Raw genomic sequence first — 72,089 nt, forward strand, 5'->3', positions numbered from 1 at the left:
TATGTCTATTCTTGGATCTAAATAATACGAAACCTCGCTCTATGATTTGAAGTTAAAATCCTCAAATATTTTTAAATATTGACTTTTTTCACTTTTTTCATGTAGTTTGATATTACGTAAATATATTCATTTTTACCAATATTTCGATACTATTTAATGTCGTATCACGATATGTGATTTGGCCTTCAAATCTCAGAATTTCGCATAATATTGCATTTTAAGCAAGTTTTCTTGCATTTTGTTTCGTACGAAAAATCATCGAATTTAGCAATATTTTGACGTTTATCATCCCCTTTTCCTTTATTTGATTTAAACAAAATATCATCGAATTAGGCAATATTTTGCCGTTTTTCCACGTTTTTGTGAATTTTCAGTCTATTTGTATTCATTCATTATATATACGATAAAAATGACGCAAACACATAATACATTAGATAATAACCTTAAATACTTCATTTTCAATCAACTATTTGTTTCTCGTTAAAATACTGAGTAAAATATTGAAAAGGGGAGAAGTTCTGTTTTTATTGCATATATCGACGTTTCAGCCGGAATAGAGCGATTTTCGTGTACATCTTCCATCGGTAATATAAACGGAAAATCAGGAACATTTTAATTAATACTAATGAAAATACATTGATTTTTATCATTTGTATTGGAAACAACATTGTCATATGTCTTTTCTTGGATCTAAATAATACGAAACCTCGCTTTATGATTTGAAGTTAAAATCCTCAAATATGGTTAAATATTAGTATCACGATATGTGATTTGGCCTTCAAATCTCAGAATTTCGCATAATATTGCATTTTAAGCAAGTTTTCTTGCATTTTGTTTCGTACGAAAAATCATCGAATTTAGCAATATTTTGACGTTTATCATCCCCTTTTCCTTTATTTGATTTAAACAAAATATCATCGAATTAGGCAATATTTTGCCGTTTTTCCACGTTTTTGTGAATTTTCAGTCTATTTGTATTCATTCATTATATATACGATAAAAATGACGCAAACACATAATACATTAGATAATAACCTTAAATACTTCATTTTCAATCAACTATTTGTTTCTCGTTAAAATACTGAGTAAAATATTGAAAAGGGGAGAAGTTCAGTTTTTATTGCATATATCGACGTTTCAGCCGGATTAGAGCGGTTTTACGTGTACATCTTCCCTCGGTTATATAAACGTAAAATCAAGAACATTTTAGTTAATTCTAATGAAAACACATTGATTTTTATCATTTGTATTGGAAAATACATTGTCATATCTCTTTTCTTGGATCTAAATAATACGAAACCTCGCTCTATGATTTGAAGTTAAAATCCTCAAATATGGTTAAATAGTGACTTTTTTCACGTTTTTCATGTAGTTTATACGACTTAAATATGTTCATTTTTTACCAATATTTCGATTCTATTTCATATAGTATCACGATATGTGATTTGGCCTTCAAATCTCAGAAATTCGCATAATATTGCATTTTAAGCAAGTTTTCTTGCCTTTTGTTTCGTACGAAAAATCATCGAATTTAGCAATATTTTGACATTTATCATCCCCTTTTCCTTTATGTGACTTAAACAAAATATCATCGAATTAGGCAATATTTTGCCGTTTTCTACGTTTTTGTGAATTTACAGTCTATGGGTATTAATTCATATATATACGATAAAAATGATGCAAACACATAATTGATTAGATAATAACTTAAATACTTCATTTTCAATCATCTATTTGTTTCTCGTTAAAATACTGAGTAAGATATTGAAAAGGGGAGAAGTTCGGTTTTTATTGCATATATCGACGTTTCAGCCGGATTAGAGCGGTTTTACGTGTACATCTTCCCTCGGTAATATAAACGGAAAATCAGGAACATTTTAGTTAATTCTAATGAAAACACATTGATTTTTATAATTTGTATTGGAAACAAAATTGTCATATGTCTTTTCTTGGATCTAAATAATACGAAACCTCGCTCTATGATTTGAAGTTAAAATTCTCAAATATGGTTAAATAGTGACTTTTTTCACGTTTTTCATGTAGTTTGATACTACGTAAATATATTCATTTTTACCAATATTTCGATTTTATTTCATGTAAAATCACGATATGTGATTTGGCCTTCAAATCTCAGAATTTCGCATAATATTGCATTTTAAGCAAGTTTTCTTGCATTTTGTTTCGTACGAAAAATCATCGAATTTAGCAATATTTTGACGTTTATCATCCCCTTTCCTTTATTTGATTTAAACAAAATATCATCAAATTAGGCAATATTTTGCCGTTTTCCACGTTTTTGTGAATTTTCAGTCTATGGGTATTAATTCATTATATATACGATAAAAATGACGCAAACACATAATTGATTAGATAATAACCTTAAATACTTCATTTTCAATCAACTATTTGTTTCTCGTTAAAATACTGAGTAAGATATTGAAAAGGGGAGAAGTTCTGTTTTTATAGCATATATCGACGTTTCAGCCGGAATAGAGCGATTTTCGTGTACATCTTCCATCGGTAATATAAACGGAAAATCAGGAACATTTTAGTTAATACTAATGAAAATACATTGATTTTTATCATTTGTATTGGAAACAACATTGTCATATGTCTTTTCTTGGATCTAAATAATACGAAACCTCGCTCTATGATTTGAAGTTAAAATCCTCAATTATGGTTAAATAGTGACTTTTTTTCAAGTTTTTCATGTAGTTTGATACTACGTAAATACATTCATTTTTACCAATATTTCGATTCTATTTCATGTAGTATCACAATATGTGATTTGGCCTTCAAATCTCAGAATTTCGCATAATATTGCATTTTAAGCAAGTTTTCTTGCCTTTTGTTTCGTACGAAAAATCATCGAATTTTGCAATATTTTGACGTTTATCATCCCCTTTTCCTTTATGTGACTTAAACAAAATATCATCGAATTAGGCAATATTTTGCCGTTTTCTACGTTTTTGAGAATTTACAGTCTATGGGTATTATTTCATATATATACGATAAAAATGATGCAAACACATAATTGATTAGATAATAACTAAAATACTTCATTTCCAATCATCTATTTGTTTCTCGTTAAAATACTGAGTAAGATATTGAAAAGGGGAGAAGTTCGGTTTTTATTGCATATATCGACGTTTCAGCCGGATTAGAGCGGTTTTACGTGTACATCTTCCCTAGGTAATATAAACGGAAAATCAGGAACATTTTAGTTAATTCTAATGAAAACACATTGATTTTTATTATTTGTATTGGAAACAACATTGTCATATGTCTATTCTTGGATCTAAATAATACGAAACCTCGCTCTATGATTTGAAGTTAAAATCCTCAAATATGGTTAAATATTGACTTTTTTCACTTTTTTCATGTAGTTTGATATTACGTAAATATATTCATTTTTACCAATATTTCGATACTATTTCATGTCGTATCACGATATGTGATTTGGCCTTCAAATCTCAGAATTTCGCATAATATTGCATTTTAAGCAAGTTTTCTTGCATTTTGTTTCGTACGAAAAATCATCGAATTTAGCAATATTTGGCGTTTATCATCCCCTTTTCCTTTATTTGATTTAAACAAAATATCATCGAATTAGGCAATATTTTGCCGTTTTTCCACGTTTTTGTGAATTTTCAGTCTATGGGTATTCATTCATTATATATACGATAAAAATGACGCAAACACATAATACATTAGATAATAACCTTAAATACTTCATTTTCAATCAACTATTTGTTTCTCATTAAAATACTGAGTAAGATATTGAAAAGGGGAGGAGTTCTGTTTTTATTGCATATATCGACGTTTCAGCCGAATAGAGCGATTTTCGTGTACATCTTCCATCGGTAATATAAACGGAAAATCAGGAACATTTTAGTTAATACAAATGAAAATACATTGATTTTTATCATTTGTATTGGAAACAACATTGTCATATGTCTTTTCTTGGATCTAAATAATACGAAACCTCGCTCTATGATTTGAAGTTAAAATCCTCAAATATGGTTAAATATTGACTTTTTCACGTTTTTCATGTAGTTTGATATTACGTAAATATATTCATTTTACCAATATTTCGATTCTATTTCATGTAGTATCACGATATGTGATTTGGCCTTCAAATCTCAGAATTTCGCATAATATTGCATTTTAAGCAAGTTTTCTTGCATTTTGTTTCGTACGAAAAATCATCGAATTTAGCAATATTTTGACGTTTATCATCCCCCTTTTCCTTTATGTGACTTAAACAAAATATCATCGAATTAGGCAATATTTTGCCGTTTTTCCACGTTTTTGTGAATTTTCAGTCTATGGGTATTCATTCATTATATATACGATAAAAATGACGCAAACACATAATACATTAGATAATAACCTTAAATACTTCATTTTCAATCAACTATTTGTTTCTCGTTAAAATACTGAGTAAGATATTGAAAAGGGGAGAAGTTCTGTTTTTATTGCATATATCGACGTTTCAGCCGGAATAGAGCGATTTTCGTGTACATCTTCCATCGTTAATATAAACGGAAAATCTGGAACATTTTAGTTAATACTAATGAAAATACATTGATTTTTATCATTTGTATTGGAAACAACATTGTCATATGTCTTTTCTTGGATCGAAATAATACAAAACCTCGCTCTATGATTTGAAGTTAAAATCCTCAAATATGGTTAAATAGTGACTTTTTTCACTTTTTTCATGTAGTTTGATACTACTTAAATATATTCATTTTTACCAATATTTCGATTCTATTTCATGTAGTATCACGATATGTGATTTGGGCTTCAAATCTCAGAAATTCGCATAATATTGCATTTTAAGCAAGTTTTCTTGCCTTTTGTTTCGTACGAAAAATCATCGAATTTAGCAATATTTTGACGTTTATCATCCCCTTTTCCTTTATGTGACTTAAACAAAATATCATCGAATTAGGCAATATTTTGCCGTTTTCTACGTTTTTGTGAATTTACAGTCTATGGGTATTAATTCATATATATACGATAAAAATGATGCAAACACATAATTGATTAGATAATAACTTAAATACTTCATTTTCAATCATCTATTTGTTTCTCGTTAAAATACTGAGTAAGATATTGAAAAGGGGAGAGTTCGGTTTTTATTGCATATATCGACGTTTCAGCCGGATTAGAGCGGTTTAACGTGTACATCTTCCCTCGGTAATATAAACGGAAAATCAGGAACATTTTAGTTAATTCTAATGAAAACACATTGATTTTTATCATTTGTATTGGAAACAACATTGTCATATGTCTATTCTTGGATCTAAATAATACGAAACCTCGCTCTATGATTTGAAGTTAAAATCCTCAAATATGGTTAAATATTGACTTTTTTCACTTTTTTCATGTAGTTTGATATTACGTAAATATATTCATTTTTACCAATATTTCGATACTATTTCATGTCGTATCACGATATGTGATTTGGCCTTCAAATCTCAGAATTTCGCATAATATTGCATTTTAAGCAAGTTTTCTTGCATTTTGTTTCGTACGAAAAATCATCGAATTTAGCAATATTTTGACGTTTATCATCCCCTTTTCCTTTATTTGATTTAAACAAAATATCATCAAATTAGGCAATATTTTGCCGTTTTCCACGTTTTTGTGAATTTTCAGTCTATGGGTATTAATTCATTATATATACGATAAAAATGACGCAAACACATAATTGATTAGATAATAACCTTAAATACTTCATTTTCAATCAACTATTTGTTTCTCGTTAAAATACTGAGTAAGATATTGAAAAGGGGAGAAGTTCTGTTTTTATAGCATATATCGACGTTTCAGCCGGAATAGAGCGATTTTCGTGTACATCTTCCATCGGTAATATAAACGGAAAATCAGGAACATTTTAGTTAATACTAATGAAAATACATTGATTTTTATCATTTGTATTGGAAACAACATTGTCATATGTCTTTTCTTGGATCTAAATAATACGAAACCTCGCTCTATGATTTGAACTTAAAATCCTCAAATATGGTTAAATATTGACTTTTTCATGTTTTTCATGTAGTTTGATATTTCGTAAATATATTCAATTTACCAATATTTCGATTCTATTTCATGTAGTATCACGATATGTGATTTGGCCTTCAAATTTCAGAATTTCGCATAATATTGCATTTTAAAGGAAGTTTTCTTGCATTTTGTTTCGTACGAAAAATCATCGAATTTAGCAATATTTTGACGTTTATCATCCCCTTTTCCTTTATGTGACTTAAACAAAATATCATCGAATTAGGCAATATTTTGCCGTTTTCTACGTTTTTGTGAATTTACAGTCTATGGGTATTAATTCATATATATACGATAAAAATGATGCAAACACATAATTGATTAGATAATAACTAAAATACTTCATTTTCAATCATCTATTTGTTTCTCGTTAAAATACTGAGTAAGATATTGAAAAGGGGAGAAGTTCGGTTTTTATTGCATATATCGACGTTTCAGCCGGATTAGAGCGGTTTTACGTGTACATCTTCCCTCGGTAATATAAACGGAAAATCAGGAACATTTTAGTTAATTCTAAAGAAAACACATTGATTTTTATCATTTGTATTGGAAACAACATTGTCATATGTCTATTCTTGGATCTAAATAATACGAAACCTCGCTCTATGATTTGAAGTTAAAATCCTCAAATATGGTTAAATATTGACTTTTTTCACTTTTTTCATGTAGTTTGATATTACGTAAATATATTCATTTTTACCAATATTTCGATACTCTTTCATGTCGTATCACGATATGTGTTTTGTCCTTCAAATCTCAGAATTTCGCATAATATTGCATTTTAAGCAAGTTTTCTTGCATTTTGTTTCGTACGAAAAATCATCGAATTTAGCAATATTTGGCGTTTACCATCCCCTTTTCCTTTATTTGATTTAAACAAAATATCATCGAATTAAGCAATATTTTGCCGTTTTTCCACGTTTTTGTGAATTTTCAGTCTATGGGTATTCATTCATTATATATACGATAAAAATGACGCAAACACATAATACATTAGATAATAGCCTTAAATACTTCATTTTCAATCAACTATTTGTTTCTCGTTAAAATACTGAGTAAGATATTGAAAAGGGGAGAAGTTCTGTTTTTATTGCATATATCGACGTTTCAGCCGGAATAGAGCGATTTTCGTGTTCATCTTCCATCGTTAATATAAACGGAAAATCAGGAACATTTTAGTTAATACTAATGAAAATACATTGATTTTTATCATTTGTATTGGAAACAACATTGTCATATGTCTTTTCTTGGATCTAAATAATACGAAACCTCGCTCTATGATTTGAAGTTAAAATCCTCAATTATGGTTAAATAGTGACTTTTTTTCAAGTTTTTCATGTAGTTTGATACTACGTAAATACATTCATTTTTACCAATATTTCGATTCTATTTCATGTAGTATCACAATATGTGATTTGGCCTTCAAATCTCAGAATTTCGCATAATATTGCATTTTAAGCAAGTTTTCTTGCCTTTTGTTTCGTACGAAAAATCATCGAATTTAGCAATATTTTGACGTTTATCATCCCCTTTTCCTTTATGTGACTTAAACAAAATATCATCGAATTAGGCAATATTTTGCCGTTTTCTACGTTTTTGAGAATTTACAGTCTATGGGTATTATTTCATATATATACGATAAAAATGATGCAAACACATAATTGATTAGATAATAACTAAAATACTTCATTTCCAATCATCTATTTGTTTCTCGTTAAAATACTGAGTAAGATATTGAAAAGGGGAGAAGTTCGGTTTTTATTGCATATATCGACGTTTCAGCCGGATTAGAGCGGTTTTACGTGTACATCTTCCCTAGGTAATATAAACGGAAAATCAGGAACATTTTAGTTAATTCTAATGAAAACACATTGATTTTTATTATTTGTATTGGAAACAACATTGTCATATGTCTATTCTTGGATCTAAATAATACGAAACCTCGCTCTATGATTTGAAGTTAAAATCCTCAAATATGGTTAAATATTGACTTTTTTCACTTTTTTCATGTAGTTTGATATTACGTAAATATATTCATTTTTACCAATATTTCGATACTATTTCATGTCGTATCACGATATGTGATTTGGCCTTCAAATCTCAGAATTTCGCATAATATTGCATTTTAAGCAAGTTTTCTTGCATTTTGTTTCGTACGAAAAATCATCGAATTTAGCAATATTTGGCGTTTATCATCCCCTTTTCCTTTATTTGATTTAAACAAAATATCATCGAATTAGGCAATATTTTGCCGTTTTTCCACGTTTTTGTGAATTTTCAGTCTATGGGTATTCATTCATTATATATACGATAAAAATGACGCAAACACATAATACATTAGATAATAACCTTAAATACTTCATTTTCAATCAACTATTTGTTTCTCATTAAAATACTGAGTAAGATATTGAAAAGGGGAGGAGTTCTGTTTTTATTGCATATATCGACGTTTCAGCCGAATAGAGCGATTTTCGTGTACATCTTCCATCGGTAATATAAACGGAAAATCAGGAACATTTTAGTTAATACTAATGAAAATACATTGATTTTTATCATTTGTATTGGAAACAACATTGTCATATGTCTTTTCTTGGATCTAAATAATACGAAACCTCGCTCTATGATTTGAAGTTAAAATCCTCAAATATGGTTAAATATTGACTTTTTCACGTTTTTCATGTAGTTTGATATTACGTAAATATATTCATTTTACCAATATTTCGATTCTATTTCATGTAGTATCACGATATGTGATTTGGCCTTCAAATCTCAGAATTTCGCATAATATTGCATTTTAAGCAAGTTTTCTTGCATTTTGTTTCGTACGAAAAATCATCGAATTTAGCAATATTTTGACGTTTATCATCCCCCTTTTCCTTTATGTGACTTAAACAAAATATCATCGAATTAGGCAATATTTTGCCGTTTTCTACGTTTTTGTGAATTTACAGTCTATGGGTATTAATTCATATATATACGATAAAAATGATGGAAACACATAATTGTTTTGATAATAACTTAAATACTTCATTTTCAATCATCTATTTGTTTCTCGTTAAAATACTGAGTAAGATAATGAAAAGGGGAGAAGTTCGGTTTTTATTGCATATATCGACGTTTCAGCCGGATTAGAGCGGTTTTACGTGTACATCTTCCCTCGGTAATATAAACGGAAAATCAGGAACATTTTAGTTAATTCTAATGAAAACACATTGATTTTTATCATTTGTATTGGAAACAACATTGTCATATGTCTATTCTTGGATCTAAATAATACGAAACCTCGCTCTATGATTTGAAGTTAAAATCCTCAAATATGGTTAAATATTGACTTTTTTCACTTTTTTCATGTAGTTTCATATTACGTAAATATATTCATTTTTACCAATATTTCGATACTCTTTCATGTCGTATCACGATATGTGATTTGTCCTTCAAATCTCAGAATTTCGCATAATATTGCATTTTGTTTCGTACGAAAAATCATCGAATTTAGCAATATTTGGCGTTTATCATCCCCTTTTCCTTTATTTGATTTAAACAAAATATCATCGAATTAGGCAATATTTTGCCGTTTTTCCACGTTTTTGTGAATTTTCAGTCTATGGGTATTCATTCATTATATATACGATAAAAATGACGCAAACACATAATACATTAGATAATAACCTTAAATACTTCATTTTCAATCAACTATTTGTTTCTCGTTAAAATACTGAGTAAGATATTGAAAAGGGGAGAAGTTCTGTTTTTATTGCATATATCGACGTTTCAGCCGGAATAGAGCGATTTTCGTGTATATCTTCCATCGTTAATATAAACGGAAAATCAGGAACATTTTAGTTAATACTAATGAAAATACATTGATTTTTATCATTTGTATTGGAAACAACATTGTCATATGTCTTTTCTTGGATCTAAATAATACGAAACCTCGCTCTATGATTTGAAGTTAAAATCCTCAAATATGGTTAAATAGTGACTTTTTTCAAGTTTTTCATGTAGTTTGATACTATGTAAATACATTCATTTTTACCAATATTTCGATTCTATTTCATGTAGTATCACAATATGTGATTTGGCCTTCAAATCTCAGAATTTCGCATAATATTGCATTTTAAGCAAGTTTTCTTGCCTTTTGTTTCGTACGAAAAATCATCGAATTTAGCAATATTTTGACGTTTATCATCCCCTTTTCCTTTATGTGACTTAAACAAAATATCATCGAATTAGGCAATATTTGGCCGTTTTCCACGTTTTTGTGAATTTTCAGTCTATGGGTATTAATTCATATATATACGATAAAATGATGCAAACACATAATTGATTAGATAATAACCTTAAATACTTCATTTTCAATCATCTATTTGTTTCTCGTTAAAATACTGAGTAAGATAATGAAAAGGGGAGAAGTTCGGTTTTTATTGCATATATCGACGTTCCAGCCGGATTAGAGCGGTTTTACGTGTACATCTTCCCTCGGTAATATAAACGGAAAATCAGGAACATTTTAGTTAATTCTAATGAAAACACATTGATTTTTATAATTTGTATTGGAAACAACATTGTCATATGTCTTTTCTTGGATCGAAATAATACAAAACCTCGCTCTATGATTTGAAGTTAAAATCCTCAAATATGGTTAAATAGTGACTTTTTTCACTTTTTTCATGTAGTTTGATACTACTTAAATATATTCATTTTTACCAATATTTCGATTCTATTTCATGTAGTAATCACGATATGTGATTTGGGCCTTCAAATCTCAGAAATTTCGCATAATATTGCATTTTAAGCAAGTTTTCTTGCCTGTTGTTTCGTACGAAAAATCATCGAATTTAGCAATATTTTGACGTTTATCATCCCCTTTTCATTTATGTGACTTAAACAAAATATCATCGAATTAGGCAATATTTTGCCGTTTTCTACGTTTTTGTGAATTTACAGTCTATGGGTATTAATTCATATATATACGATAAAAATGATGCAAACACATAATTGATTAGATAATAACTTAAATACTTCATTTTCAATCATCTATTTGTTTCTCGTTAAAATACTGAGTAAGATAATGAAAAGGGGAGAAGTTCGGTTTTTATTGCATATATCGACGTTTCAGCCGGATTAGAGCGGTTTTAACGTGTACATCTTCCCTCGGTAATATAAACGGAAAATCAGGAACATTTTAGTTAATTCTAATGAAAACACATTGATTTTTATCATTTGTATTGGAAACAACATTGTCATATGTCTATTCTTGGATCTAAATAATACGAAACCTCGCTCTATGATTTGAAGTTAAAATCCTCAAATATGGTTAAATATTGACTTTTTTCACTTTTTTCATGTAGTTTGATATTACGTAAATATATTCATTTTTACCAATATTTCGATACTATTTCATGTCGTATCACGATATGTGATTTGGCCTTCAAATCTCAGAATTTCGCATAATATTGCATTTTAAGCAAGTTTTCTTGCATTTTGTTTCGTACGAAAAATCATCGAATTTAGCAATTATTTGGACGTTTATCATCCCCTTTTCCTTTATTTGATTTAAACAAAATATCATCGAATTAGGCAATATTTTGCCGTTTTTCCACGTTTTTGTGAATTTTCAGTCTATGGGTATTAATTCATTATATATACGATAAAAATGACGCAAACACATAATACATTAGATAATAACCTTAAATACTTCATTTTCAATCAACTATTTGTTATCTCGTTAAAATACTGAGTATTATATTGAAAAGGGGAGAAGTTCTGTTTTTATTGCATATATCGACGTTTCAGCCGGAATAGAGCGATTTTCGTGTACATCTTCCATCGTTAATATAAACGAAAAATCAGGAACATTTTAGTTAATACTAATGAAAATACATTGATTTTTATCATTTGTATTGGAAACAACATTGTCATATGTCTTTTCTTGGATCTAAATAATACGAAACCTCGTTCTATGATTTGAAGTTAAAATCCTCAAATATGGTTAAATAGTGACTTTTTTCAAGTTTTTCATGTAGTTTGATACTACGTAAATACATTCATTTTTACCAATATTTCGATTCTATTTCATGTAGTATCACGATATGTGATTTTGCCTTCAAATCTCAGAATTTCGCATAATATTGCATTTTAAGCAAGTTTTCTTGCATTTTGTTTCGTACGAAAAATCATCGAATTTAGCAATATTTTGACGTTTATCATCCCCTTTTCATTTATTTGATTTAAACAAAATATCATCGAATTAGGCAATATTTTGCCGTTTTCTACGTTTTTGTGAATTTACAGTCTATGGGTATTAATTCATATATATACGATAAAAATGATGGAAACACATAATTGATTTGATAATAACTTAAATACTTCATTTTCAATCATCTATTTGTTTCTCGTTAAAATACTGAGTAAGATAATGAAAAGGGGAGAAGTTCGGTTTTTATTGCATATATCGACGTTTCAGCCGGATTAGAGCGGTTTTACGTGTACATCTTCCCTCGGTAATATAAACGGAAAATCAGGAACATTTTAGTTAATTCTAATGAAAACACATTGATTTTTATCATTTGTATTGGAAACAACATTGTCATATGTCTATTCTTGGATCTAAATAATACGAAACCTCGCTCTATGATTTGAAGTTAAAATCCTCAAATATGGTTAAATATTGACTTTTTTCACTTTTTTCATGTAGTTTGATATTACGTAAATATATTCATTTTTACCAATATTTCGATACTATTTCATGTCGTAATCACGATATGTGATTTGGCCTTCAAATCTCAGAATTTCGCATAATATTGCATTTTAAGCAAGTTTTCTTGCATTTTGTTTCGTACGAAAAATCATCGAATTTAGCATTATTTGGCGTTTATCATCCCCTTTTCCTTTATTTGATTTAAACAAAATATCATCGAATTAGGCAATATTTTGCCGTTTTTCCACGTTTTTGTGAATTTTCAGTCTATGGGTATTAATTCATTATATATACGATAAAAATGACGCAAACACATAATACATTAGATAATAACCTTAAATACTTCATTTTCAATCAACTATATGTTTCTCATTAAAATACTGAGTAAGATATTGAAAAGGGGAGAAGTTCTGTTTTTATTGCATATATCGACGTTTCAGCCGGAATAGAGCGATTTTCGTGTACATCTTCCATCGGTAATATAAACGGAAAATCAGGAACATTTTAGTTAATACTAATGAAAATACATTCATTTTTATCATTTGTATTGTAAACAACATTGTCATATGTCTTTTCTTGGATCTAAATAATACGAAACCTCGCTCTATGATTTGAAGTTAAAATCCTCAAATATGGTTAAATATTGACTTTTTCACGTTTTTCATGTAGTTTGATATTACGTAAATATATTCATTTTACCAATATTTCGATTCTATTTCATGTAGTATCACGATATGTGATTTGGCCTTCAAATCTCAGAATTTCGCATAATATTGCATTTTAAGCAAGTTTTCTTGCATTTTGTTTCGTACGAAAAATCATCGAATTTAGCAATATTTTGACGTTTATCATCCCCTTTTCCTTTATGTGACTTAAACAAAATATCATCGAATTAGGCAATATTTTGCCGTTTTCTACGTTTTTGTGAATTTACAGTCTATGGGTATTAATTCATATATATACGATAAAAATGATGGAAACACATAATTGATTTGATAATAACTTAAATACTTCATTTTCAATCATCTATTTGTTTCTCGTTAAAATACTGAGTAAGATAATGAAAAGGGGAGAAGTTCGGTTTTTATTGCATATATCGACGTTTCAGCCGGATTAGAGCGGTTTTACGTGTACATCTTCCCTCGGTAATATAAACGGAAAATCAGGAACATTTTAGTTAATTCTAATGAAAACACATTGATTTTTATCATTTGTATTGGAAACAACATTGTCATATGTCTATTCTTGGATCTAAATAATACGAAACCTCGCTCTATGATTTGAAGTTAAAATCCTCAAATATGGTTAAATATTGATTTTTTTCACTTTTTTCATGTAGTTTGATATTACGTAAATATATTCATTTTTACCAATATTTCGATACTCTTTCATGTCGTATCACGATATGTGATTTGCCCTTCAAATCTCAGAATTTCGCATAATATTGCATTTTAAGCAAGTTTTCTTGCATTTTGTTTCGTACGGTAAATCATCGAATTTAGCAATATTTGGCGTTTATCATCCCCTTTTCCTTTATTTGATTTAAACAAAATATCATCGAATTAGGCAATATTTTGCCGTTTTTCCACGTTTTTGTGAATTTTCAGTCTATGGGTATTCATTCATTATATATACGATAAAAATGACGCAAACACATAATACATTAGATAATAACCTTAAATACTTCATTTTCAATCAACTATTTGTTTCTCGTTAAAATACTGAGTATTATATTGAAAAGGGGAGAAGTTCTGTTTTTATTGCATATATCGACGTTTCAGCCGGAATAGAGCGATTTTCGTGTACATCTTCCATCGTTAATATAAACGAAAAATCAGGAACATTTTAGTTAATACTAATGAAAATACATTGATTTTTATCATTTGTATTGGAAACAACATTGTCATATGTCTTTTCTTGGATCTAAATAATACGAAACCTCGTTCTATGATTTGAAGTTAAAATCCTCAAATATGGTTAAATAGTGACTTTTTTTCAAGTTTTTCATGTAGTTTGATACTACGTAAATACATTCATTTTTACCAATATTTCGATTCTATTTCATGTAGTATCACGATATGTGATTTTGCCTTCAAATCTCAGAATTTCGCATAATATTGCATTTTAAGCAAGTTTTCTTGCATTTTGTTTCGTACGAAAAATCATCGAATTTAGCAATATTTTGACGTTTATCATCCCCTTTTCCTTTATGTGACTTAAACAAAATATCATCGAATTAGGCAATATTTTGCCGTTTTCTACGTTTTTGTGAATTTACAGTCTATGCGTTTTTTATTCATATATATACGATAAAAATGATGGAAACACATAATTGATTAGATAATAACTTAAATACTTCATTTTCAATCATCTATTTGTTTCTCGTTAAAATACTGAGTAAGATATTGAAAAGGGAAGAAGTTCGGTTTTTATTGCATATATCGACGTTTCAGCCGGATTAGAGCGGTTTTACGTGTACATCTTCCCTCGGTAATATAAACGGAAAATCAGGAACATTTTAGTTAATTCTAATGAAAACACATTGATTTTTATAATTTGTATTGGAAACAACATTGTCATATGTCTTTTCTTGGATCTAAATAATACGAAACCTCGCTCTATGATTTGAAGTTAAAATCCTCAAATATGGTTAAATAGTGACTTTTTTCACGTTTTTCATGTAGTTTGATACTACGTAAATATATTCATTTTTACCAATATTTCGATTTTATTTCATGTAAAATCACGATATGTGATTTGGCCTTCAAATCTCAGAATTTCGCATAATATTGCATTTTAAGCAAGTTTTCTTGCATTTTGTTTCGTACGAAAAATCATCGAATTTAGCAATATTTTGACGTTTATCATCCCCTTTTCATTTATTTGATTTAAACAAAATATCATCAAATTAGGCAATATTTTGCCGTTTTCCACGTTTTTGTGAATTTTCAGTCTATGGGTATTAATTCATTATATATACGATAAAAATGACGCAAACACATAATTGATTTGATAATAACCTTAAATACTTCATTTTCAATCAACTATTTGTTTCTCGTTAAAATACTGAGTAAGATATTGAAAAGGGGAGAAGTTCTGTTTTTATAGCATATATCGACGTTTCAGCCGGAATAGAGCGATTTTCGTGTACATCTTCCATCGGTAATATAAACGGAAAATCAGGAACATTTTAGTTAATACTAATGAAAATACATTGATTTTTATCATTTGTATTGGAAACAACATTGTCATATGTCTTTTCTTGGATCTAAATAATACGAAACTCGCTCTATGATTTGAAGTTAAAATGCTCAAATATGGTTAAATATTGACTTTTTCATGTTTTTCATGTAGTTTGATATTTCGTAAATATATTCAATTTACCAATATTTCGATTCTATTTCATGTAGTATCACGATATGTGATTTGGCCTTCAAATTTCAGAATTTCGCATAATATTGCATTTAAAGGAAGTTTTCTTGCATTTTGTTTCGTACGAAAAATCATCGAATTTAGCAATATTTTGACGTTTATCATCCCCTTTTCCTTTATGTGACTTAAACAAAATATCATCGAATTAGGCAATATTTTGCCGTTTTCTACGTTTTTGTGAATTTATAGTCTATGGGTATTAATTCATATATATACGATAAAAATGATGCAAACACATAATTGATTAGATAATAACTTAAATACTTCATTTTCAATCATCTATTTGTTTCTCGTTAAAATACTGAGTAAGATATTGAAAAGGGGAGAAGTTCGGTTTTTATTGCATATATCGACGTTCAGCCGGATTAGAGCGGTTTTACGTGTACATCTTCCCTCGGTAATATAAACGGAAAATCAGGAACATTTTAGTTAATTCTAATGAAAACACATTGATTTTTATCATTTGTATTGGAAACAACATTGTCATATGTCTATTCTTGGATCTAAATAATACGAAACCTCGCTCTATGATTTGAAGTTAAAATCCTCAAATATGGTTAAATATTGACTTTTTTCACTTTTTTCATGTAGTTTGATATTACGTAAATATATGCATTTTAACCAATATTTCGATACTATTTCATGTCGTATCACGATATGTGATTTGGCCTTCAAATCTCAGAATTTCGCATAATATTGCATTTTAAGCAAGTTTTCTTGCATTTTGTTTCGTACGAAAAATCATCGAATTTAGCAATATTTGGCGTTTATCATCCCCTTTTCCTTTATTTGATTTAAACAAAATATCATCGAATTAGGCAATATTTTGCCGTTTTTCCACGTGTTTGTGAATTTTCAGTCTATGGGTATTAATTCATTATATATACGATAAAAATGACGCAAACACATAATACATTAGATAATAACCTTAAATACTTCATTTTCAATCAACTATTTATTTCTCGTTAAAATACTGAGTATTATATTGAAAAGGGGAGAAGTTCTGTTTTTATTGCATATATCGACGTTTCAGCCGGAATAGAGCGATTTTCGTGTACATCTTCCATAGGTAATATAAACGGAAAATCAGGAACATTTTAGTTAATACTAATGAAAATACATTGATTTTTATCATTTGTATTGGAAACAACATTGTCATATGTCTTTTCTTGGATCTAAATAATACGAAACCTCGCTCTATGATTTGAAGTTAAAATCATCAAATATGGTAAATATTGACTTTTTCACGTTTTTCATGTAGTTTGATATTACGTAAATATATTCATTTTTACCAATATTTCGATTCTATTTCATGTAGTATCACGATATGTGATTTTGCCTTCAAATCTCAGAATTTCGCATAATATTGCATTTTAAAAAAAGGGGGCGATAGTTAGGGTTCATAAAAGTTGTTCTAGTGCAATGAAAATTTATTGACGTATTACACGTGAAGAGGGCTGCAAGTGGTCCAAGTTTCAGCATCGCAGCCTAAATAGAGAGGGAGAAAAAAAAAAAAATCTTTTTTCAACCATTTTTTTACATGTTTTAAAGTTGATATAACAAATACAAATATCAACTGATATTATTTCTATGATACTCAGCTATCACAATACTATATAATAAAGGTTGTCTAGTGGCATTATTATCCCAAACCTATTTAGTGCAATAATACAAATTTTCAAAGTTCACCCAAAAAATTATGCAACAAAATGATGTTTATAAATATATATAAAATCAATAAATGATCTTAGGGGAAATATATAACTTGAGTTTTTAGAGGCACAGACTCTACATATAATGTGCAAGTTCCATGTAAATTGAATAATAAATAAAAAAGTTATTCAACCATATAGTTGCAAATTAGTTACCTGTAAAAAATGAAGGTCAAAGTTCAGCCACCTTTGGCTGAGGTTGATGAACTACCAATTTCAATAAAAATTACCACCCTTGTAGATTGGCATTCCTTCAGTAAGGTGTGTAAGTTCCATGAAGATCGCCTGATAAAAAAAAAAAAAAAAAAAATTATTAAAAAAAAAAATAAAAAAAAAAATAAAAAAAAATAAAAAAAAAGACAGCAGCTTTATATTTACAATTATTTATGATATAGTATCAAGATATAAAACATAATACATACTAACCTAATATAATTGGTCTGAAATATGCAACATCTTGCAACATCAAGAGGGAGAACGTCTTGAGTTGCAGGTCTAAGATCTTGAGTGGCAGGTGCCGCAGGTGGTGTGGCAGGTGCCGCAGGTGGTGTGGCAGGTGCAGCAGGAGGTGTGGCAGGTGCCACAGAGGTGTGGCAGGTGCCACAGGAGGTGTGGGTGCCTGGGTGTGAGGCGAGGTAGTGTGTTGTGGGGGCGGGAGGCTGCCCTCTCTCTTCACTCAAGGGAACTCTTGTTTTGCCTCAGTGTGGCTTTACGCTCCTTCTTTACTTGGCTAACGTGTAGAGCTCTTGCCTTTAGAGCTTTCTTCTTGTCCGATACTATATCCATTGTGCAGTATATGCAAGAAAATACGATCTGTGCGAGCGCGTCAGGCATGCGACCGCCGGCACAGACACTGAGAGGGTGACTAAGCCAGTAATCGGATTATAGCCCCTCCCTCTCACAGAAGACAGTTGCCAGCGAGTGTGTTTATAATTTGTATATGCATAACAAGATATTCTCCACTCTATTGCGAAATACTAGACGCTTACAACGTATGACGCATCACCCTACGGCGCACCCGAGCCGCGAGGACCAGATTTCGGGCAATTGCGGCTGGAAAATTTGCTCTAATTACGTTATTTATTATCATAACATTAAACGGTTTGCACCACGGTGTTGCCAGAACGTTGTAGTATTTTTATAAATTTTTCGTGTTTGGCCGAATTTTTTCGGCCAAACAATGATAACGCCACCTTAAGCAAGTTTTCTTGCATTTTGTTTCGTACGAAAAATCATCGATTTTAGCAATATTTTGACGTTTATCATCCCCTTTTCTTTTATGTGACTTAAACAAAATATCATCGAATTAGGCAATATTTTGCCGTTTTCTACGTTTTTGAGAATTTACAGTCTATGGGTATTATTTCATATATATACGATAAAAATGATGCAAACACATAATTGATTAGATAATAACTAAAATACTTCATTTCAAATCATCTATTTGTTTCTCGTTAAAATACTGAGTAAGATATTGAAAAGGGGAGAAGTTCGGTTTTTATTGCAAATATCGACGTTTCAGCCGGATTAGAGCGGTTTTACGTGTACATCTTCCCTAGGTAATATAAACGGAAAATCAGGAACATTTTAGTTAATTCTAATGAAAACACATTGATTTTTATCATTTGTATTGGAAACAACATTGTCATATGTCTATTCCTGGATCTAAATAATACGAAACCTCGCTCTATGATTTGAAGTTAAAATCCTCAAATATGGTTAAATATTGACTTTTTTCACTTTTTTCATGTAGTTTGATATTACGTAAATATATTCATTTTTACCAATATTTCGATACTCTTTCATGTCGTATCACGATATGTGATTTGGCCTTCAAATCCTAGAATTTCGCATAATATTGCATTTTAAGCAAGTTTTCTTGCATTTTGTTTCGTACGAAAAATCATCGAATTTAGCAATATTTGGCGTTTATCATCCCCTTTTCCTTTATTTGATTTAAACAAAATATCATCGAATTAGGCAATATTTTGCCGTTTTTCCACGTTTTTGTGAATTTTCAGTCTATGGGTATTCATTCATTATATATACGATAAAAATGACGCAAACACATAATACATTAGATAATAACCTTAAATACTTCATTTTCAATCAACTATTTGTTTCTCGTTAAAATACTGAGTATTATATTGAAAAGGGGAGAAGTTCTGTTTTTATTGCATATATCGACGTTTCAGTCGGAATAGAGCGATTTTCGTGTACATCTTCCATCGGTAATATAAACGGAAAATCAGGAACATTTTAGTTAATACTAATGAAAATACATTGATTTTTATCATTTGTATTGGAAACAATATTGTCATATGTCTTTTCTTGGATCTAAATAATACGAAACTCGCTCTATGATTTGAAGTTAAAATCCTCAAATATGGTTAAATATTGACTTTTTCATGTTTTTCATGTAGTTTGATATTTCGTAAATATATTCAATTTACCAATATTTCGATTCTATTTCATGTAGTATCACGATATGTGATTTGGCCTTCAAATTTCAGAATTTCGCATAATATTGCATTTAAAGGAAGTTTTCTTGCATTTTGTTTCGTACGAAAAATCATCGAATTTAGCAATATTTTGACGTTTATCATCCCCTTTTCCTTTATGTGATTTAAACAAAATATCATCGAATTAGGCAATATTTTGCCGTTTTCTACGTTTTTGTGAATTTACAGTCTATGGGTATTAATTCATATATATACGATAAAAATGATGGAAACACATAATTGATTTGATAATAACTTAAATACTTCATTTTCAATCATCTATTTGTTTCTCGTTAAAATACTAAGTAAGATAATGAAAAGGGGAGAAGTTCGGTTTTTATTGCATATATCGACGTTTCAGCCGGATTAGAGCGGTTTTACGTGTACATCTTCCCTCGGTAATATAAACGGAAAATCAGGAACATTTTAGTTAATTCTAATGAAAACACATTGATTTTTATCATTTGTATTGGAAACAACATTGTCATATGTCTATTCTTGGATCTAAATAATACGAAACCTCGCTCTATGATTTGAAGTTAAAATCCTCAAATATGGTTAAATATTGACTTTTTTCACTTTTTTCATGTAGTTTGATATTACGTAAATATATTCATTTTTACAAATATTTCGATACTATTTCATGTCGTATCACGATATGTGATTTGGCCTTCAAATCTCAGAATTTCGCATAATATTGCATTTTAAGCAAGTTTTCTTGCATTTTGTTTCGTACGAAAAATCATCGAATTTAGCAATATTTGGCGTTCATCATCCCCTTTTCCTTTATTTGATTTAAGCAAAATATCATCGAATTAGGCAATATTTTGCCGTTTTTCCACATTTTTGTGAATTTTCAGTCTATGGGTATTAATTCATTATATATACGATAAAAATGACGCAAACACATAATACATTAGATAATAACCTTAAATACTTCATTTTCAATCAACTATTTGTTTCTCATTAAAATACTGAGTAAGATATTGAAAAGGGGAGAAGTTCTGTTTTTATTGCATATATCGACGTTTCAGCCGGAATAGAGCGATTTTCGTGTACATCTTCCATCGGTAATATAAACGGAAAATCAGGAACATTTTAGTTAATACTAATGCAAATACATTGATTTTTATCATTTGTATTGGAAACAACATTGTCATATGTCTTTTCTTGGATCTAAATAATACGAAACCTCGCTCTATGATTTGAAGTTAAAATCCTCAAATATGGTTAAATATTGACTTTTTCACGTTTTTCATGTATTTTGATATTACGTAAATATATTCATTTTTACCAATATTTCGATTCTATTTCATGTAGTATCACGATATGTGATTTGGCCTTCAAATCTCAGAATTTCGCATAATATTGCATTTTAAGCAAGTTTTTTTGCATTTTGTTTCGTACGAAAAATCATCGAATTTAGCAATATTATGACGTTTATCATCCCCTTTTCCTTTATGTGACTTAAACAAAATATCATCGAATTAGGCAATATTTTGCCGTTTTCTACGTTTTTGTGAATTTACAGTCTATGGGTATTAATTCATATATATACGATAAAAATGATGGAAACACATAATTGATTTGATAATAACTTAAATACTTCATTTTCAATCATCTATTTGTTTCTCGTTAAAATACTAAGTAAGATAATGAAAAGGGGAGAAGTTCGGTTTTTATTGCATATATCGACGTTTCAGCCGGATTAGAGCGGTTTTACGTGTACATCTTCCCTCGGTAATATAAACGGAAAATCAGGAACATTTTAGTTAATTCTAATGAAAACACATTGATTTTTATCATTTGTATTGGAAACAACATTGTCATATGTCTATTCCTGGATCTAAATAATACGAAACCTCGCTCTATGATTTGAAGTTAAAATCCTCAAATATGGTTAAATATTGACTTTTTTCACTTTTTTCATGTAGTTTGATATTACGTAAATATATTCATTTTTACCAATATTTCGATACTCTTTCATGTCGTATCACGATATGTGATTTGGCCTTCAAATCCTAGAATTTCGCATAATATTGCATTTTAAGCAAGTTTTCTTGCATTTTGTTTCGTACGAAAAATCATCGAATTTAGCAATATTTGGCGTTAATCATCCCCTTTTCCTTTATTTGATTTAAACAAAATATCATCGAATTAGGCAATATTTTGCCGTTTTTCCACGTTTTTGTGAATTTTCAGTCTATGGGTATTCATTCATTATATATACGATAAAAATGACGCAAACACATAATACATTAGATAATAACCTTAAATACTTCATTTTCAATCAACTATTTGTTTCTCGTTAAAATACTGAGTATTATATTGAAAAGGGGAGAAGTTCTGTTTTTATTGCATATATCGACGTTTCAGTCGGAATAGAGCGATTTTCGTGTACATCTTCCATCGGTAATATAAACGGAAAATCAGGAACATTTTAGTTAATACTAATGAAAATACATTGATTTTTATCATTTGTATTGGAAACAACATTGTCATATGTCTATTCTTGGATCTAAATAATACGAAACCTCGCTCTATGATTTGAAGTTAAAATCCTCAAATATGGTTAAATATTGACTTTTTTCACTTTTTTCATGTAGTTTGGTATTACGTAAATATATTCATTTTTACCAATATTTCGATACTATTTCATGTCGTATCATGATATGTGATTTGGCCTTCAAATCTCAGAATTTCGCATAATATTGCATTTTAAGCAAGTTTTCTTGCATTTTGTTTCGTACGATATATCATCGAATTTAGCAATATTTTGACGTTTATCATCCCCTTTTCCTTTATTTGATTTAAACAAAATATCATCGAATTAGGCAATATTTTGCCGTTTTCTACGTTTTTGTGAATTTTCAGTCTATGGGTATTAATTCATTATATATACGATAAAAATGACGCAAACACATAATACATTAGATATTAACCTTAAATACTTCATTTTCAATCAACTATTTGTTTCTCATTAAAATACTGAGTAAGATATTGAAAAGGGGAGAAGTTCTGTTTTTATTGCATATATCGACGTTTCAGCCGGAATAGAGCGATTTTCGTGCACATCTTCCATCGGTAATATAAACGGAAAATCAGGAACATTTTAGTTAATACTAATGAAAATACATTGATTTTTATCATTTGTATTGGAAACAACATTGTCATATGTCTTTTCTTGGATCTAAATAATACGAAACCTCGCTCTATGATTTGAAGTTAAAATCCTCAAATATGGTTAAATATTGACTTTTTCACGTTTTTCATGTAGTTTGATATTACGTAAATATATTCATTTTTACCAATATTTCGATTCTATTTCATGTAGTATCACGATATGTGATTTGGCCTTCAAATCTCAGAATTTCGCATAATAATGCATTTTAAGCAAGTTTTTTTGCATTTTGTTTCGTACGAAAAATCATCGAATTTAGCAATATTATGACGTTTATCATCCCCTTTTCCTTTATGTGACTTAAACAAAATATCATCGAATTAGGCAATATTTTGCCGTTTTCTACGTTTTTGTGAATTTACAGTCTATGGGTATTAATTCATATATATACGATAAAAATGATGGAAACACATAATTGATTTGATAATAACTTAAATACTTCATTTTCAATCATCTATTTGTTTCTCGTTAAAATACTAAGTAAGATAATGAAAAGGGGAGAAGTTCGGTTTTTATTGCATATATCGACGTTTCAGCCGGATTAGAGCGGTTTTACGTGTACATCTTCCCTCGGTAATATAAACGGAAAATCAGGAACATTTTAGTTAATTCTAATGAAAACACATTGATTTTTATCATTTGTATTGGAAACAACATTGTCATATGTCTATTCCTGGATCTAAATAATACGAAACCTCGCTCTATGATTTGAAGTTAAAATCCTCAAATATGGTTAAATATTGACTTTTTTCACTTTTTTCATGTAGTTTGATATTACGTAAATATATTCATTTTTACCAATATTTCGATACTCTTTCATGTCGTATCACGATATGTGATTTTGCCTTCAAATCTCAGAATTTCGCATAATATTGCATTTTAAGCAAGTTTTCTTGCATTTTGTTTCGTACGAAAAATCATCGATTTTAGCAATATTTTGACGTTTATCATCCCCTTTTCTTTTATGTGACTTAAACAAAATATCATCGAATTAGGCAATATTTTGCCGTTTTCTACGTTTTTGTGAATTTACAGTCTATGGGTATTAATTCATATATATACGATAAAAATGATGGAAACACATAATTGATTTGATAATAACTTAAATACTTCTTTTTCAATCATCTATTTGTTTCTCGTTAAAATACTAAGTAAGATAATGAAAAGGGGAGATGTTCGGTTTTTATTGCATATATCGACGTTTCAGCCGGAATAGAGCGATTTTCGTGTACATCTTCCATCGGTAATATAAACGGAAAATCAGGAACATTTTAGTTAATACTAATGAAAATACATTGATTTTTATCATTTGTATTGGAAACAACAATGTCATATGTCTTTTCTTGGATCTAAATAATACGAAACCTCGCTCTATGATTTGAAGTTAAAATCCTCAAATATGGTTAAATATTGACTTTTTCACGTTTTTCATGTAGTTTGATATTACGTAAATATATTCATTTTTACCAATATTTCGATTCTATTTCATGTAGTATCACGATATGTGATTTTGCCTTCAAATCTCAGAATTTCGCATAATATTGCATTTTAAGCAAGTTTTCTTGCATTTTGTTTCGTACGAAAAATCATCGATTTTAGCAATATTTTGACGTTTATCATCCCCTTTTCTTTTATGTGACTTAAACAAAATATCTTCGAATTAGGCAATATTTTGCCGTTTTCTACGTTTTTGTGAATTTACAGTCTATGGGTATTAATTCATATATATACGATAAAAATGATGGAAACACATAATTGATTTGATAATAACTTAAATACTTCATTTTCAATCATCTATTTGTTTCTCGTTAAAATACTAAGTAAGATAATGAAAAGGGGAGAAGTTCGGTTTTTATTGCATATATCGACGTTTCAGCCGGATTAGAGCGGTTTTACGTGTACATCTTCCCTCGGTAATATAAACGGAAAATCAGGAACATTTTAGTTAATTCTAATGAAAACACATTGATTTTTATAATTTGTATTGGAAACAACATTGTCATATGTCTATTCTTGGATCTAAATAATACGAAACCTCGCTCTATGATTTGAAGTTAAAATCCTCAAATATGGTTAAATATTGACTTTTTTCACTTTTTTCATGTAGTTTGATATTACGTAAATATATTCATTTTTACCAATATTTCGATACTCTTTCATGTCGTATCACGATATGTGATTTGGCCTTCAAATCTCAGAATTTCGCATAATATTGCATTTTAAGCAAGTTTTCTTGCATTTTGTTTCGTACGAAAAATCATCGAATTTAGCAATATTTGGCGTTTATCATCCCCTTTTCCTTTATTTGATTTAAACAAAATATCATCGAATTAGGCAATATTTTGCCGTTTTTCCACGTTTTTGTGAATTTTCAGTCTATGGGTATTCATTCATTATATATACGATAAAAATGACGCAAACACATAATACATTAGATAATAACCTTAAATACTTCATTTTCAATCAACTATTTGTTTCTCGTTAAAATACTGAGTATTATATTGAAAAGGGGAGAAGTTCTGTTTTTATTGCATATATCGACGTTTCAGCCGGAATAGAGCGATTTTCGTGTACATCTTCCATCGGTAATATAAACGGAAAATCAGGAACATTTTAGTTAATACTAATGAAAATACATTGATTTTTATCATTTGTATTGGAAACAACATTGTCATATGTCTATTCTTGGATCTAAATAATACGAAACCTCGCTCTATGATTTGAGGTTAAAATCCTCAAATATGGTTAAATATAGACTTTTTTCACTTTTTTCATGTAGTTTGGTATTACGTAAATATATTCATTTTTACCAATATTTCGATACTATTTCATGTCGTATCACGATATGTGATTTGGCCTTCAAATCTCAGAATTTCGCATAATATTGCATTTTAAGCAAGTTTTCTTGCATTTTGTTTCGTACGATATATCATCGAATTTAGCAATATTTTGACGTTTATCATCCCCTTTTCCTTTATTTGATTTAAACAAAATATCATCGAATTAGGCAATATTTTGCCGTTTTTCCACGTTTTTGTGAATTTTCAGTCTATGGGTATTAATTCATTATATATACGATAAAAATGACGCAAACACATAATACATTAGATATTAACCTTAAATACTTCATTTTCAATCAACTATTTGTTTCTCGTTAAAATACTGAGTAAGATATTGAAAAGAGGAGAAGTTCTGTTTTTATTGCATATATCGACGTTTCAGCCGGAATAGAGCGATTTTCGTGTACATCTTCCATCGGTAATATAAACGGAAAATCAGGAACATTTTAGTTAATACTAATGAAAATACATTGATTTTTATCATTTGTATTGGAAACAACATTGTCATATGTCTATTCTTGGATCTAAATAATACGAAACCTCGCTCTATGATTTGAAGTTAAAATCCTCAAATATGGTTAAATATTGACTTTTTTCACTTTTTTCATGTAGTTTGGTATAACGTAAATATATTCATTTTTACCAATATTTCGATACTATTTCATGTCGTATCACGATATGTGATTTGGCCTTCAAATCTCAGAATTTCGCATAATATTGCATTTTAAGCAAGTTTTCTTGCATTTTGTTTCGTACGATATATCATCGAATTTAGCAATATTTTGACGTTTATCATCCCCTTTTCCTTTATTTGATTTAAACAAAATATCATCGAATTAGGCAATATTTTGCCGTTTTTCCACGTTTTTGTGAATTTTCAGTCTATGGGTATTAATTCATTATATATACGATAAAAATGACGCAAACACATAATACATTAGATATTAACCTTAAATACTTCATTTTCAATCAACTATTTGTTTCTCGTTAAAATACTGAGTAAGATATTGAAAAGAGGAGAAGTTCTGTTTTTATTGCATATATCGACGTTTCAGCCGGAATAGAGCGATTTTCGTGTACATTTTCCATCGGTAATATAAACGGAAAATCAGGAACATTTTAGTTAATAGTAATGAAAATATATTGATTTTTATCATTTGTATTGGAAACAACATTGTCATATGTCTTTTCTTGGATCTAAATAATACGAAACCTCGCTCTATGATTTGAAGTTAAAATCCTCAAATATGGTTAAATATTGACTTTTTCACGTTTTTCATGTAGTTTGATATTACGTAAATATATTCATTTTTACCAATATTTCGATACTATTTCATGTAGTATCACGATATGTGATTTGGCCTTCAAATCTCAGAATTTCGCATAATATTGCATTTTAAGCAAGTTTTCTTGCATTTTGTTTCGTACGAAAAATCATCGAATTTAGCAATATTTTGACGTTTATCATCCCCTTTTCCTTTATTTGATTTAAACAAAATATCATCGAATTAGGCAATATTTTGCCGTTTTTTCACGTTTTTGTGAATTTTCAGTCTATGGGTAATAATTCATTATATATACGATAAAAATGACGCAAACACATAATACATTAGATAATAACCTTAAATACTTCATTTTCAATCAACTATTTGTTTCTCGTTAAAATACTGAGTAAGATATTGAAAAGGGGAGAAGTTCTGTTTTTATTGCATATATCGACGTTTCAGCCGGAATAGAGCGATTTTCGTGTACATCTTCCATCGGTAATATAAACGGAAAATCAGGAACATTTTAATTAATACTAATGAAAATACATTGATTTTTATCATTTGTATTGGAAACAACATTGTCATATGTCTTTTCTTGGATCTAAATAATACGAAACCTCGCTCTATGATTTGAAGTTAAAATCGTCAAATATGGTTAAATATTGACTTTTTCACGTTTTTCATGTAGTTTGATATTACGTAAATATATTCATTTTTACCAATATTTCGATTCTATTTCATGTAGTATCACGATATGTGATTTGGCCTTCAAATCTCAGAATTTCGCATAATATTGCATTTTAAGCAAGTTTTTTTGCATTTTGTTTCGTACGAAAAATCATCGAATTTAGCAATATTATGACGTTTATCATCCCGTTTTCCTTTATGTGACTTAAACAAAATATCATCGAATTAGGCAATATTTTGCCGTTTTCTACGTTTTTGTGAATTTACAGTCTATGGGTATTAATTCATATATATACGATAAAATTGATGGAAACACATAATTGATTTGATAATAACTTAAATACTTCATTTTCAATCATCTATTTGTTTCTCCTTAAAATACTGAGTAAGATATTGAAAAGGGGAGAAGTTCAGTTTTTATAGCATATATCGACGTTTCAGCCGGATTAGAGCGGTTTTACATGTACATCTTCCCTCGGTAATATAAACGGAAAATCAAGAACATTTTAGTTAATTATAATGAAAACACATTGATTTTTATCATTTGTATTGGAAACAACATTGTCATATGTCTTTTCTTGGATCTAAATAATACGAAACCTCGCTCTATGATTTGAAGTTAAAATCCTTAAATATGGTTAAATAGTGATTTTTTTCACGTTTTTCATGTAGTTTGATACTACTTAAATATATTCATTTTTACCAATATTTCGATTCTATTTCATGTCGTATCACGATATGTGATTTGGCCTTCAAATCTCAGAATTTCGCATAATATTGCATTTTAAGCAAGTTTTCTTGCATTTTGTTTCGTACGAAAAATCATCGAATTTAGCAATATTTGGCGTTTATCATCCCCTTTTCCTTTATTTGATTTAAACAAAATATCATCGAATTAGGCAATATTTTGCCGTTTTTCCACGTTTTTGTGAATTTTCAGTCTATGGGTATTCATTCATTATATATACGATAAAAATGACGCAAACACATAATACATTAGATAATAACCTTAAATACTTCATTTTCAATCAACTATTTGTTTCTCGTTAAAATACTGAGTATTATATTGAAAAGGGGAGAAGTTCTGTTTTTATTGCATATATCGACGTTTCAGCCGGAATAGAGCGATTTTCGTGTACATCTTCCATCGGTAATATAAACGGAAAATCAGGAACATTTTAGTTAATACTAATGAAAATACATTGATTTTTATCATTTGTATTGGAAACAACATTGTCATATGTCTATTCTTGGATCTAAATAATACGAAACCTCGCTCTATGATTTGAGGTTAAAATCCTCAAATATGGTTAAATATAGACTTTTTTCACTTTTTTCATGTAGTTTGGTATTACGTAAATATATTCATTTTTACCAATATTTCGATACTATTTCATGTCGTATCACGATATGTGATTTGGCCTTCAAATCTCAGAATTTCGCATAATATTGCATTTTAAGCAAGTTTTCTTGCATTTTGTTTCGTACGATATATCATCGAATTTAGCAATATTTTGACGTTTATCATCCCCTTTTCCTTTATTTGATTTAAACAAAATATCATCGAATTAGGCAATATTTTGCCGTTTTTCCACGTTTTTGTGAATTTTCAGTCTATGGGTATTAATTCATTATATATACGATAAAAATGACGCAAACACATAATACATTAGATATTAACCTTAAATACTTCATTTTCAATCAACTATTTGTTTCTCGTTAAAATACTGAGTAAGATATTGAAAAGAGGAGAAGTTCTGTTTTTATTGCATATATCGACGTTTCAGCCGGAATAGAGCGATTTTCGTGTACATCTTCCATCGGTAATATAAACGGAAAATCAGGAACATTTTAGTTAATACTAATGAAAATACATTGATTTTTATCATTTGTATTGGAAACAACATTGTCATATGTCTATTCTTGGATCTAAATAATACGAAACCTCGCTCTATGATTTGAAGTTAAAATCCTCAAATATGGTTAAATATTGACTTTTTTCACTTTTTTCATGTAGTTTGGTATAACGTAAATATATTCATTTTTACCAATATTTCGATACTATTTCATGTCGTATCACGATATGTGATTTGGCCTTCAAATCTCAGAATTTCGCATAATATTGCATTTTAAGCAAGTTTTCTTGCATTTTGTTTCGTACGATATATCATCGAATTTAGCAATATTTTGACGTTTATCATCCCCTTTTCCTTTATTTGATTTAAACAAAATATCATCGAATTAGGCAATATTTTGCCGTTTTTTCACGTTTTTGTGAATTTTCAGTCTATGGGTAATAATTCATTATATATACGATAAAAATGACGCAAACACATAATACATTAGATAATAACCTTAAATACTTCATTTTCAATCAACTATTTGTTTCTCGTTAAAATACTGAGTAAGATATTGAAAAGGGGAGAAGTTCTGTTTTTATTGCATATATCGACGTTTCAGCCGGAATAGAGCGATTTTCGTGTACATCTTCCATCGGTAATATAAACGGAAAATCAGGAACATTTTAATTAATACTAATGAAAATACATTGATTTTTATCATTTGTATTGGAAACAACATTGTCATATGTCTTTTCTTGGATCTAAATAATACGAAACCTCGCTCTATGATTTGAAGTTAAAATCGTCAAATATGGTTAAATATTGACTTTTTCACGTTTTTCATGTAGTTTGATATTACGTAAATATATTCATTTTTACCAATATTTCGATTCTATTTCATGTAGTATCACGATATGTGATTTGGCCTTCAAATCTCAGAATTTCGCATAATATTGCATTTTAAGCAAGTTTTTTTGCATTTTGTTTCGTACGAAAAATCATCGAATTTAGCAATATTATGACGTTTATCATCCCGTTTTCCTTTATGTGACTTAAACAAAATATCATCGAATTAGGCAATATTTTGCCGTTTTCTACGTTTTTGTGAATTTACAGTCTATGGGTATTAATTCATATATATACGATAAAATTGATGGAAACACATAATTGATTTGATAATAACTTAAATACTTCATTTTCAATCATCTATTTGTTTCTCCTTAAAATACTGAGTAAGATATTGAAAAGGGGAGAAGTTCAGTTTTTATAGCATATATCGACGTTTCAGCCGGATTAGAGCGGTTTTACATGTACATCTTCCCTCGGTAATATAAACGGAAAATCAAGAACATTTTAGTTAATTATAATGAAAACACATTGATTTTTATCATTTGTATTGGAAACAACATTGTCATATGTCTTTTCTTGGATCTAAATAATACGAAACCTCGCTCTATGATTTGAAGTTAAAATCCTTAAATATGGTTAAATAGTGATTTTTTTCACGTTTTTCATGTAGTTTGATACTACTTAAATATATTCATTTTTACCAATATTTCGATTCTATTTCATGTAGTATCACGATATGTGATTTGGCCTTCAAATCTCAGAAATTCGCATAATATTGCATTTTAAGCAAGTTTTCTTGTCTTTTCTTTCGTACGAAAAATCATCGAATTTAGCAATATTTTGACACTTATCATCCCCTTTTCCTTTATGTGACTTAAACAAAATATCATCGAATTAGGCAATATTTTGCCGTTTTCTACGTTTTTGTGAATTTACAGTCTATGGGTATTAATTCAAATATATACGATAAAAATGATGCAAACACATAATTGATTAGATAATAACTTAAATACTTCATTTTCAATCATCTATTTGTTTCTCGTTAAAATACTGAGTAAGATATTAAAAAGGGGAGAAGTTCGGTTTTTATTGCATATATCGACGTTTCAGCCGGATTAGAGCGGTTTTACGTGTACATCTTCCCTCGGTAATATAAACGGAAAATCAGGAACATTTTAGTTAATTCTAATGAAAACACATTGATTTTTATCATTTGTATTGGAAACAACATTGTCATATGTCTATTCTTGGATCTAAATAATACGAAACCTCGCTCTATGATTTGAAGTTAAAATCCTCAAATATGGTTAAATATTGACTTTTTTCACTTTTTTCATGTAGTTTGATATTACGTAAATATATTCATTTTTACCAATGTTTCGATACTATTTCAACTCGTATCACGATATGTGATTTGGCCTTCAAATCTCAGAATTTCGCATAATATTGCATTTTAAGCAAGTTTTCTTGCATTTTGTTTCGTACGAAAAATCATCGAATTTAGCAATATTTTGACGTTTATCATCCCCTTTTCCTTTATTTGATTTAAACAAAATATCATCGAATTAGGCAATATTTTGCCGTTTTTCCACGTTTTTGTGAATTTTCAGTCTATGGGTATTAATTCATTATATATACGATAAAAACGACGCAAACACATAATTGATTAGATAATAACCTTAAATACTTCATTTTCAATCAACTATTTGTTTCTAGTTAAAATACTGAGTAAGATATTGAAAAGGGGAGAAGTTCGGTTTTTATTGCATATATCGACGTTTCAGCCGGACTAGAGCGATTTTCGTGTACATCTTCCATCGGTAATATAAACGGAAAATCAGGAACATTTTAATTAATACTAATGAAAATACATTGATTTTTATCATTTGTATTGGAAACAACATTGTCATATGTGTTTTCTTGGATCTAAATAATACGAAACCTCGCTCTATGATTTGAAGTTAAAATCCTCAAATATGGTTATATATTGACTTTTTCACGTTTTTCATGTAGTTTGATATTACGTAAATATATTCATTTTTACCAATATTTCGATTCTATTTCATGTAGTATCACGATATGTGATTTGGCCTTCAAATCTCAGAATTTCGCATAATATTGCATTTTAAGCAAGTTTTTTTGCATTTTGTTTCGTACGAAAAATCATCGAATTTAGCAATATTTTGACGTTTATCATCCCCTTTTCCTTTATGTGACAAACAAAATATCATCGAATTAGGCAATATTTTGCCGTTTTCTACGTTTTTGTGAATTTACAGTCTATGGGTATTAATTCATATATATACGATAAAAATGATGGAAACACATAATTGATTTGATAATAACTTAAATACTTCATTTTCAATCATCTATTTGTTTCTCGTTAAAATACTGAGTAAGATATTGAAAAGGGGAGAAGTTCGGTTTTTATTGCAAATATCGACGTTTCAGCCGGATTAGAGCGGTTTTACGTGTACATCTTCCCTCGGTAATATAAACGGAAAATCAGGAACATTTTAGTTAATTCTAATGAAAACACATTGATTTTTATAATTTGTATTGGAAACAACATTGTCATATGTCTTTTCTTGGATCTAAATAATACGAAACCTCGCTCTATGATTTGAAGTTAAAATCCTCAAATATGGTTAAATATTGACTTTTTCACGTTTTTCATGTAGTTTGATATTACGTAAATATATTCATTTTTACCAATATTTCGATTCTATTTCATGTAGTATCACGATATGTGATTTGGCCTTCAAATCTCAGAATTTCGCATAATATTGCATTTTAAGCAAGTTTTCTTGCATTTTGTTTCGTACGAAAAATCATCGAATTTAGCAATATTTTGACGTTTACCATCCCCGTTTCCTTTATGTGACTTAAACAAAATATCATCGAATTAGGCAATATTTGGCCGTTTTCTACGTTTTTGTGAATTTACAGTCTATGGGTATTAATTCATATATATACGATAAAAATGATGGAAACACATAATTGATTTGATAATAACATAAATACTTCATTTTCAATCATCTATTTGTTTCTCGTTAACATACTGAGTAAGATATTGAAAAGGGGAGAAGTTCGGTTTTTATTGCATATATCGACGTTTCAGCCGGATTAGAGCGGTTTTACGTGTACATCTTCCCTCGGTAATATAAACGGAAAATCAAGAACATTTTAGTTAATTCTAATGAAAACACATTGATTTTTATCATTTGTATTGGAAACAACATTCTCATATGTCTTTTCTTGGATCTAAATAATACGAAACCTCTCTCTATGATTTGAAGTTAAAACCCTCAAATATGGGTAAATAGTGATTTTTTCACGTTTTTCATATAGTTTGATACTACGTAAATATATTCATTTTTTACCAATATTTCGATTCTATTTCATGTAGTATCACGATATGTGATTTGGCCTTCAAATCTCAGAATTTCGCATAATATTGCATTTTAAGCAAGTTTTCTTGCCTTTTGTTTCGTACGAAAAATCATCGAATTTAGCAATATTTTGACGTTTATCATCCCCTTTTCCTTTATGTGACTTAAACAAAATATCATCGAATAAGGCAATATTTTGCCGTTTTCCACGTTTTTGTGAATTTTCAGTCAATGGGTATTAATTCATATATATACGATAAAAATGATGCAAACACATAATTGATTAGATAATAACCTTAAATACTTCATTTTCAATCATCTATTTGTTTCTCGTTAAAATACTGAGTAAGATATTGAAAAGGGGAGAAGTTCGGTTTTAATTGCATATATCGACGTTTCAGCCGGATTAGAGCGGTTTTACGTGTACATCTTCCCTCGGTAATAGAAACGGAAAATCAAGAACATTTTAGTTAATTCTAATGAAAACACATTGATTTTTATCATTTGTATTGGAAACAACATTCTCATATGTCTTTTCTTGGATCTAAATAATACGAAACCTCTCTCTATGATTTGAAGTTAAAACCCTCAAATATGGTTAAATAACGATTTTTTCACGTTTTTCATATAGTTTGATACTACGTAAATATATTCAATTTTTACCAATATTTCGATTCTATTTCATGTAGTATCACGATATGTGATTTGGCCTTCAAATCTCAGAATTTCGCATAATATTGCATTTTAAGCAAGTTTTCTTGCCTTTTATTTCGTACGAAAAATCATGGAATTTAGCAATATTTTGACGTTTATCATCCCCTTTTCCTTTATGTGACTTAAACAAAATATCATCGAATAAGGCAATATTTTGCCGTTTTCCACGTTTGTGTGAATTTTCAGTCTATGGGTAATTATTCATATATATACGATAAAAATGATGGAAACACATAATTGATTTGATAATAACATAAATACTTCATTTTCAATCATCTATTTGTTTCTCGTTAAAATACTGAGTAAGATATTGAAAAGGGGAGAAGATCGGTTTTTATTGCATATATCGACGTTTCAGCCGGATTAGAGCGGTTTTACGTGTACATCTTCCCTCGGTAATATAAACGGAAAATCAAGAATATTTTAGTTAATTCTAATGAAAAAACATTGATTTTTATCATTTGTATTGGAAAAAACATTGTCATATGTCTTTTCTTGGATCTAAATAATACGAAACCTCTCTCTATGATTTGAAGTTAAAACCCTCAAATATGGTTAAATAGTAATTTTTTCACGTTTTTCATATAGTTTGATACTACGTAAATATATTCATTTTTTACCAATATTTCGAATCTATATAATGTAGTATCACGATATGTGATTTGGCCTTCAAATCTCAGAATTTCGCATAATATTGCATTTTAAGCAAGTTTTCTTGCATTTTGTTTCGTACGAAAAATCATCGAATTTAGCAATATTTTGACGTTTATCATCCCATTTTCCTTTATGTGACTTAAACAAAATATCATCGAATTAGGCAATATTTTGCCGTTTTCTACGTTTTTGTGAATTTACAGTCTATGGGTAGTAATTCATATATATACGATAAAAATGATGCAAACACATAATTGATTAGATAATAACCTTAAATACTTCATTTTCAATCATCTATTTGTTTCTCATTAAAATACTGAGTAAGATATTGAAAAGGGGAGAAGTTCGGTTTTTATTGCATATATCGACGTTTCAGCCGGATTAGAGCGGTTTTACGTGTACATCTTCCTTCGGTAATATAAACGGAAAATCAGGAACATTTTAGTTAATTCTAATGAAAACACATTGATTTTTATAATTTGTATTGGAAACAACATTGTCATATGTCTTTTCTTGGATCTAAATAATACGAAACCTCGCTCTATGATTTGAAGTTAAAATCCTCAAATATGGTTAAATATTGACTTTTTTCACTTTTTTCATGTAGTTTGATATTACGTAAATATATTCATTTTTACCAATATTTCGATACTATTTCATGTCGTATCACGATATGTGATTTGGCCTTCAAATCTCAGAATTTCGCATAATATTGCATTTTAAGCAAGTTTTCTTGCCTTTTGTTTCGTACGAAAAATTATCGAATTTAGCAATATTTTGACGTAATCATCCCCTTTTCCTTTATGTGACTTAAACAAAATATCATCGAATTAGGCAATATTTTGCCGTTTTCTACGTTTTTGTGAATTTACAGTCTATGGGTATTAATTCATATATATACGATAAAAATGATGGAAACACATAATTGATTTGATAATAACTTAAATACTTCATTTTCAATCATCTATTTGTTTCTCGTTAAAATACTGAGTAAGATATTGAAAAGGGGAGAAGTTCGGTTTTAATTGCATATATCGACGTTTCAGCCGGATTAGAGCGGTTTTACGTGTACATCTTCCCTCGGTAATATAAACGGAAAATCAGGAACATTTTAGTTAATTCTAATGAAAACACATTGATTTTTATCATTTGTATTGGAAACAACATTGTCATATGTCTATTCTTGGATCTAAATAATACGAAACCTCGCTCTATGATTTGAAGTTAAAATCCTCAAATATGGTTAAATATTGACTTTTTTCACTTTTTTCATGTAGTTTGATATTACGTAAATATATTCATTTTTACCAATGTTTCGATACTATTTCAACTCGTATCACGATATGTGATTTGGCCTTCAAATCTCAGAATTTCGCATAATATTGCATTTTAAGCAAGTTTTCTTGCATTTTGTTTCGTACGAAAAATCATCGAATTTAGCAATATTTTGACGTTTATCATCCCCTTTTCCTTTATTTGATTTAAACAAAATATCATCGAATTAGGCAATATTTTGCCGTTTTTCCACGTTTTTGTGAATTTTCAGTCTATGGGTATTAATTCATTATATATACGATAAAAACGACGCAAACACATAATTGATTAGATAATAACCTTAAATACTTCATTTTCAATCAACTATTTGTTTCTAGTTAAAATACTGAGTAAGATATTGAAAAGGGGAGAAGTTCGGTTTTTATTGCATATATCGACGTTTCAGCCGGACTAGAGCGATTTTCGTGTACATCTTCCATCGGTAATATAAACGGAAAATCAGGAACATTTTAATTAATACTAATGAAAATACATTGATTTTTATCATTTGTATTGGAAACAACATTGTCATATGTGTTTTCTTGGATCTAAATAATACGAAACCTCGCTCTATGATTTGAAGTTAAAATCCTCAAATATGGTTATATATTGACTTTTTCACGTTTTTCATGTAGTTTGATATTACGTAAATATATTCATTTTTACCAATATTTCGATTCTATTTCATGTAGTATCACGATATGTGATTTGGCCTTCAAATCTCAGAATTTCGCATAATATTGCATTTTAAGCAAGTTTTTTTGCATTTTGTTTCGTACGAAAAATCATCGAATTTAGCAATATTTTGACGTTTATCATCCCCTTTTCCTTTATGTGACAAACAAAATATCATCGAATTAGGCAATATTTTGCCGTTTTCTACGTTTTTGTGAATTTACAGTCTATGGGTATTAATTCATATATATACCATAAAAATGATGGAAACACATAATTGATTTGATAATAACTTAAATACTTCATTTTCAATCATCTATTTGTTTCTCGTTAAAATACTGAGTAAGATATTGAAAAGGGGAGAAGTTCGGTTTTTATTGCAAATATCGACGTTTCAGCCGGATTAGAGCGGTTTTACGTGTACATCTTCCCTCGGTAATATAAACGAAAAATCAGGAACATTTTAGTTAATTCTAATGAAAACACATTGATTTTTATAATTTTTATTGGAAACAACATTGTCATATGTCTTTTCTTGGATCTAAATAATACGAAACCTCGCTCTATGATTTGAAGTTAAAATCCTCAAATATGGTTAAATATTGACTTTTTCACGTTTTTCATGTAGTTTGATATTACGTAAATATATTCATTTTTACCAATATTTCGATTCTATTTCATGTAGTATCACGATATGTGATTTGGCCTTCAAATCTCAGAATTTCGCATAATATTGCATTTTAAGCAAGTTTTCTTGCATTTTGTTTCGTACGAAAAATCATCGAATTTAGCAATATTTTGACGTTTACCATCCCCGTTTCCTTTATGTGACTTAAACAAAATATCATCGAATTAGGCAATATTTGGCCGTTTTCTACGTTTTTGTGAATTTACAGTCTATGGGTATTAATTCATATATATACGATAAAAATGATGGAAACACATAATTGATTTGATAATAACATAAATACTTCATTTTCAATCATCTATTTGTTTCTCGTTAAAATACTGAGTAAGATATTGAAAAGGGGAGAAGTTCGGTTTTTATTGCATATATCGACGTTTCAGCCGGATTAGAGCGGTTTTACGTGTACATCTTCCCTCGGTAATATAAACGGAAAATCAAGAACATTTTAGTTAATTCTAATGAAAACACATTGATTTTTATCATTTGTATTGGAAACAACATTCTCATATGTCTTTTCTTGGATCTAAATAATACGAAACCTCTCTCTATGATTTGAAGTTAAAACCCTCAAATATGGGTAAATAGTGATTTTTTCACGTTTTTCATATAGTTTGATACTACGTAAATATATTCATTTTTTACCAATATTTCGATTCTATTTCATGTAGTATCACGATATGTGATTTGGCCTTCAAATCTCAGAATTTCGCATAATATTGCATTTTAAGCAAGTTTTCTTGCCTTTTGTTTCGTACGAAAAATCATCGAATTTAGCAATATTTTGACGTTTATCATCCCCTTTTCCTTTATGTGACTTAAACAAAATATCATCGAATAAGGCAATATTTTGCCGTTTTCCACGTTTTTGTGAATTTTCAGTCAATGGGTATTAATTCATATATATACGATAAAAATGATGCAAACACATAATTGATTAGATAATAACCTTAAATACTTCATTTTCAATCATCTATTTGTTTCTCGTTAAAATACTGAGTAAGATATTGAAAAGGGGAGAAGTTCGGTTTTAATTGCATATATCGACGTTTCAGCCGGATTAGAGCGGTTTTACGTGTACATCTTCCCTCGGTAATAGAAACGGAAAATCAAGAACATTTTAGTTAATTCTAATGAAAACACATTGATTTTTATCATTTGTATTGGAAACAACATTCTCATATGTCTTTTCTTGGATCTAAATAATACGAAACCTCTCTCTATGATTTGAAGTTAAAACCCTCAAATATGGTTAAATAACGATTTTTTCACGTTTTTCATATAGTTTGATACTACGTAAATATATTCAATTTTTACCAATATTTCGATTCTATTTCATGTAGTATCACGATATGTGATTTGGCCTTCAAATCTCAGAATTTCGCATAATATTGCATTTTAAGCAAGTTTTCTTGCCTTTTATTTCGTACGAAAAATCATGGAATTTAGCAATATTTTGACGTTTATCATCCCCTTTTCCTTTATGTGACTTAAACAAAATATCATCGAATAAGGCAATATTTTGCCGTTTTCCACGTTTGTGTGAATTTTCAGTCTATGGGTAATTATTCATATATATACGATAAAAATGATGGAAACACATAATTGATTTGATAATAACATAAATACTTCATTTTCAATCATCTATTTGTTTCTCGTTAAAATACTGAGTAAGATATTGAAAAGGGGAGAAGATCGGTTTTTATTGCATATATCGACGTTTCAGCCGGATTAGAGCGGTTTTACGTGTACATCTTCCCTCGGTAATATAAACGGAAAATCAAGAATATTTTAGTTAATTCTAATGAAAAAACATTGATTTTTATCATTTGTATTGGAAACAACATTGTCATATGTCTTTTCTTGGATCTAAATAATACGAAACCTCTCTCTATGATTTGAAGTTAAAACCCTCAAATATGGTTAAATAGTGATTTTTTCACGTTTTTCATATAGTTTGATACTACGTAAATATATTCATTTTTTACCAATATTTCGAATCTATATAATGTAGTATCACGATATGTGATTTGGCCTTCAAATCTCAGAATTTCGCATAATATTGCATTTTAAGCAAGTTTTCTTGCATTTTGTTTCGTACGAAAAATCATCGAATTTAGCAATATTTTGACGTTTATCATCCCATTTTCCTTTATGTGACTTAAACAAAATATCATCGAATTAGGCAATATTTTGCCGTTTTCTACGTTTTTGTGAATTTACAGTCTATGGGTAGTAATTCATATATATACGATAAAAATGATGCAAACACATAATTGATTAGATAATAACCTTAAATACTTCATTTTCAATCATCTATTTGTTTCTCATTAAAATACTGAGTAAGATATTGAAAAGGGGAGAAGTTCGGTTTTTATTGCATATATCGACGTTTCAGCCGGATTAGAGCGGTTTTACGTGTACATCTTCCCTCGGTAATATAAACGGAAAATCAGGAACATTTTAGTTAATTCTAATGAAAACACATTGATTTTTATAATTTGTATTGGAAACAACATTGTCATATGTCTTTTCTTGGATCTAAATAATACGAAACCTCGCTCTATGATTTGAAGTTAAAATCCTCAAATATGGTTAAATATTGACTTTTTTCACTTTTTTCATGTAGTTTGATATTACGTAAATATATTCATTTTTACCAATATTTCGATACTATTTCATGTCGTATCACGATATGTGATTTGGCCTTCAAATCTCAGAATTTCGCATAATATTGCATTTTAAGCAAGTTTTCTTGCCTTTTGTTTCGTACGAAAAATTATCGAATTTAGCAATATTTTGACGTAATCATCCCCTTTTCCTTTATGTGACTTAAACAAAATATCATCGAATTAGGCAATATTTTGCCGTTTTCTACGTTTTTGTGAATTTACAGTCTATGGGTATTAATTCATATATATACGATAAAAATGATGGAAACACATAATTGATTTGATAATAACTTAAATACTTCATTTTCAATCATCTATTTGTTTCTCGTTAAAATACTGAGTAAGATATTGAAAAGGGGAGAAGTTCGGTTTTAATTGCATATATCGACGTTTCAGCCGGATTAGAGCGGTTTTACGTGTACATCTTCCCTCGGTAATAGAAACGGAAAATCAAGAACATTTTAGTTAATTCTAATGAAAACACATTGATTTTTATCATTTGTATTGGAAACAACATTCTCATATGTCTTTTCTTGGATCTAAATAATACGAAACCTCTCTCTATGATTTGAAGTTAAAACCCTCAAATATGGGTAAATAGTGATTTTTTCACGTTTTTCATATAGTTTGATACTACGTAAATATATTCATTTTTTACCAATATTTCGATTCTATTTCATGTAGTATCACGATATGTGATTTGGCCTTCAAATCTCAGAATTTCGCATAATATTGCATTTTAAGCAAGTTTTCTTGCCTTTTGTTTCGTACGAAAAATCATCGAATTTAGCAATATTTTGACGTTTATCATCCCCTTTTCCTTTATGTGACTTAAACAAAATATCATCGAATAAGGCAATATTTTGCCGTTTTCCACGTTTTTGTGAATTTTCAGTCAATGGGTATTAATTCATATATATACGATAAAAATGATGCAAACACATAATTGATTAGATAATAACCTTAAATACTTCATTTTCAATCATCTATTTGTTTCTCGTTAAAATACTGAGTAAGATATTGAAAAGGGGAGAAGTTCGGTTTTAATTGCATATATCGACGTTTCAGCCGGATTAGAGCGGTTTTACGTGTACATCTTCCCTCGGTAATAGAAACGGAAAATCAAGAACATTTTAGTTAATTCTAATGAAAACACATTGATTTTTATCATTTGTATTGGAAACAACATTCTCATATGTCTTTTCTTGGATCTAAATAATACGAAACCTCTCTCTATGATTTGAAGTTAAAACCCTCAAATATGGTTAAATAACGATTTTTTCACGTTTTTCATATAGTTTGATACTACGTAAATATATTCAATTTTTACCAATATTTCGATTCTATTTCATGTAGTATCACGATATGTGATTTGGCCTTCAAATCTCAGAATTTCGCATAATATTGCATTTTAAGCAAGTTTTCTTGCCTTTTATTTCGTACGAAAAATCATGGAATTTAGCAATATTTTGACGTTTATCATCCCCTTTTCCTTTATGTGACTTAAACAAAATATCATCGAATAAGGCAATATTTTGCCGTTTTCCACGTTTGTGTGAATTTTCAGTCTATGGGTAATTATTCATATATATACGATAAAAATGATGGAAACACATAATTGATTTGATAATAACATAAATACTTCATTTTCAATCATCTATTTGTTTCTCGTTAAAATACTGAGTAAGATATTGAAAAGGGGAGAAGATCGGTTTTTATTGCATATATCGACGTTTCAGCCGGATTAGAGCGGTTTTACGTGTACATCTTCCCTCGGTAATATAAACGGAAAATCAAGAATATTTTAGTTAATTCTAATGAAAAAACATTGATTTTTATCATTTGTATTGGAAACAACATTGTCATATGTCTTTTCTTGGATCTAAATAATACGAAACCTCTCTCTATGATTTGAAGTTAAAACCCTCAAATATGGTTAAATAGTGATTTTTTCACGTTTTTCATATAGTTTGATACTACGTAAATATATTCATTTTTTACCAATATTTCGAATCTATATAATGTAGTATCACGATATGTGATTTGGCCTTCAAATCTCAGAATTTCGCATAATATTGCATTTTAAGCAAGTTTTCTTGCATTTTGTTTCGTACGAAAAATCATCGAATTTAGCAATATTTTGACGTTTATCATCCCATTTTCCTTTATGTGACTTAAACAAAATATCATCGAATTAGGCAATATTTTGCCGTTTTCTACGTTTTTGTGAATTTACAGTCTATGGGTAGTAATTCATATATATACGATAAAAATGATGCAAACACATAATTGATTAGATAATAACCTTAAATACTTCATTTTCAATCATCTATTTGTTTCTCATTAAAATACTGAGTAAGATATTGAAAAGGGGAGAAGTTCGGTTTTTATTGCATATATCGACGTTTCAGCCGGATTAGAGCGGTTTTACGTGTACATCTTCCCTCGGTAATATAAACGGAAAATCAGGAACATTTTAGTTAATTCTAATGAAAACACATTGATTTTTATAATTTGTATTGGAAACAACATTGTCATATGTCTTTTCTTGGATCTAAATAATACGAAACCTCGCTCTATGATTTGAAGTTAAAATCCTCAAATATGGTTAAATATTGACTTTTTTCACTTTTTTCATGTAGTTTGATATTACGTAAATATATTCATTTTTACCAATATTTCGATACTATTTCATGTCGTATCACGATATGTGATTTGGCCTTCAAATCTCAGAATTTCGCATAATATTGCATTTTAAGCAAGTTTTCTTGCCTTTTGTTTCGTACGAAAAATTATCGAATTTAGCAATATTTTGACGTAATCATCCCCTTTTCCTTTATGTGACTTAAACAAAATATCATCGAATTAGGCAATATTTTGCCGTTTTCTACGTTTTTGTGAATTTACAGTCTATGGGTATTAATTCATATATATACGATAAAAATGATGGAAACACATAATTGATTTGATAATAACTTAAATACTTCATTTTCAATCATCTATTTGTTTCTCGTTAAAATACTGAGTAAGATATTGAAAAGGGGAGAAGTTCGGTTTTAATTGCATATATCGACGTTTCAGCCGGATTAGAGCGGTTTTACGTGTACATCTTCCCTCGGTAATAGAAACGGAAAATCAAGAACATTTTAGTTAATTCTAATGAAAACACATTGATTTTTATCATTTGTATTGGAAACAACATTCTCATATGTCTTTTCTTGGATCTAAATAATACGAAACCTCTCTCTATGATTTGAAGTTAAAACCCTCAAATATGGTTAAATAGTGATTTTTTCACGTTTTTCATATAGTTTGATACTACGTAAATATATTCATTTTTTACCAATATTTCGATTCTATTTCATGTAGTATCACGATATGTGATTTGGCCTTCAAATCTCAGAATTTCGCATAATATTGCATTTTAAGCAAGTTTTCTTGCCTTTTATTTCGTACGAAAAATCATGGAATTTAGCAATATTTTGACGTTTATCATCCCCTTTTCCTTTATGTGACTTAAACAAAATATCATCGAATAAGGCAATATTTTGCCGTTTTCCACGTTTTTGTGAATTTTCAGTCTATGGGTAATTATTCATATATATACGATAAAAATGATGCAAACACATAATTGATTAGATAATAACCTTAAATACTTCATTTTCAATCATCTATTTGTTTCTCGATAAAATACTGAGTAAGATAATGAAAAGGGGAGAAGTTCGGTTTTTATTGCATATATCGACGTTTCATCCGGATTAGTTCGGTTTTTATACAAATAAAAATGATGCAAACACATAATTGATTAGATAATAATCTTAAATACTTCATTTTCAATCATCTATTTGTTTCTCGTTAAAATACTGAGTAAGATATTGAAAAGGGGAGAAGTTCGGTTTGTATTGCATATATCGACGTTTCAGCCGGATTAGAGCGGTTTTACGTGTACATCTTCCCTCGGTAATATAAACGGAAAATCAAGAACATTTTAGTTAATTCTAATAAAAACACATTGTTTTTTATCATTTGTATTGGAAACAACATTGGCATATGTCTTTTCTTGGATCTAAATAATACGAAATCTCGCTCTATGATTTGAAGGCAAAATCCTTACATATGGTAAAATAGTGACTTTTTCACGTTAATCATGTAGTTTGATAGTACGTAAATATATTCATTTTTACCAATATTTCGATATTATTTCATGTAGTATCACGATATGTGATTTGGCCTTCAAATCTCAGAATTTCGCATAATATTGCATTTTAGGCAAGTTTTCTTGCATTTTGTTTCGTACGAAAAATCATCGTATTTAGCAATATTTTGACGTTTATCATCCCCTTTTCCTTTATGTAATTTAAACAAAATATCATCGAATTAGGCAATATTTTGCAGTTTTTCCACGTTTATATGAGTTTTCAGTTTGTTGGTATTAATTCATTATATATACGATAAAAATGATGCAAACACATAATAATTATGATTAATGATTAAAATGATTAGATAATAACCTTAAATACTTCATTTTCAATCAACTATTTGTTTCTCGTTAAAATACTGAGTAAGTTATTGAAAAGTTGAGAAGTTCGGTTTTTATTGCATATATCGACGTTTCAGCCGGATTAGAGTGGTTTTACGTGTACATCTTCCCTCGTTAATATAAACGGAAAATCAGGAACATTTTAGTTAATTCTAATGAAAACACATTGATTTTTAACATTTGTATTGGAAACAACATTGTCATATGTCTTTTCTTGGAACTAAATAATACGAAACCTCGCTCTATGATTTGAAGTTAAAATCCTCAAATATGGTTAAATAGTGACTTTTTTCACGTTTTTCATGTAGTTTGATACTACGAAAATATATTCATTTTTACCAATATTTCGATTCTATTTCATGTAGTATCACGATATGTGATTTGGCCTTCAAATCTCAGAATTTCGCATAATATTGCATTTTATGCAAGTTTTCTTGCATTTTGTTTCGTACGAAAAATCATCGAATTTATCAATATTTTGACGTTTATCATCCCCTTTTCCTTTATGTGATTTAAACAAAATATCATCGAATTATTCAATATTTTGCCGTTTTTCCACGTTTTTGTGAATTTTCAGTCTATGGGTATTAATTCATATAAATACGATAAAAATGATGCAAACACATAATTGATTAGATAATAACCTTAAATACTTCATTTTCAATCATCAATTTGTTTCCCGTTAAAATACTGAGTAAGATATTGAAAACGGGAGAAGTTCGGTTTTTATTGAATATATCGACGTTTCAGCCGGATTAGAGCGGTTTTACGTGTACATCTTCCCTCGGTAATATAAACGGAAAATCAGGAACATTTTAGTTAATTCTAATGAAAACACATTCATTTTTATCATTTGTATTGGAAACAACATTGTCATATGTCTTTTCTTGGATCTAAATAATACGAAACCTCGCTCTATGATTTGAAGTTAAAATCCTCAAATATGGTTAAATAGTGACTTTTTCACGTTTTTCATGTAGTTTGATACTACGTAAATATATTCATTTTTACCAATATTTCGATTCTATTTCATGTAGTATCACGATATGTGATTTGGCCTTCAAATCTCAGAATTTCGCATAACATTGCATTTTATGCAAGTTTTCTTGCATTTTGTTTCGTACGAAAAATCATCGAATTTATCAATATTTTGACGTTTATCATCCCCTTTTCCTTTATGTGATTTAAACAAAATATCATCGAATTAGTCAATATTTTGCCGTTTTTCCACGTTTTTGTGAATTTTCAGTCTATGTGTATTAATTCATATATATACGATAAAAATGATGCAAACACATAATTGATTAGATAATAACCTTAAATACTTCATTTTCAATCATTAATTTGTTTCTCGTTAAAATACTGAGTAAGATATTGAAAACGGGAGAAGTTCGGTTTTTATTGCATATATCGACGTTTCAGCCGGATTAGAGCGGTTTTACGTGTACATCTTCCCTCGGTAATATAAACGGAAAATCAAGAACATTTTAGTTAATTCTAATGAAAACACATTGTTTTTTTATCATTTGTATTGGAAACAACATTGTCATATGTCTTTTCTTGGATCTAAATCATACGAAACCTCTCTCTATGATTTGAAGGTAAAATCCTCAAATATGGTAAAATAGTGACTTTTTCACGTTAATCATGTAGTTTGATATTACGTAAATATATTCATTTTTACCAATATTTCGATACTATTTCATGTAGTATCACGATATGTGATTTGGCCTTCAATTCTCAGAATTTCGCATAATATTGCATTTTAAGCAAGTTTTCTTGCATTTTGTTTCGTACGAAAAATCATCGAATTTAGCAATATTTTGACGTTTATCATCCCCTTTTCTTTTATGTAATTTAAACAAAATATCATCGAATTAGGCAATATTTTGCAGTTTTTCCACGTTTATGTGAATTTTCAGTTTATTGGTATTAATTCATTATATATACGATAAAAATGATGCAAACACATAATAATTATGATTAATGATTAAAATGATTAGATAATAACCTTAAATACTTCATTTTCAATCAACTATTTGTTTCTCGTTAAAATACTGAGTAAGATATTGAAAAGTTGAGAAGTTCGGTTTTTATTGCATATATCGACGTTTCAGCCGGATTAGAGCGGTTTTACGTGTACAATATTTTTACCAATATTTCGATACTATTTCATGTAGTATCACGATATGTGATTTGGCCTTCAAATCTCAGAATTTCGCATAATATTGCATTTTAGGCAAGTTTTCTTGCACTTTGTTTCGTACGAAAAATCATCGAATTTAACAATATTTTGACGTTTATCATCCCCTTTTCCTTTATCAAATTTAAACAAAATATCATCGAACTAGGCAATATTTTGCAGTTTTTCCACGTTTATATGAATTTTCAGTTTGTTGGTATTAATTCATTATATATACGATAAAAATGATGCAAACACATAATAATTATGATTAATGATTAAAATGATTAGATAATAACCTTAAATACTTCATTTTCAATCAACTATTTGTTTCTCGTTAAAATACTGAGGAAGTTATTGAAAAGTTGAGAAGTTCGGTTTTTATTGCATATATCGACGTTTCAGCCGGATTAGAGTGGTTTTACGTGTACATCTTCCCTCGTTAATATAAACGGAAAATCAGGAACATTTTAGTTAATTCTAATGAAAACACATTGATTTTTAACATTTGTATTGGAAACAACATTGTCATATGTCTTTTCTTGGAACTAAATAATACGAAACCTCGCTCTGTGATTTGAAGTTAAAATCGTCAAATATGGTTAAATAGTGACTTTTTCACGTTTTTCATGTAGTTTGATACTACGAAAATATATTCATTTTTACCAATATTTCGATTCTATTTCATGTAGTATCACGATATGTGATTTGGCCTTCAAATCTCAGAATTTCGCATAATATTGGTTTTTAAGCAAGTTTTCTTGCATTTTGTTTCGTACGAAAAATCATCGAATTTAGCAATATTTTGACGTTTACCATCCCCTTTTCCTTTATGTGACTTAAACAAAATATCATCGAATTAGGCAATATTTTGCCGTTTTCTACGTTTTTGTGAATTTACAGTCTATGGGTATTAATTCATATATATACGATAAAAATGATGGAAACACATAATTGATTTGATAATAACTTAAATACTTCATTTTCAATCATCTATTTGTTTCTCGTTAAAATACTGAGTAAGATATTGAAAAGGGGAGAAGTTCGGTTTTAATTGCATATATCGACGTTTCAGCCGGATTAGAGCGGTTTTACGTGTACATCTTCCCTCGGTAATAGAAACGGAAAATCAAGAACATTTTAGTTAATTCTAATGAAAACACATTGATTTTTATCATTTGTATTGGAAACAACATTGTCATATGTCTTTTCTTGGATCTAAATAATACGAAACCTCGCTCTATGATTTGAAGTTAAAATCCTCAAATATGGTTAAATAGTGACTTTTTCACGTTTTTCATGTATTTTGATACTACGTAAATATATTCATTTGTACCAATATTTCGATTCTATTTCATGTAGTATCACGATATGTGATTTGGCCTTCAAATCTCAGAATTTCGCATAATATTGCATTTTAAGCAATTTTTCTTGCATTTTGTTTCGTACGAAAAATCATCGAATTTAGCAATATTTTGACGTTTATCATCCCCTTTTCCTTTATGTGACTTACACAAAATATCATCGAATTAGGCGATATTTTGCCGTTTTCTACGTTTTTGTGAATTTACAGTCCATGGGTAGTAATTCATATATATACGATAAAAATGATGCAAACACATAATTGATTAGATAATAACCTTAAATACTTCATTTTCAATCATCTATTTGTTTCTCGTTAAAATACTGAGTAAGATATTGAAAAGGGGAGAAGTTCGGTTTTAATTGCATATATCGACGTTTCAGCCGGATTAGAGCGGTTTTACGTGTACATCTTCCCTCGGTAATAGAAACGGAAAATCAAGAACATTTTAGTTAAATCTAATGAAAACACATTGTTTTTTTATCATTTGTATTGGAAACAACATTGTCATATGTCTTTTCTTGGATCTAAATCATACGAAACCTCTCTCTATGATTTGAAGGTAAAATCCTCAAATATGGTAAAATAGTGACTTTTTCACGTTAATCATGTAGTTTGATATTACGTAAATATATTCATTTTTACCAATATTTCGATACTATTTCATGTAGTATCACGATATGTGATTTGGCCTTCAATTCTCAGAATTTCGCATAATATTGCATTTTAAGCAAGTTTTCTTGCATTTTGTTTCGTACGAAAAATCATCGAATTTAGCAATATTTTGACGTTTATCATCCCCTTTTCCTTTATGTAATTTAAACAAAATATCATCGAATTAGGCAATATTTTGCAGTTTTTCCACGTTTATGTGAATTTTCAGTTTATTGGTATTAATTCATTATATATACGATAAAAATGATGCAAACACATAATAATTATGATTAATGATTAAAATGATTAGATAATAACCTTAAATACTTCATTTTCAATCAACTATTTGTTTCTCGTTAAAATACTGAGTAAGATATTGAAAAGTTGAGAAGTTCGGTTTTTATTGCATATATCGACGTTTCAGCCGGATTAGAGCGGTTTTACGTGTACAATATTTTTACCAATATTTCGATACTATTTCATGTAGTATCACGATATGTGATTTGGCCTTCAAATCTCAGAATTTCGCATAATATTGCATTTTAGGCAAGTTTTCTTGCATTTTGTTTCGTACGAAAAATCATCGAATTTAACAATATTTTGACGTTTATCATCCCCTTTTCCTTTATCAAATTTAAACAAAATATCATCGAACTAGGCAATATTTTGCAGTTTTTCCACGTTTATATGAATTTTCAGTTTGTTGGTATTAATTCATTATATATACGATAAAAATGATGCAAACACATAATAATTATGATTAATGATTAAAATGATTAGATAATAACCTTAAATACTTCATTTTCAATCAACTATTTGTTTCTCGTTAAAATACTGAGGAAGTTATTGAAAAGTTGAGAAGTTCGGTTTTTATTGCATATATCGACGTTTCAGCCGGATTAGAGTGGTTTTACGTGTACATCTTCCCTCGTTAATATAAACGGAAAATCAGGAACATTTTAGTTAATTCTAATGAAAACACATTGATTTTTAACATTTGTATTGGAAACAACATTGTCATATGTCTTTTCTTGGAACTAAATAATACGAAACCTCGCTCTGTGATTTGAAGTTAAAATCGTCAAATATGGTTAAATAGTGACTTTTTCACGTTTTTCATGTAGTTTGATACTACGAAAATATATTCATTTTTACCAATATTTCGATTCTATTTCATGTAGTATCACGATATGTGATTTGGCCTTCAAATCTCAGAATTTCGCATAATATTGCTTTTTAAGCAAGTTTTCTTGCATTTTGTTTCGTACGAAAAATCATCGAATTTAGCAATATTTTGACGTTTACCATCCCCTTTTCCTTTATGTGACTTAAACAAAATATCATCGAATTAGGCAATATTTTGCCGTTTTCTACGTTTTTGTGAATTTACAGTCTATGGGTATTAATTCATATATATACGACAAAAATGATGGAAACACATAATTGATTTGATAATAACTTAAATACTTCATTTTCAATCATCTATTTGTTTCTCGTTAAAATACTGAGTAAGATATTGAAAAGGGGAGAAGTTCGGTTTTAATTGCATATATCGACGTTTCAGCCGGATTAGAGCGGTTTTACGTGTACATCTTCCCTCGGTAATAGAAACGGAAAATCAAGAACATTTTAGTTAATTCTAATGAAAACACATTGATTTTTATCATTTGTATTGGAAACAACATTGTCATATGTCTTTTCTTGGATCTAAATAATACGAAACCTCGCTCTATGATTTGAAGTTAAAATCCTCAAATATGGTTAAATAGTGACTTTTTCACGTTTTTCATGTATTTTGATACTACGTAAATATATTCATTTGTACCAATATTTCGATTCTATTTCATGTAGTATCACGATATGTGATTTGGCCTTCAAATCTCAGAATTTCGCATAATATTGCATTTTAAGCAAGTTTTCTTGCATTTTGTTTCGTACGAAAAATCATCGAATTTAGCAATATTTTGACGTTTATCATCCCCTTTTCCTTTATGTGACTTACACAAAATATCATCGAATTAGGCGATATTTTGCCGTTTTCTACGTTTTTGTGAATTTACAGTCCATGGGTAGTAATTCATATATATACGATAAAAATGATGCAAACACATAATTGATTAGATAATAACCTTAAATACTTCATTTTCAATCATCTATTTGTTTCTCATTAAAATACTGAGTAAGATATTGAAAAGGGGAGAAGTTCGGTTTTTATTGCATATATCGACGTTTCAGCCGGATTAGAGTGGTTTTACGTGTACATCTTCCCTCGTTAATATAAACGGAAAATCAGGAACATTTTAGTTAATTCTAATGAAAACACATTGATTTTTAACATTTGTATTGGAAACAACATTGTCATATGTCTTTTCTTGGAACTAAATAATACGAAACCTCGCTCTGTGATTTGAAGTTAAAATCGTCAAATATGGTTAAATAGTGACTTTTTCACGTTTTTCATGTAGTTTGATACTACGAAAATATATTCATTTTTACCAATATTTCGATTCTATTTCATGTAGTATCACGATATGTGATTTGGCCTTCAAATCTCAGAATTTCGCATAATATTGCTTTTTAAGCAAGTTTTCTTGCATTTTGTTTCGTACGAAAAATCATCGAATTTAGCAATATTTTGACGTTTACCATCCCCTTTTCCTTTATGTGACTTAAACAAAATATCATCGAATTAGGCAATATTTTGCCGTTTTCTACGTTTTTGTGAATTTACAGTCTATGGGTATTAATTCATATATATACGATAAAAATGATGCAAACACATAATTGATTTGATAATAACTTAAATACTTCATTTTCAATCATCTATTTGTTTCTCGTTAAAATACTGAGTAAGATATTGAAAAGGGGAGAAGTTCGGTTTTAATTGCATATATCGACGTTTCAGCCGGATTAGAGCGGTTTTACGTGTACATCTTCCCTCGGTAATAGAAACGGAAAATCAAGAACATTTTAGTTAATTCTAATGAAAACACATTGATTTTTATCATTTGTATTGGAAACAACATTGTCATATGTCTTTTCTTGGATCTAAATAATACGAAACCTCGCTCTATGATTTGAAGTTAAAATCCTCAAATATGGTTAAATAGTGACTTTTTCACGTTTTTCATGTATTTTGATACTACGTAAATATATTCATTTGTACCAATATTTCGATTCTATTTCATGTAGTATCACGATATGTGATTTGGCCTTCAAATCTCAGAATTTCGCATAATATTGCATTTTAAGCAAGTTTTCTTGCATTTTGTTTCGTACGAAAAATCATCGAATTTAGCAATATTTTGACGTTTATCATCCCCTTTTCCTTTATGTGACTTACACAAAATATCATCGAATTAGGAGATATTTTGCCGTTTTCTACGTTTTTGTGAATTTACAGTCCATGGGTAGTAATTCATATATATACGATAAAAATGATGCAAACACATAATTGATTAGATAATAACCTTAAATACTTCATTTTCAATCATCTATTTGTTTCTCATTAAAATACTGAGTAAGATATTGAAAAGGGGAGAAGTTCGGTTTTTATTGCATATATCGACGTTTCAGCCGGATTAGAGCGGTTTTACGTGTACATCTTCCCTCGGTAATATAAACGGAAAATCAGGAACATTTTAATTAATTCTAATGAAAACACATTGATTTTTATCATTTGTATTGGAAACAACATTGTCATATGTCTATTCTTGGATCTAAATAATACGAAACCTCGCTCTATGATTTGAAGTTAAAATCCTCAAATATGGTTAAATATTGACTTTTTTCACTTTTTTCATGTAGTTTGATATTACGTAAATATATTCATTTTTACCAATATTTCGATACTATTTCATGTCGTATCACGATATGTGATTTGGCCTTCAAATCTCAGAATTTCGCATAATATTGCATTTTAAGCAAGTTTTCTTGCCTTTTGTTTCGTACGAAAAATTATCGAATTTAGCAATATTTTGACGTAATCATCCCCTTTTCCTTTATGTGACTTAAACAAAATATCATCGAATTAGGCAATATTTTGCCGTTTTCCACGTTTTTGTGAATTTTCAGTCTATGGGTATTAATTCATATATATACGATAAAAATGATGCAAACACATAATTGATTAGATAATAACCTTAAATACTTCATTTTCAATCATCTATTTGTTTCTCGATAAAATACTGGGTAAGCTAATGAAAAGGGGAGAAGTTCGGTTTTTATTGCATATATCGACGTTTCATCCGGATTAGTTCGGTTTTTATACAAATAAAAATGATGCAAACACATAATTGATTAGATAATAATCTTAAATACTTCATTTTCAATCATCTATTTGTTTCTCGTTAAAATACTGAGTAAGATATTGAAAAGGGGAGAAGTTCGGTTTGTATTGCATATATCGACGTTTCAGCCGGATTAGAGCGGTTTTACGTGTACATCTTCCCTCGGTAATATAAACGGAAAATCAAGAACATTTTAATTAATTCTAATAAAAACACATTGTTTTTTATCATTTGTATTGGAAACAACATTGGCATATGTCTTTTCTTGGATCTAAATAATACGAAACCTCGCTCTATGATTTGAAGGCAAAATCCTTACATATGGTAAAATAGTGACTTTTTCACGTTAATCATGTAGTTTGATAGTACGTAAATATATTCATTTTTACCAATATTTCGATACTATTTCATGTAGTATCACGATATGTGATTTGGCCTTCAAATCTCAGAATTTCGCATAATATTGCATTTTAGGCAAGTTTTCTTGCATTTTGTTTCGTACGAAAAATCATCGAATTTAGCAATATTTTGACGTTTATCATCCCCTTTTCCTTTATGTAATTTAAACAAAATATCATCGAATTAGGCAATATTTTGCAGTTTTTCCACGTTTATATGAATTTTCAGTTTGTTGGTATTAATTCATTATATATACGATAAAAATGATGCAAACACATAATAATTATGATTAATGATTAAAATGATTAGATAATAACCTTAAATACTTCATTTTCAATCAACTATTTGTTTCTCGTTAAAATACTGAGTAAGTTATTGAAAAGTTGAGAAGTTCGGTTTTTATTGCATATATCGACGTTTCAGCCGGATTAGAGTGGTTTTACGTGTACATCTTCCCTCGTTAATATAAACGGAAAATCAGGAACATTTTAGTTAATTCTAATGAAAACACATTGATTTTTAACATTTGTATTGGAAACAACATTGTCATATGTCTTTTCTTGGAACTAAATAATACGAAACCTCACTCTATGATTTGAAGTTAAAATCCTCAAATATGGTTAAATAGTGACTTTTTTCACGTTTTTCATGTAGTTTGATACTACGAAAATATATTCATTTTTACCAATATTTCGATTCTATTTCATGTAGTATCACGAAATGTGATTTGGCCTTCAAATCTCAGAGTTTCGCATAATATTTCATTTTATGCAAGTTTTCTTGCATTTTGTTTCGTACGAAAAATCATCGAATTTATCAATATTTTGACGTTTATCATCCCCTTTTCCTTTATGTGATTTAAACAAAATATCATCGAATTAGTCAATATTTTGCCGTTTTTCAACGTTTTTGTGAATTTTCAGTCTATGGGTATTAATTCATATATATACGATAAAAATGATGCAAACACATAATTGATTAGATAATAACCTTAAATACTCCATTTTCAATCATCAATTTGTTTCTCGTTAAAATACTGAGTAATATATTGAAAACGGGAGAAGTTCGGTTTTTATTGCATATATCGACGTTTCAGCCGGATTAGAGCGGTTTTACGTGTACATCTTCCCTCGGTAATATAAACGGAAAATCAAGAACATTTTAGTTAATTCTAATGAAAACACATTTTTTTATCATTTGTATTGGAAACAACATTGTCATATGTCTTTTCTTGGATCTAAATCATACGAAACCTCGCTCTATGATTTGAAGGTAAAATCCTCAAATATGGTAAAATAGTGACTTTTTCACGTTAATCATGTAGTTTGATATTACGTAAATATATTCATTTTTACCAATATTTCGATACTATTTCATGTAGTATCACGATATGTGATTTGGCCTTCAATTCTCAGAATTTCGCATAATATTGCATTTTAAGCAAGTTTTCTTGCATTTTGTTTCGTACGAAAAATCATCGAATTTAGCAATATTTTGACGTTTATCATCCCCTTTTCCTTTATGTAATTTAAACAAAATATCATCGAATTAGGCAATATTTTGCAGTTTTTCCACGTTTATGTGAATTTTCAGTTTATTGGTATTAATTCATTATATATACGATAAAAATGATGCAAACACATAATAATTATGATTAATGATTAAAATGATTAGATAATAACCTTAAATACTTCATTTTCAATCAACTATTTGTTTCTCGTTAAAATACTGAGTAAGATATTGAAAAGTTGAGAAGTTCGGTTTTTATTGCATATATCGACGTTTCAGCCGGATTAGAGCGGTTTTACGTGTACATCTTCCCTCGGTAATATAAACGGAAAATCAGGAACATTTTAGTTAATTCTAATGAAAACACATTCATTTTTATCATTTGTATTGGAAACAACATTGTTATATGTCTTTTCTTGGATCTAAATAATACGAAACCTCGCTCTATGATTTGAAGTTAAAATCCTCAAATATGGTTAAATAGTGACTTTTTCACGTTTTTCATGTAGTTTGATACTACGTAAATATATTCATTTTTACCAATATTTCGATTCTATTTCATGTAGTATCACGATATGTGATTTGGCCTTCAAATCTCAGAATTTCGCATAATATTGCATTTCATGCAAGTTTTCTTGCATTTTGTTTCGTACGAAAAATCATCGAATTTATCAATATTTTGACGTTTATCATCCCATTTTCCTTTATGTGACTTAAACAAAATATCATCGAATTAGGCAATATTTTGCCGTTTTCCACGTTTTTGTGAATTTACAGTCTATGGGTATTAATTCATACATATACGATAAAAATGATACAAACACATAATTGATTAGATAATAACCTTAAATACTTCATTTTCAATCATCTATATGTTTCTCGTTAAAATACTGAGTAAGATATTGAAAAGGGGAGAATTTCGGTTTTTATTGCATATATCGACGTTTCAGCCGGATTAGAGCGGTTTTACGTGTACATCTTCCCTCGGTAATATAAACGGAAAATCAAAAACATTTTAGTTAATTCTAATGAAAACACATTGTTTTTTATCATTTGTATTGGAAACAACATTGTCATATGTCTTTTCTTGGATCTAAATAATACGAAACCTCGCTCTATGATTTGAAGTTAAAATCCTCAAATATGGTTAAATAGTGACTTTTTCACGTTTTTCATGTAGTTTGATACTACGTAAATATATTCATTTTTACCAATATTTCGATACTATTTCATGTAGTATCACGATATGTGATTTGGCCTTCAATTCTCAGAATTTCTCATAATATTGCATTTTATGCAAGTTTTCTTGCATTTTGTTTCGTACGAAAAATCATCGAATTTAGCAACATTTTGACGTTCATCATCCCCTTTTCCTTTATGTGATTTAAACAAAATATCATCGAATTAGGCAATATTTTGCCGTTTTTCCACGTTTTTGTGAATTTCCAGTCTATGGGTATTAATTCAATATATATACGATAAAAATGACGCAAACACATAATTCATTAGATAATAACCTTAAATACTTCATTTTCAATCAACTATTTGTTTCTCGTTAAAATACTGAGTAAGATATTGAAAAGGGGAGAAGTTCTGTTTTATTGCATATATCGACGTTTCAGCCGGAATAGAGCGATTTTCGTGTACATCTTCCATCGGTAATATAAACGAAAAATCAGGAACATTTTAGTTAATACTAATGAAAAAACATTGATTTTTATCATTTGTATTGGAAACAACATTGTCATATGTCTTTTCTTGGATCTAAATAATACGAAACCTCGCTCTATGATTTGAAGTTAAAATCCTCACATATGGTTAAATAATGACTTTTTTCACGTTTTTCATGTAGTTTGATATTACGTAAATATATTCATTTTTACCAATATTTCGATACTATTTCATGTAATATCACGATATGTGATTTAGCCTTCAAATCTCAGAATTTCGCATAATATTGCATTTTTAGCAAGTTTTCATGCATTTTGTTTCGTACGAAAAATCATCGAATTTAGCAATATTTTCACGTTTATCATCCGATTTTCCTTTATGTGACTTAAACAAAATATCATCGAATTAGGCAATATCTTGCCGTATTCCACGTTTTTGTGAATTTACAGTCTATGGGTATTAATTCATACATATACGATAAAAATGATACAAACACATAATTGATTAGATAATAACCTTAAATACTTCATTTTCAATCATCTATATGTTTCTCGTTAAAATACTGAGTAAGATATTGAAAAGGGGAGAAGTTCGGTTTTTATTGCATATATCGACGTTTCAGCCGGATTAGAGCGGTTTTACGTGTACATCTTCCCTTGGTAATATAAACGGAAAATCAAGAACATTTTAGTTAATTCTAATGAAAACACAATGATTTTTATCATTTGTATTGGAAACAACATTGTCATATGTCTTTTCTTGGATCTAAATAATACGAAACCTCGCTCTTTGATTTGAAGTTAAAATCCTCAAATATGGTTAATTAGTGAATTTTTTCACGTTTTTCATGTAGTTTGATACTACGTATATATATTCATTTTTACCAATATTTCGATTCTATATCATGTCGTATCACGATATGTGATTTGGCCTGCAAATCTCAGAATTTCGCACAATATTGCATATTAAGCAATTTTTCTTGCATTTTGTTTCGTACGAAAATTCATCGAATTTAGCAATATTTTGACGTTTATCATCCCCTTTTCCTTTATTTGATTTAAACAAAATATCATCGAATTAGGCAATATTTTGCCGTTTTTCCACGTTTTTGAGAATTTTCAGTCTATGGGTATTAATTAATTATATATACGATAAAAATGACGCAAACACATAATTCATTAGATAATAACCTTAAATACTTCATTTTCAATCAACTATTTGTTTCTCGTTAAAATACTGAGTAAGATATTGAAAAGGGGAGAAGTTCTGTTTTTATTGCATATATCGACGTTTCAGCCGGAATAGAGCGATTTTCGTGTACATCTTCCATCGGTAATATAAACGGAAAATCAGGAACATTTTAGTTAATACTAATGAAAATACATTGATTTTTATCATTTGTATTGGAAACAACATTGTCATATGTCTTTTCTTGGATCTAAATAATACGAAACCTCGCTCTATGATTTGAAGTTAAAATCCTTAAATATGGTTAAATATTGACTTTTTCGCGTTTTTCATGTAGTTTGATATTACGTAAATATATTCATTTTTACCAATATTTCGATACTATTTCATGTAGTATCACGATATGTGATATGGCCTTCAAATCTCAGAATTTCGCATAATATTGCATTTTAAGCAAGTTTTCTTGCATTTTGTTTCGTACGAAAAATCATCGAATTTAGCAATATTTTAACGTTTATCATCCCCTTTTCCTTTATGTGATTTAAACAAAATATCATCGAATTAGGCAATATTTTGCCGTTTTTCCACGTTTTTGTGAATTTTCAGTCTATGGGTATTATTTCATATATATATACGATAAAAATGATGCAAACACATAATTGATTAGATAATAACCTTAAATACTTTATTTTCAATCATCTATTTGTTTCTTGTTAAAATACTGAGTAAGATATTGAAAAGGGGAGAAGTTCGGTTTTTATTGCATATATTGACGTTTCAGCCGGATTAGAGCGGTTTTACGTGTACATCTTCCCTCGGTAATATAAACGGAAATTCAGGAACATTTTAGTTAATTCTAATGAAAACACATTGATTTTTATAATTTGTATTGGAAACAACATGGTCATATGTCTTTTCTTGGATCTAAATAATACGAAACCTCTGTATGATTTGAAGTTAAAATCCTCAAATATGGGTAAATAGTGACTTTTTTCACGTTTTTCATGTAGTTTGATACTACGTAAATATATTCATTTTTACCAATATTTCGATTCTATTTAATGTAGTATCACGATATGTGATTTGGCCTTCAAATCTCAGAATTTCGCACAATATTGCATTTTAAGCAAGTTTTCTTGCATTTTGTTTCGTACGAAAAATCATCGAATTTAGCAATATTTTGACGTTTATCATCCCCTTTTCCTTTGTTTGATTTAAACAAAATATGATCGAATTAGGGAATATTTTGCCATTTTCCTCGTTTTTGTGAATTTTCAGTCTATGGGTATTAATTCATTATATATACGATAAAAATGACGCAAACACAAAATTGATTAGATAATAACCTTAAATACTTCATTTTCAATCAACTATTTGTTTCTCGTTAAGATACTGAGTAAGATATTGAAAAGGGGAGAAGTTCTGTTTTTTTTGCATATATCGACGTTTCAGCCGGAATAGAGCGATTTTCGTGTACATCTTCCATCTGTAATATAAACGGAAAATCAGGAACATTTTAGTTACCACTAATGAAAATACATTGATTTTTATCATTTGTATTGGAAACAACATTTTCATATGTCTTTTCTTGGATCTAAATAATACGAAACCTCGCTCTATGATTTGAAGTTAAAATCCTCAAATATAGTTAAATATTGACTTTTTCACGTTTTTCGTGTAGTTTGATATTACGTATATATATTCATTTTTACCTATATTTCGATTCTATTTCATGTAGTATCACGATATGTGATTTGGCCTTCAAATCTCAGATTTTCGCATAATATTGCATTTTAAGCAAGTTTTCTTGCCTTTTGTTTCGTACGAAAAATCATCGAATTAAGCAATATGTTGACGTTTATCATCCCCTTTTCCTTTGTTTGATTTAAAGAAAATATCATTGAATTAGGCAATATTTTACCGTTTTCTACGTTTTTGTGAATTTACAGTCTATGGGTATTAATTCATATATATACGATAAAAATGATGCAAACACATAATTGATTAGATAATAACCTTAAATACTTAATTTTCAATCATCTATTTGTTTCTCGTTAAAATACTGAGTAAGATATTGAAAAGAGGAGAAGTTCGGTTTTTATTGCATATATCTACGTTTCAGCCGGATTAGAACGGTTTTACGTGTACATCTTCCCTCGGTAATATAAACGGAAAATCAGGAACATTTTAGAGCGATTTTTTCATTTGTATTTGAAACAACATTGTCATATGTCTTTTCTTGGATATAAATAATAGGAAACCTCGCTCTATGTTTTGAAGTTAAAATCCTGAAACATGGTTAAATAGTGACTTTTTTCACGTTTTTCATGTAGTTTGATACTACGTATATATATTCATTTTTACCAATATTTCGATTCTATTTCATGTAGTATCACGATATGTGATTTGGCCTTCAAATTTCAGAATTCCGCACAATATTGCATTTTAAGCAATTTTTCTTGCATTTTGTTTCGTACGAAAAATCATCGAATTTAGCAATATTTTGACGTTTATCATCCCCTTTTCCTTTATTTGATTTAAACAAAATATGATCGAATTAGGCAATATTTTGCCGTTTTTCCACGTTTTTGTGAATTTTCAGTCTATGGGTATTAATTCATTAAATATACGATAAAAATGACGCAAACACATAATTGATTAGACCTTAAATACTTCATTTTCAATCAACTATTTGTTTCTCGTTAAAATACTGAGAAAGATATTTTAAAGGGGAGAAGTTATGTTTTTATTGCATATATCGACGTTTCAGCCTGAATAGAGCGATTTTCGTGTACATTTTCCATCGGTAATATAAACGGAAAATCAGGAACATTTTAGTTAATACTAATGAAAATACATTGATTTTTATCATTTGTATTGGAAACAACATTGTCATATGTCTTTTCTTGGATCTAAATAATACGAAACCTCGCTCTATGATTTGAAGTTAAAATCCTCAAATATGGTTAAATATTGACTTTTTCACGTTTTTCATGTAGTTTGATATTACGTAAATATATTCATTTTTACCAATATTTCGATTCTATTTCATGTAGTATCACGATATGTGATTTGGCCTACAAATCTCAGAATTTCGCATAATATTGCATTTTAAGCAAGTTTTCTTGCATTTTGTTTCGTACGAAAAATCATCGAATTTAGCAATATTTTGACGTTTATCATCCCCTTTTCCTTTATGTGACTTAAACAAAATATCATCGAATTAGGCAATATTTTGCCGTTTTCTACGTTTTTGTGAATTTACAGTCTATGGGTATTAATTCATATATATACGATAAAAATGATGGAAACACATAATTGATTTGATAATAACTAAAATACTCATTTTCAATCATCTATTTGTTTCTCGTTAAAACACTGAGTAAGATAATGAAAAGGGGAGAAGTTCGGTTTTTATTGCATATATCGACGTTTCAGCCGGATTAGAGCGGTTTTACGTGTACATCTTCCCTCGGTAATATAAACGGAAAATCAGGAACATTTTAGTTAATTCTAATGAAAACACATTGATTTTTATCATTTGTATTGGAAACAACATTGTCATATGTCTATTCTTGGATCTAAATAATACGAAACCTCGCTCTATGATTTGAAGTTAAAATCCTCAAATATGGTTAAATAGTGACTTTTTTTCAAGTTTTTCATGTAGTTTGATACTACGTAAATACATTCATTTTTACCAATATTTCGATTCTATTTCATGTAGTATCACGATATGTGATTTGGCCTTCAAATCTCAGAATTTCGCACAATATTGCATTTTAAGCAAGTTTTCTTGCATTTTGTTTCGTACGAAAAATCATCGAATTTAGCAATATTTTGACGTTTATCATCCCCTTTTCCTTTGTTTGATTTAAACAAAATATGATCGAATTAGGCAATATTTTGCCATTTTTCCTCGTTTTTGTGAATTTTCAGTCTATGGGTATTAATTCATTATATATACGATAAAAATGACGCAAACACATAATTGATTAGATAATAACCTTAAATACTTCATTTTCAATCAACTATTTGTTTCTCGTTAAAATACTGAGTAAGATATTGAAAAGGGGAGAAGTTCTGTTTTTATTGCATATATCGACGTTTCAACCGGAATAGAGCGATTTTCGTGTACATCTTCCATCGGTAATATAAACGGAAAATCAGGAAAATTTTAGTTAACACTAATGAAAATACATTGATTTTTATCATTTGTATTGGAAACAACATTTTCATATGTCTTTTCTTGGATCTAAATAATACGAAACCTCGCTCTATGATTTGAAGTTAAAATCCTCAAATATAGTTAAATATTGACTTTTTCACGTTTTTCGTGTAGTTTGATATTACGTATATATATTCATTTTTACCAATATTTCGATACTATTTCATGTAGTATCACGATATGTGATTTGGCCTTCGAATCTCAGAATTTCGCAAAATATTGCATTTTAAGCAAGTTTTCTTGCATTTTGTTTCGTACGAAAAATCATCGAATTTAGCAATATTTTGACGTTTATCATCCCCTTTTCCTTTATGTGATTTAAACAAAATATCATCGAATTAGCCAATATTTTGCCGTTTTTCCACGTTTTTGTGAATTTTCAGTCTATGGGTAATAATTCATATATATATACGATAAAAATGATGCAAACACATAATTGATTAGATAATAACCTTAAATACTTCATTTTCAATCATCTATTTGTTTCTCGTTAAAATACTGAGTAAGATATTGAAAAGGGGAGAAGTTCGGTTTTAATTGCATATATCGACGTTTCAGCCGGATTAGAGCGGTTTTACGTGTACATCTTCCCTCGGTAATAGAAACGGAAAATCAAGAACATTTTAGTTAATTCTAATGAAAACACATTGATTTTTATCATTTGTATTGGAAACAACATTGTCATATGTCTTTTCTTGGATCTAAATAATACGAAACCTCGCTCTATGATTTGAAGTTAAAATCCTCAAATATGGTTAAATAGTGACTTTTTCACGTTTTTCATGTATTTTGATACTACGTAAATATATTCATTTGTACCAATATTTCGATTCTATTTCATGTAGTATCACGATATGTGATTTGGCCTTCAAATCTCAGAATTTCGCATAATATTGCATTTTAAGCAAGTTTTCTTGCATTTTGTTTCGTACGAAAAATCATCGAATTTAGCAATATTTTGACGTTTATCATCCCCTTTTCCTTTATGTGACTTACACAAAATATCATCGAATTAGGCGATATTTTGCCGTTTTCTACGTTTTTGTGAATTTACAGTCCATGGGTAGTAATTCATATATATACGATAAAAATGATGCAAACACATAATTGATTAGATAATAACCTTAAATACTTCATTTTCAATCATCTATTTGTTTCTCATTAAAATACTGAGTAAGATATTGAAAAGGGGAGAAGTTCGGTTTTTATTGCATATATCGACGTTTCAGCCGGATTAGAGTGGTTTTACGTGTACATCTTCCCTCGTTAATATAAACGGAAAATCAGGAACATTTTAGTTAATTCTAATGAAAACACATTGATTTTTAACATTTGTATTGGAAACAACATTGTCATATGTCTTTTCTTGGAACTAAATAATACGAAACCTCGCTCTGTGATTTGAAGTTAAAATCGTCAAATATGGTTAAATAGTGACTTTTTCACGTTTTTCATGTAGTTTGATACTACGAAAATATATTCATTTTTACCAATATTTCGATTCTATTTCATGTAGTATCACGATATGTGATTTGGCCTTCAAATCTCAGAATTTCGCATAATATTGCTTTTTAAGCAAGTTTTCTTGCATTTTGTTTCGTACGAAAAATCATCGAATTTAGCAATATTTTGACGTTTACCATCCCCTTTTCCTTTATGTGACTTAAACAAAATATCATCGAATTAGGCAATATTTTGCCGTTTTCTACGTTTTTGTGAATTTACAGTCTATGGGTATTAATTCATATATATACGATAAAAATGATGGAAACACATAATTGATTTGATAATAACTTAAATACTTCATTTTCAATCATCTATTTGTTTCTCGTTAAAATACTGAGTAAGATATTGAAAAGGGGAGAAGTTCGGTTTTAATTGCATATATCGACGTTTCAGCCGGATTAGAGCGGTTTTACGTGTACATCTCCCCTCGGTAATAGAAACGGAAAATCAAGAACATTTTAGTTAATTCTAATGAAAACACATTGATTTTTATCATTTGTATTGGAAACAACATTGTCATATGTCTTTTCTTGGATCTAAATAATACGAAACCTCGCTCTATGATTTGAAGTTAAAATCCTCAAATATGGTTAAATAGTGACTTTTTCACGTTTTTCATGTATTTTGATACTACGTAAATATATTCATTTGTACCAATATTTCGATTCTATTTCATGTAGTATCACGATATGTGATTTGGCCTTCAAATCTCAGAATTTCGCATAATATTGCATTTTAAGCAAGTTTTCTTGCATTTTGTTTCGTACGAAAAATCATCGAATTTAGCAATATTTTGACGTTTATCATCCCCTTTTCCTTTATGTGACTTACACAAAATATCATCGAATTAGGCGATATTTTGCCGTTTTCTACGTTTTTGTGAATTTACAGTCCATGGGTAGTAATTCATATATATACGATAAAAATGATGCAAACACATAATTGATTAGATAATAACCTTAAATACTTCATTTTCAATCATCTATTTGTTTCTCATTAAAATACTGAGTAAGATATTGAAAAGGGGAGAAGTTCGGTTTTTATTGCATATATCGACGTTTCAGCCGGATTAGAGCGGTTTTACGTGTACATCTTCCCTCGGTAATATAAACGGAAAATCAGGAACATTTTAATTAATTCTAATGAAAACACATTGATTTTTATCATTTGTATTGGAAACAACATTGTCATATGTCTATTCTTGGATCTAAATAATACGAAACCTCGCTCTATGATTTGAAGTTAAAATCCTCAAATATGGTTAAATATTGACTTTTTTCACTTTTTTCATGTAGTTTGATATTACGTAAATATATTCATTTTTACCAATATTTCGATACTATTTCATGTCGTATCACGATATGTGATTTGGCCTTCAAATCTCAGAATTTCGCATAATATTGCATTTTAAGCAAGTTTTCTTGCCTTTTGTTTCGTACGAAAAATTATCGAATTTAGCAATATTTTGACGTAATCATCCCCTTTTCCTTTATGTGACTTAAACAAAATATCATCGAATTAGGCAATATTTTGCCGTTTTCCACGTTTTTGTGAATTTTCAGTCTATGGGTATTAATTCATATATATACGATAAAAATGATGCAAACACATAATTGATTAGATAATAACCTTAAATACTTCATTTTCAATCATCTATTTGTTTCTCGATAAAATACTGGGTAAGATAATGAAAAGGGGAGAAGTTCGGTTTTTATTGCATATATCGACGTTTCATCCGGATTAGTTCGGTTTTTATACAAATAAAAATGATGCAAACACATAATTGATTAGATAATAATCTTAAATACTTCATTTTCAATCATCTATTTGTTTCTCGTTAAAATACTGAGTAAGATATTGAAAAGGGGAGAAGTTCGGTTTGTATTGCATATATCGACGTTTCAGCCGGATTAGAGCGGTTTTACGTGTACATCTTCCCTCGGTAATATAAACGGAAAATCAAGAACATTTTAATTAATTCTAATAAAAACACATTGTTTTTTATCATTTGTATTGGAAACAACATTGGCATATGTCTTTTCTTGGATCTAAATAATACGAAACCTCGCTCTATGATTTGAAGGCAAAATCCTTACATATGGTAAAATAGTGACTTTTTCACGTTAATCATGTAGTTTGATAGTACGTAAATATATTCATTTTTACCAATATTTCGATACTATTTCATGTAGTATCACGATATGTGATTTGGCCTTCAAATCTCAGAATTTCGCATAATATTGCATTTTAGGCAAGTTTTCTTGCATTTTGTTTCGTACGAAAAATCATCGAATTTAGCAATATTTTGACGTTTATCATCCCCTTTTCCTTTATGTAATTTAAACAAAATATCATCGAATTAGGCAATATTTTGCAGTTTTTCCACGTTTATATGAATTTTCAGTTTGTTGGTATTAATTCATTATATATACGATAAAAATGATGCAAACACATAATAATTATGATTAATGATTAAAATGATTAGATAATAACCTTAAATACTTCATTTTCAATCAACTATTTGTTTCTCGTTAAAATACTGAGTAAGTTATTGAAAAGTTGAGAAGTTCGGTTTTTATTGCATATATCGACGTTTCAGCCGGATTAGAGTGGTTTTACGTGTACATCTTCCCTCGTTAATATAAACGGAAAATCAGGAACATTTTAGTTAATTCTAATGAAAACACATTGATTTTTAACATTTGTATTGGAAACAACATTGTCATATGTCTTTTCTTGGAACTAAATAATACGAAACCTCACTCTATGATTTGAAGTTAAAATCCTCAAATATGGTTAAATAGTGACTTTTTTCACGTTTTTCATGTAGTTTGATACTACGAAAATATATTCATTTTTACCAATATTTCGATTCTATTTCATGTAGTATCACGAAATGTGATTTGGCCTTCAAATCTCAGAGTTTCGCATAATATTTCATTTTATGCAAGTTTTCTTGCATTTTGTTTCGTACGAAAAATCATCGAATTTATCAATATTTTGACGTTTATCATCCCCTTTTCCTTTATGTGATTTAAACAAAATATCATCGAATTAGTCAATATTTTGCCGTTTTTCAACGTTTTTGTGAATTTTCAGTCTATGGGTATTAATTCATATATATACGATAAAAATGATGCAAACACATAATTGATTAGATAATAACCTTAAATACTCCATTTTCAATCATCAATTTGTTTCTCGTTAAAATACTGAGTAATATATTGAAAACGGGAGAAGTTCGGTTTTTATTGCATATATCGACGTTTCAGCCGGATTAGAGCGGTTTTACGTGTACATCTTCCCTCGGTAATATAAACGGAAAATCAAGAACATTTTAGTTAATTCTAATGAAAACACATTTTTTTATCATTTGTATTGGAAACAACATTGTCATATGTCTTTTCTTGGATCTAAATCATACGAAACCTCGCTCTATGATTTGAAGGTAAAATCCTCAAATATGGTAAAATAGTGACTTTTTCACGTTAATCATGTAGTTTGATATTACGTAAATATATTCATTTTTACCAATATTTCGATACTATTTCATGTAGTATCACGATATGTGATTTGGCCTTCAATTCTCAGAATTTCGCATAATATTGCATTTTAAGCAAGTTTTCTTGCATTTTGTTTCGTACGAAAAATCATCGAATTTAGCAATATTTTGACGTTTATCATCCCCTTTTCCTTTATGTAATTTAAACAAAATATCATCGAATTAGGCAATATTTTGCAGTTTTTCCACGTTTATGTGAATTTTCAGTTTATTGGTATTAATTCATTATATATACGATAAAAATGATGCAAACACATAATAATTATGATTAATGATTAAAATGATTAGATAATAACCTTAAATACTTCATTTTCAATCAACTATTTGTTTCTCGTTAAAATACTGAGTAAGATATTGAAAAGTTGAGAAGTTCGGTTTTTATTGCATATATCGACGTTTCAGCCGGATTAGAGCGGTTTTACGTGTACATCTTCCCTCGGTAATATAAACGGAAAATCAGGAACATTTTAGTTAATTCTAATGAAAACACATTCATTTTTATCATTTGTATTGGAAACAACATTGTTATATGTCTTTTCTTGGATCTAAATAATACGAAACCTCGCTCTATGATTTGAAGTTAAAATCCTCAAATATGGTTAAATAGTGACTTTTTCACGTTTTTCATGTAGTTTGATACTACGTAAATATATTCATTTTTACCAATATTTCGATTCTATTTCATGTAGTATCACGATATGTGATTTGGCCTTCAAATCTCAGAATTTCGCATAATATTGCATTTCATGCAAGTTTTCTTGCATTTTGTTTCGTACGAAAAATCATCGAATTTATCAATATTTTGACGTTTATCATCCCATTTTCCTTTATGTGACTTAAACAAAATATCATCGAATTAGGCAATATTTTGCCGTTTTCCACGTTTTTGTGAATTTACAGTCTATGGGTATTAATTCATACATATACGATAAAAATGATACAAACACATAATTGATTAGATAATAACCTTAAATACTTCATTTTCAATCATCTATATGTTTCTCGTTAAAATACTGAGTAAGATATTGAAAAGGGGAGAATTTCGGTTTTTATTGCATATATCGACGTTTCAGCCGGATTAGAGCGGTTTTACGTGTACATCTTCCCTCGGTAATATAAACGGAAAATCAAAAACATTTTAGTTAATTCTAATGAAAACACATTGTTTTTTATCATTTGTATTGGAAACAACATTGTCATATGTCTTTTCTTGGATCTAAATAATACGAAACCTCGCTCTATGATTTGAAGTTAAAATCCTCAAATATGGTTAAATAGTGACTTTTTCACGTTTTTCATGTAGTTTGATACTACGTAAATATATTCATTTTTACCAATATTTCGATACTATTTCATGTAGTATCACGATATGTGATTTGGCCTTCAATTCTCAGAATTTCTCATAATATTGCATTTTATGCAAGTTTTCTTGCATTTTGTTTCGTACGAAAAATCATCGAATTTAGCAACATTTTGACGTTCATCATCCCCTTTTCCTTTATGTGATTTAAACAAAATATCATCGAATTAGGCAATATTTTGCCGTTTTTCCACGTTTTTGTGAATTTCCAGTCTATGGGTATTAATTCAATATATATACGATAAAAATGACGCAAACACATAATTCATTAGATAATAACCTTAAATACTTCATTTTCAATCAACTATTTGTTTCTCGTTAAAATACTGAGTAAGATATTGAAAAGGGGAGAAGTTCTGTTTTTATTGCATATATCGACGTTTCAGCCGGAATAGAGCGATTTTCGTGTACATCTTCCATCGGTAATATAAACGAAAAATCAGGAACATTTTAGTTAATACTAATGAAAAAACATTGATTTTTATCATTTGTATTGGAAACAACATTGTCATATGTCTTTTCTTGGATCTAAATAATACGAAACCTCGCTCTATGATTTGAAGTTAAAATCCTCACATATGGTTAAATAATGACTTTTTTCACGTTTTTCATGTAGTTTGATATTACGTAAATATATTCATTTTTACCAATATTTCGATACTATTTCATGTAATATCACGATATGTGATTTAGCCTTCAAATCTCAGAATTTCGCATAATATTGCATTTTTAGCAAGTTTTCATGCATTTTGTTTCGTACGAAAAATCATCGAATTTAGCAATATTTTCACGTTTATCATCCGATTTTCCTTTATGTGACTTAAACAAAATATCATCGAATTAGGCAATATCTTGCCGTATTCCACGTTTTTGTGAATTTACAGTCTATGGGTATTAATTCATACATATACGATAAAAATGATACAAACACATAATTGATTAGATAATAACCTTAAATACTTCATTTTCAATCATCTATATGTTTCTCGTTAAAATACTGAGTAAGATATTGAAAAGGGGAGAAGTTCGGTTTTTATTGCATATATCGACGTTTCAGCCGGATTAGAGCGGTTTTACGTGTACATCTTCCCTTGGTAATATAAACGGAAAATCAAGAACATTTTAGTTAATTCTAATGAAAACACAATGATTTTTATCATTTGTATTGGAAACAACATTGTCATATGTCTTTTCTTGGATCTAAATAATACGAAACCTCGCTCTTTGATTTGAAGTTAAAATCCTCAAATATGGTTAATTAGTGAATTTTTTCACGTTTTTCATGTAGTTTGATACTACGTATATATTTTCATTTTTACCAATATTTCGATTCTATATCATGTCGTATCACGATATGTGATTTGGCCTGCAAATCTCAGAATTTCGCACAATATTGCATATTAAGCAATTTTTCTTGCATTTTGTTTCGTACGAAAATTCATCGAATTTAGCAATATTTTGACGTTTATCATCCCCTTTTCCTTTATTTGATTTAAACAAAATATCATCGAATTAGGCAATATTTTGCCGTTTTTCCACGTTTTTGAGAATTTTCAGTCTATGGGTATTAATTCATTATATATACGATAAAAATGACGCAAACACATAATTGATTAGATAATAACCTTAAATACTTCATTTTCAATCAACTATTTGTTTCTCGTTAAGATACTGAGTAAGATATTGAAAAGGGGAGAAGTTCTGTTTTTATTGCATATATCGACGTTTCAGCCGGAATAGAGCGATTTTCGTGTACATCTTCCATCGGTAATATAAACGGAAAATCAGGAACATTTTAGTTAACACTAATGAAAATACATTGATTTTTATCATTTGTATTGGAAACAACATTTTCATATGTCTTTTCTTGGATCTAAATAATACGAAACCTCGCTCTATGATTTGAAGTTAAAATCCTCAAATATAGTTAAATATTGACTTTTTCACGTTTTTCGTGTAGTTTGATATTACGTATATATATTCATTTTTACCAATATTTCGATACTATTTCATGTAGTATCACGATATGTGATTTGGCCTTCGAATCTCAGAATTTCGCAAAATATTGCATTTTAAGCAAGTTTTCTTGCATTTTGTTTCGTACGAAAAATCATCGAATTTAGCAATATTTTGACGTTTATCATCCCCTTTTCCTTTATGTGATTTAAACAAAATATCATCGAATTAGCCAATATTTTGCCGTTTTTCCACGTTTTTGTGAATTTTCAGTCTATGGGTAATAATTCATATATATATACGATAAAAATGATGCAAACACATAATTGATTAGATAATAACCTTAAATACTTCATTTTCAATCATCTATTTGTTTCTCGTTAAAATACTGAGTAAGATATTGAAAAGGGGAGAAGTTCGGTTTTTATTGCATATATCGACGTTTCAGCCGGATTAGAGCGGTTTTACGTGTACATCTTCCCTCGGTAATATA

The 72,089-nt window shown here is 28.9% G+C and overlaps 1 long non-coding RNA gene across 1 annotated transcript; it reads right to left on the minus strand.

The window, feature by feature from the left end:
• Positions 1-17,619: 17,619 nt before the first annotated feature.
• LOC138361584 (uncharacterized) lies at positions 17,620-18,727 on the minus strand. Its single transcript, XR_011227043.1, has 3 exons — positions 18,343-18,727; positions 18,073-18,201; positions 17,620-17,692 (listed from the first exon to the last, which is right to left on the minus strand). It is a non-coding gene; the product is annotated as an uncharacterized lncRNA (long non-coding RNA).
• Positions 18,728-72,089: the final 53,362 nt, after the last annotated feature.

Source organism: Procambarus clarkii, unplaced genomic scaffold, assembly GCF_040958095.1.
Source record: "Procambarus clarkii isolate CNS0578487 unplaced genomic scaffold, FALCON_Pclarkii_2.0 HiC_scaffold_495, whole genome shotgun sequence".
NCBI lineage: Eukaryota > Metazoa > Arthropoda > Malacostraca > Decapoda > Cambaridae > Procambarus > Procambarus clarkii.